The following is a 70449-nucleotide window of genomic DNA, read 5'->3' as shown; positions in this document are numbered from 1 at the left end:
TCCCTGGCCTTGCTCAGTGGGTTAAGGATCCGGTTTTCATAAGCTGTGGTACAGGTCGCAGACGCGGCTTGGATCTGGCCTTGCTGTGGCTGTGGCTCAGATCCGATCCCTGGCCAGGGAACTTCCACATGCCTTGGCTGAGGCAGAAAAAGAAAAAAAAAAAATCATTGGAAATAACTCCTCTGGAAGATCTATTCTCAAACATGGTTGGGGAGAGTGTGAATTGGTTATAATTTTTGCAGGACAGTAAGGCATCAACGGGTATCAAAGCTTTAAAAGACATTCAGCCCTATTATCCCAGGAACTCTATTTTGGCGAATGCAATCTAAAGAAAGAAAGCTATAGGAGTTTCTGTTGTGCATCAGCAAGTTAGGAACCTGACTAATATCCTTGAGGACGTAGTTCAATCCCTGGCCTCCCATAGTGGGTTAAGGATCCAACGTTGTTGCAAGCTGCAGTGTAGGCTGCAGAGGCTGCTCGGATTCCAAGTGGCTGTGGCGCAGGCCAGCAGCTGCAGCTCCAATTTGACCCCCAGCCTGAGAACTTACTTCCATATGCCACACCTGGAGCCCTAAAAAGAAAAAAAGGAAAAAGAAATAAACTATAAAGATACTTGGACAGGAGTTCCCGTCATGGCACAGCGGAGACGAATCCGAGTAGGAACCACGAGGTTGCGGGTTCAATCCCTGGCCTCGCTCAGTGAGTTAAGGATCTGATGTTGCCATGAGCTGTGGTGTAGGTCGCAAACACGGCTCAGATCTGGCGTTGTGTGGCTGTGGTGTAGGCCGGCAGCTGTAGCTTCGATTAGACCCTTAGCCTGGGAACCTCCATATTCCCCGGAAGCGGCCTTAAAAAAGACAAAAGACAAAAAAAAAAAAAGATACTTGGACAAACGCGTTCATCCCAGCCTTGTTTCTCAGCCTTGTGTCTGAAAATACTGGTTATATATAAAGTAAGGTATATGTGCCTAATGGAACCAAGAGGAAGCCGTGATGACAAATGTTTTAACAGGGACTCAGTACAATTTCCCAATTTCGCCCAAGTCATGTTCATTACGTATATAAAGATGTAACTAGATTGAAATATGCCAAAATATTTGCACTTTAATGGTCCGCTAACAGAACATTACCTCCAGAAGGAAATATGCCAAAATATTTGCACTTTAATGGTCCGCTAACAGAACATTATCTCCAGAACTTTGGTGCAAAGCATTAAAACCTAGCAAACAGTCAACACATTACAAACAGTGAATTACAAATAATTAGAATATGCCTAAGAGGAACAAAGTTCAACACATTTTTGGCTGAATGAACATTGGTTATCTCCGAATACGGTGCCGGCGACGCTCTTCGTTACAGTTTTCAATTCCGAATTTTCTAGAAGGACCTTGCCAACATCCCCTAAGTTGGAAGTGTCACTAAAAAGGGGGGGGCTCTCATGCCCCTCGTGCCCTCGGACGGTCTCGGGCACGAGTCGATTTGGGGGAAGCCGAGACCCCTCCCGCGGCGGGACCCCTCCCGCGGCGGAACCCAGGCGGGGAGGGCGGGGCCCGGACCGCGTTCCAGGCGCACCAAGATGGCGGCCGGCGCGCCCCGCGTTCGGAGCCGAGCGCTCCCGAGCGTTCCCGAAGCCGACAGGAACCTCGGGAGCCGCGCGGGTGGGATCGGCCCCGCCCCGGAGTCTGGGAGCGGCGGCGCCGGGCGGGGGAGGGGAGGCCGGATGTGAGTGGAGCGGCCATTTCCTGTTTCTCTGCAGTTTTCCCCAGCTTTGGGTGGTGGCTGCTGCTGGGCTCCCGCTTCCCGTCGGCGGAGGGCGAGGCGGCGTGGACCGCGGCCCCGGCACCCCGCGCCCTGCCGCCCGCAGCCGCGCGCCCGCCCGCCCGCCGCGCCCCGAGCTCCTCGCTTCTCGCCTCAGTGCCCGGCCGCCGCCGCCGCCGCGGCCCAGCGAGCGGCCCAGATGCAGGCCATCAAGTGTGTGGTGGTGGGAGACGGGTGAGTGCGCGGGCCTGGCCGGGGCCGGGGGCCGGGGGGCCGGGGGGCCGGGGGCGGGCGGGCGCCGCGGGCTCGCGCGGGGCCTGGCCGGGCCTCTCCGGGGCGGGGGTCTCGGGCCGCCCCCTCTCGGGACCCGGCGGCGCGCGCCTGGTTCCGGCTTTTTTTTGGGTGGGGGAGGGAGGGAATCGGAGATCGGCGGCCGGAGGGAAAACTGAACTCCACCCTCCCGCTTTCTCGCAGGCCGGCTGACCGCCCGGCCGAACCCGCCCAGCGCCTCGCCGCCACCCTCCGTGGCCCGTAGATTTGGGTGGGTTTAGGGAGTTGCCTTTCTTGGTGTTTCCATGAACCTCTCGAGCCGCATGGAGAACCTCGGTGGGTCCCTGCGGTCCCAGGTCGGTCGTGTTGGAGGACTGTGCACACGGGCTGCTTTGGGGGCCCTAAGCTGATCTGCCGGGGGGTGCCTTCCGCCTGTACTTAGCCACTTTTCTGATTTTCTTAAGTGATGCTGTTTGCTATTAAGGTGGAGAAACTTTGCAGATTTCTAGCTGCGAGGAGCTGGGTGCGATTAAGACTGTTCTTTTCTCTGAACGTGGTGTGGTCCAAAAAAAGAAAAGAAAAAGAAAAAGCTGGCTCTGCGTTCGCTTCTGCGTTGGGTATGGCATGTAGCAGAACTGGCTCCTGGGCCGAGCTGTCCTGTGACTCAAGGCATTTCTTTTCATTACAGCCTGTGGTGGTTACAGGCCCTAGAGGAAGACAAGACTTGTCTTATGCAGTTTTTTTTTTTTTTTTCTCCTCTGGAAACAAGAATCTAGTGTAATCCGAGCAAAATTGTGTGTCTCAGCCTTGCTCAAGTAGATGAGCCTTCTAACAAGGAAGCTCCAAGAATTACTGCCAGTTTTCAGCAAACTCCGAATGCAACTGGTACATATTTCGAGTCTTGTCGAGTAGAAGGAAGAGTTCTGGCTTCACTATACCCCAAACTCGTCGTTAGGACTGGTGCTGCTTTTATGCCTCTTGGTGAATGTGTGCGTTTTTTGTTTTATTTAGATCATTGCCAATAAAACGTTTGAAATTGTTCCTATAACTAATTCCGATCTATGAAGGACAGTTAGAGAACTGATTTTTTTTTTTTTTAAGATGCTCTCTGTATGATTTGTCAGGCTTACAGATGTGAAGCTCGGTAGTTCTAGCTCTGTCAGTAGAAATTGTAAGTTTCCCCTACCTAGGAACCTGTATGGAACTTTTTTTTTTTTAACCCTTTGAAAGAAAGCTTTAATGGAGGAGGTGTTAACTGGGGGAATGGTGAAATTAGTAAATTTGTTTAAATGAAATTTTGATCCTTTTGCTACTGAATTAAACATGTCCCTTTGTCTTGGCATTTTAAATTGTCTGGATTTCCTTTAAAAACTAAAAATGCTGCATCAGTGATGTTTAGAACATGAAATAATACTATTTTTTAAGAAAGTCAGATTGCTAATAATGTCTTATCTAATTCTAGGATGTAATATTCTTATCTGAAAATTTGTAAAACTAAAACATAAGCCCAGCAGATAGATTCAGTTTGCTTGATCTCACAGATGGACTCTCCTGTTCTGTTGGCTTGTTTACGTAGTCAAATACCTGTTGAATGCCTGCTGTGGCGTCTGGATCCTTACTTGAAATCCCCATCTCACCACTTAGAGGGAGACCCTGAGCAAATCTCTCATCCTCCAAGAGAGGTGCCTCAGGAGGAAATTGTGAGGCTTGAGTAAGATGCTGGTTATTAAGTGCCTCACAGGTGCCTGGCCCTTACTGAGTGCTTATGAGTATCAGCTGCCAGTATTGTTCTTACTCTGTTACTCTTTGGCACTGCTAGGCTCTGTGAAGGGAATATTGAGCATAAAACATATTGGCTGAGCACGTTCAGTCATTTCTGTTGTTGTTTGGTTGGTTTTTTTTTTTTTCCGGTCTTCTTGCCTTTTCTAGGGCCACTCCCACAGCATATGGAGGTTCCCAGGCTAGGGGTCTAATCAGAACTGTAACCCCCAGCCTACACCACAGCCACGCCAGATCCAAGCCGTGTCTGCGACCTACCCCTCAGCTCATGGCAATGCCAGATCCTTAATCCACTAAGCAAGGCCAGGGATCGAACCCACAACCTCATGGTTCCTAGTCGGATTCATTAACCACAGAGCTACGACGGGAACTCCAATTTTTTTTTTTTTTTTTTTTTTTTTTGCTTTTTAAGGCTGCGCCTGTGGCATATGAAGTTCTCAGGCTAGGGGTCAAATTGGAACTACTGCTGCCAGCCTACATCACAGCCATGGCAACACCACAGCCATGGCAACACCAGATCCCTGACCCACGTCCCAGGCCAGGGATTGAACCTGCATCCTCATGGATACTAGTCAGATTCGTTTCTGCTGTGCCACAATGGGAACTCCAAAATAAATAAAAATATTATTAGGAGGAGTTCCCTGGTGGCTCAGTGGGTTAAGGACCTGGCATCCCTGCTGTGGTGTGGGTTTGATCCCTGGTCTGGGAACTTCAGCCTACCATAGGCTCAATCAAAAAAATTTTGGGGGGGTATTCTTTAATTAAAAGCTGTTTCATAACTATTATAACTGGCCCCAGTTATCCTATATTCTTCTAATGAATTATTAGCAATTCAGTTAGCATTGAGTATAAAAATATGAGGTCAATTTCGATACTTTTTTTTTAATACTTTTAAATTTTGTTAATCCTTTCTGTTTATCCGGATTCTTTTAGTCCTTTTTTTTTTTTCCCCTGTTGTCTTTTGTCTTTTTAGGGCTGAACCCGTGGCACATGAAGGGTCCCAGGCTTGGGGTCAAATCGGATTTGTTGCTGCTGGCCTATGCCACAGCCACAGCAACGCCAGATCTGAGCCGTGTCTGTGACCTACACCACAGCTCATGGCAATGCCGGATCCTTAACCCACTGAATGAAGCCAGGGGTCGAACCCACAACCTCATGGTTCCTAGTTGGATTTATTTCCACTGGGCCACAATGGGACCTTCCTTTTAATCCTTTTTAAACACAGGGTCTGTCCCTTTTACTTGCGGGACCTCTGCCACAAGTTTGTCTTCTGGTTTTACGTAGGTACGGCAGCCTCTCACATTCAGGTGTTCCTGAATAGCCACTTTTAATCGTGTGTTTCCACTTTGTTTGACTGTGAGGCTGGGGTGAGTGACTTGAAGCCCCCCTCATTTCACGCCAGATGGCCTCTCAGCCCAGTGTCTAATTTAGACATTGCTGTCCAGGAATTTTTTTTTGGTTGAATGTGATAAATGCCTTCCGTGATGTCATCTTTATAGGAATGTCCACTAGGTCCTGCCCACTTCCCCTGAGCCATCACTGGCGGCCTGACCCATGAGTTGAAGCTCCTCATGAATTGTCTTTGTGTGGTTTTGTCTCGAGGCAGGGGGTTCCATATTTTTGATCTGTTGTAAAGGTGATTGAATTCTGCACTGGCTGACAAATTTAGGTTTAGCCATTTGGCTCTGACTTTGGTTGGTAAAATTACATATAATGCTTTTTTTTTTTTTTTTTTAATTTCAGATGATAATTCCAGCCAAAAGTTTGGGGTTGAGTTCACTGGAGGAGTATCAGGTCTCTGTTTTTAGAAACCTTAAAGCCGCCTTGTAAAATCTACCTTTTGTGCTACTCAGCTAATGTTTTAGTACTTTGTACTTTTTCTCCTCGGCATCTCAAGGTAGCTCTAACTTATAACCCACATCATCAGATGGAATTTTTTTCCCTCCCAACATTTTATTTTCTTTTTTTATTTTTATTTTATTCTTTTTTGTCTTTTCTAGGGCCACACCCACGGCATATGGGGGTTCCCAGGCTAGGGATCTAATCGGAGCTGTAGCTGCCGGCCTACACCACAGCCACAGCAACACCAGATCCTTAACCCATTGAGGGAGGCCAGGGGTTGAACTGGCAGCCTCAAGGTTCCTAGTCGGATTCGTTAACCACTGAGCCACGATGGGAACTCCCTCCTCCAACATTTTAATATGAAAAATGTCAAATATGGGAAAGTTGAAAGAATTGTGCAGTGAATACTCACATACCCACCCCTGAGATTCTGTCATTGACTTTATCAGATATCTTCCCGTTACTGGGGGATTTTGTAAGAGGATTTGATAGAGGGGTTGATTGTGAAGGAGGGTGATAGGCAGTTAGATATAAATTCTTGTTTTTGAATTGTGCCTCTTCAGCTGACCCTTGTAGGTCACCCTGGGGTTAGGCTCAGTGGTTCTAGAGGGGCAGGGTAGAGTAGCGGCTGCTTCCACGTTGAGCTCTGTCGTAAGTTGTAGCACCTGCAGCCCTGAGGGTCCGGCAGCTGCACAGTGTGAACTTTTGAAGCCGCTGATGGTGGTCACGACTGGCCGTCTGTGAGTTGGCTGTGGTGTCCCCTGGTAGCGGTAGAAAGGAGAACTGGGGACAGGGTTGTGTGTTTCTGTGGCACTGAATTGCTCTGAAGGGCTAGTGTTTAAGAGTCCCCAAACCCCATTTTTCAGCGTAAATCGAGGACTTTCATTCAGGGTCTTTCATTAATGCAATAAGTGTAACTATGTATTTGAGACTTAGAATTCTTTTTTTTTTTTTTTTTTGTCTTTTTGCTATTTCTTTGGGCCGCTCCCGCGGCATATGGAGGTTCCCAGGCTAGGGGTCCAATCGGAGCTGTAGCCACCAGCCTACGCCAGAGCCACAGCAACGCAGGATCCAAGCCGCGCCTGCAACCTACACCACAGCTCACGGCAACGCCGGATCATCAACCCACTGAGCAAGGGCAGGGACCGAACCCGCGACCTCATCGTTCCTAGTCGGATTCGTCAACCACTGCGCCACGACGGGAACTCCAGAGACTTAGAATTCTTGTTCCAGCATGTTCTATTCGTGTGTCCTTAAGATCCTAGGTACTTACTTCCAGGGGTTCGGGGAGGGGGAACTAGAAGGAGGTCAAAGGGAACAAACTTCCAGTTTCAGGATAAACACAAACTAGGGATGGAAGGTCCGCCAAGACACAGATGACCAGCACGGCTGTGTGTTAGGGATGACAGTTGGGCTAATGACAGTTGGGCTAAATCCTAAGAGTTTCTCTCCCAAGGAAAAACATTTTTTCTGTTGCTTCAGTGTATCTGTATGAGACGATGGATGTTCGCTGCCGCTTGGTCCGTTCCTGATGTGTGCACGTTTACTCGTCTCTGCTACACCTCAGGCTTACACAGTGCTCTGTGTCCGTTACACCGCAACAAAACTGGCGGGGGCGGGGGGGGGGGTCACATACTTTCAGACGGTGTTACAGGCTCCTTATTTTGGTTTGCATTAGGCATTGGAGAGGTCTGGTGCTTCTCAATTTATCTTCTTTCTTAATTTTAGGGCCTCCCTCATGGCACATGGAAGTTCCCAGGCTAGAGATGAATCGGCGCTACAGCTGCCAGCCACAGCCACATGGGATCCGAGCCACGTCTGCGACCTACACCAGAGCTCAGGGCATCTCGAGATCCTTAACCCACTGAGCAAGGCCGGGGATCACACCTGTGTCTTCACGGATGCTGGGCGGACTCGTTTCCCCTGTGCCACGACGGGAACGCCTATCCTGTTTTTCTTTCTAAAGGCATTGCCGAATATTCTTGAGTTTCCTGAGTCTCTTTAGCGTGAAGAAATTGTCATTGTTTCTAGATTTATTGATGTATTTGCTTTAAAGTTTTGGCTTATAGATTTTAGGAAGAAACACTGAAGTTTGCCCAAAAATCTTTAAGGAGAAGCTTTCCTTGAGGTTTTCCTGGTGGAAAAATAGAGGACATAGTAGAAACATAAGTAGCTAGCTTTTGGTCTTGATTATTTTACAGGATAGGGCAGGAGAAACAGGTTAAAAAATGTCCTTGTGTAAACTTTCTTCTGGTCAACTCATGTTTACTTTCTGTTTTCTTTTTTGCTTTTTCAGGCTGCACCTGCGGCATGTGGAGGTTCCCAGGCAAGGGTCCAGTCGGAGCTACAGCCGCTGGTCTACACCACAGCCACAGCCATGCAGGATCTGAGCCGCGTCTGCAGCCTACACCACAGCTCCCGGCAACACCAGATCCTTAACCTACTAAGTGAGGCCAGGGGTCGAACCTGCAACCTCACGGTTCCTAGTCGGATTCGCTTCCGCTGTACCGTAACAGGAATTCCTCATGTTCACTTTCCAGAGTTATAGCATCTTTTAAAGATTAAAAAGATTGAACTGAACAGTTAAACGTATAGCATTTGAAATTCCAAAGCAAATAGTAATTTCCAGGAGTTCTGCAGCAGCATTGATCAAGGCAGACCAAATCCTGCTCCCTTTCTTCCTGTGGGGAAAAGCTGTGACTGTCTAGAGCTGATTCTGACTTCAGTCTCTAACTTTTGTTTGTGGAGTGTGTTTGAAAGGAGTGAATAGGAGTTCCCGTCGTGGCGCAGTGGTTAACGAATCCGACTAGGAACCAGGAGGTTGCGGGTTCGGTCCCTGCCCTTGCTCAGTGGGTTAAGGATCCGGCGTTGCCGTGAGCTGTGGTGTAGGTTGCAGACGCGGCTCGGATCCCGCGTTGCTGTGGCTCTGGCGTAGGCCGGTGGCTCCAGCTCCGATTCGACCCCTAGCCTGGGAACCTCCATATGCTGCTGGAGTGACCCAAAGAAATAGCAAAAAGACAAAAAAAAAAAAAAGGAGTGAATAAACAGACTAATGGGAGGTCAATAACTCCCTTTGAAAACCTGTTTTAAAAAATTAAGCACAGACGTTCCCATTTGGCTCAGTGGGTTAAGAACCCAACTAGAAACCATGAGGATGCAGGTTCAGTCCCTGGCCTCACCCGGTGGGTTAAAGGATCCCGTATTGCTGTGGCTGTGGTGTAGGCCGGCAGCTGTCGCTCCGATTCGACCCCTAGCCTGGGAACTATGCCACGGGTGCTGCCCTAAACAGCAGTAAATCCATCAAATCAAATCAAATCAAACATGTATTTGGACATGTATTTATGTAAAAAGCCAGAATTTTTATACCTTAGTAATTCTTCTAGAACATTGTTTATGGCTAGTGATGCTTGGTAATAAAATTTCAATTTCAGTTACTACCAGGTTATGCCAGTACCTTGAATTCCTCTCAAGTTAAACCTTTCAAAAGATGACCCCTCAGCTGAAGATGAAATTTCAGGAAAGGAAATTTTAGAGCATTTAAAACACCCTTGGTGGTGTTTATACTCATGGCTTGGTTCCTTGTCCGTGGAGAGACTTAGGACAAGAGCTTGAAGCGCTATGGTGGTATTTTAACAACTAAACCTTTATAGCTGCTTTATCTTGGACATTAAGAGGTAGTAACTATTGGAGTTCCCATCGTGGCTCAGTGGTTAACGAATCCGACTAGGAACCTTGAGGTTGTGGGCTCAATCCCGGGCCTTGTCAGTGGGTTAAGGATCCAACGTTGCCGTGAGCTGTGGTGTGGGTAGGTCGCAGATGCGGCTTGGATCCCGTGTTGCTGTGGCTCTGGTGTAGGCCGGCAGCTACGGCTCCGATTAGACCCCTAGCCTGGGAACCTCCATATGCCTCCGGAGCGGCCCAAGAAATGTCAGAAAGACCCCCCCCCCAAAAAAAAAAGAGCTAATAACTTAATGTTTTTACACAACAACATTTTACATTTGAAAAGAGAATCCACTCTTCCTCAGCTACCGCATCAGCACCTGGGCTTGTTCTGCTCGTTCTGCCTCGAGTCTTGGTGGCTCTTGGAACGTCCCACTTCTCTGCACCCTGAAATCCCCTCTGTGGTCTGGGCCCCCAGCAGTTGTTCTCGGAACACAGCGGTAGCTGCTTCCTTGTTTTCTGCCCCTCGTCTCAAGCTTCTTTCCACACCACTGTCAGAGGCTGCTTCTAAAAATGCAAATCTCATGGTTTCTTGGCAACTAAAAATGTTACTTCCCAAGTAACATCAAGTTCCATGTCCTTTAAGAAGAAGATTCTGTAGATTCTCCTCTGCCACTTCCCCCTTCTTTCTTTCCTCAGTTGTACGGGGCTTCTTTTCGTCTGAGCCTCCCCGTATGTTGTTGCTTTTGCCTAGAATGTTCCTCCGTACCCTGTCCCCATGACTCGTAAGTGACATTGCAGCCTCCCGTGCCTCTGAGACTAGGTTAGGTCTTAGGTCGCCTTGCTGTGTTTTTCCAGAGCACCTATAATAACATACCGCTGGGAGTTCCCTGCTGGTCCAGCGGTCAGGACTCTGGTACTTTCACTGCTGCAGCCTGGGTTCAGGAACTGAGATCCCACACATGCTGTGGCCAAAAAAACAACCTACACACCCCACCCCCACACTTAGCATACCTATAATTTTGTGTAATGACTGCTTTTTTTAGTTTACTAACTGCTAAGTTCCATGAGCTCTTGTTCATTGCAGTATCTTTAGCACCTGGTGTGTGTGCTTCCTGGCATAGCACCCAGTGTGCTGGCTTAGGGCGCAGTTGAATTAATGCTCACAGTAGTTTTGTGATGAGGTGGTAGCTTTGCATCCGCCTTAGAGTTGACAAAACTGAAGCATAAAGAAGTTGATTGAAACTTAAAAAATGCAAGCCTTAATTGGAAGAGCTGACTGGGTTGTGTAGTCAGGGCAGTGACTTTAGATTTTAGCCACCTCCTCATGCAAGTTGGGTTTTTTTGGTTCCCGTTTTTGTTTTTAACGTTCTAAGCCGTCAACAAAATGTATGGCCAGTGAGTCATTTCTGCTTAGAAAGCCTTTAGGAGTTGGAAGCCAGCTCCTGCTGATGTAATGTTTGACTCTGTGAGGTCTTTGGGGTGGGGGAGTTCCAACTTTTGTTAAACCCTTAATAATGTTAGAAGTGAAGCAAGGATTGGCAAGACTGCAGGGGCCTGTAATCTGCTCTTGTTGAGAGGTTTTTGCCTTAAGCTAAGAGTGCAAAATAGAAAAGCACTTAACCTCTTTCTGGTGAGTCCTGATTTATAGCAGTTAAGATCAGATAACAAAATCTTACAGCGCAGAACTCTGCTGTGTCACATGACCTTGGTGAGCCTACCCAGGATGGCAGGGAGTGGGCTCACTAAGGAACGTTTGCTGAACCTTGGGAGGCCAGGGACTCTGAGAAGCCCCGGAAGTCGCCCTGTCTTTGTTGAAAAATTTGGAGACTCTTGTCGCTAATGATGCCGTGATCGTCTCAATTTTTAGGTGATAATTCCCCTTAGAAAAATTATCTCCCAAGTGGTTGGGAGACCTCTGTTTTTTGTTTGTTTTTGTTTTTGCCACGCCTACGACATTTGGAAGTTCCTGGGCTAGGGATCGAACCCCAGCTGTAGCAGCGACCCAGGCCTCTTCAGTGACAGACAACACAGGATCCTTAACCCACTGAGCCACACAAGAACTTGATTGGGAGACTTTTCAGCCACCACCCTGGCACAGCAAACCCACTTCGCCTGTGATAGGAGGCCCTCCTGTCCCTGGAGTATTTCTATACTGTTCTCTCTTTCTTATCTTCGCAGCCAGGTGGGAAATGACTCCAGCATCCCTTCGCCATTCGTTAGTGACTGTGTCTGGAATTTAGTGTGTTAGCTGCTCTAAACCTTTCTGGTGATTAAGTGAGGATGGGAAGGTGGCAGGTTGAATGCAGGTGGATCACAGTGGGCGCAGTTGTGGGTGGTTGGGGACTAAGCCTCTAAAGAGAACAGTCTTTGCTGATTGCCAGAGGGAAGGCTTTAGGAAGGGGGTGGGATTCCACGCTGGAAATGGATTACTGAGCAACAAAGTGGGACTTGGAGAGGAAAGCTGTGTTTGCAAATTAGTGTTCATCAAAATGACTTGAGGCTGGAATTGAAGATTCTTGCACCTTAAAAATATTTCTCTTGAACCTGAGCTTTTGATTAACAACTATTTGACTACTAGTGCTAATACCTCGTACTGAAACAGCATGTGAAGCCTTCGGACTCAGCCTTTCTGAGGGCGTCTGCGTTTCAGGATTAAAATAGGTGTAGTGTTAAGTAAAAGGGTATAGAACCTGTTTTCTTTAATGCTGTATATACTTCTGATTTTCCTATAAAGTATTTTCACCACATAATGACAGCGAGGATTGCATTCATGTTGACGAAGCAATTTACACCATTTTTTTTTTTTCTGTCTCTTCAGAGCTGTGGGTAAAACTTGCCTCCTGATCAGTTACACGACCAATGCCTTTCCCGGAGAATATATCCCCACGGTGTAAGTATCCCGAGTTACACCGGGAATTGTCTGTCACAGGGTTTTTTTGGATTCCATTGACTTGTTCTGCTATGTCTTTCTTAATCCTTATGGGAACAGATAGGATTAATTGTCTTTTCATTCACTGAGTCTAATTATAAGGTATTTGGGCCTTTAAAAGATACTTAATCTAATAGAAAGTTTCTGCACAGTGATGAAACACAGCTTTCCTAATTGATTTCTAGATATTCAGGAAATGAAAGTTAAACCAACCGTGAAACACAGAGACTGGATAATGTGAGCGTTTCAGATAAATTTGGCTTTCTGGGCTCTCTGTGTGAAGGGTCAAGGAACCGGAACAAAATGCCATTATGTTTTAATTGGCCTTTTCTGGCAAGCAATCCAGTGGTTGCTTGTCACTGTTGAGTTCCTGGGCTTCGGTATTGAAACCAGGGTGTGTGTGCGCGCACGTGTGCGCGTGTGTGCAGGGCGGGGGTGTGTGGGAGGACGGAGCTGGTGCTGAGCTGCTGCTTCGCTATTGGCAGCAGAATTGGGTGGAATGGAAAAGTGCTTTTCTGATGTTGGGGTTGCCAGGGAGCCCCATGTAGCTGAGCCTCCTAAAAAAAAAAAGTCACAGTACTGTTTATTGAATAATCTAGCCTCTTCCCACCAAACCAGACATGTGTAGCACTTTTCTCTAGGAAAGCTGGCTTGGTCATTAACTTAAAAATCACATTGGAACCTACTCAGACCATGGCTTTGCTGCCACAAAGATCCTAAGGTTTAGCCTTAAGTATGGACAAATTAATTCTGGAATTTTATTTTCAAGGCTTATGTTTTGTGTTCTGCTCAGTACTTGCCCTGGTTTGTTTGTGTATTTATTAAAAACTTTTTTAGGTTTTGATATTTTTTTCCTGTTGTTGATTTACAACGTTCTGTCATTTTTCTGCTGAACAGCAGAGTGACCCAGTCATACATACATATGTATGTACCTTCTTTTTCTCACCTTATCCTCCATCCTGTTCCATCACAAGTGACTAGATACAGTTCCCTGTGCTGTACAGCAGGTTGCCCTGGTTTAAATGGTGATGAGAGATGGCTTTTTAATCAATGACTCTACGGTACTCGTCATTTTTTATAAAATGTTTTCATGCCCTGCTACTCGTAAATTTTTTTTTTTTTTTGTCTCTTTGCCATTTCTTTGGGCCGCTCCCGCAGCATATGGAGGCTCCCAGGCTAGGGGTCCAATCGGAGCTGTCGCCACCGGCCTACGCCAGAGCCACAGCAACGCGGGATCTGAGCCGCGTCTGCAACCTACACCACAGCTCACGGCAACGCCGGATCATTAACCCACTGAGCAAGGGCAGGGATCGAACCCGCAACCTCCTGGTTCCTAGTCGGATTCGTTAACCACTGCACCACGACGGGAACTCCTCACTTTTTCCTTTTTAAACACTTACATTCCTTACTCTCTCAATCATTGTCTTCCTCGCACTGTGTTGTAATTCCCCTTTTAACTCTTTTTTTTGGCCAGGGATAGACGTTTCCTGTGTAAGTTCCCAGGCTAGGGATTGAACCCACAGCACAGCAGCGACCTGAGCCACAGCAGTGACACCACCAGGGAACTGCTCCTTTTTCACTTTTTATGTCCTTGCTAGACTATCACCTTCTCAGGGACAGAGTGTGCATCTTTTTTTTTTTTTTTTTTGGTCTTTTTTGCTATTTCTTGGGCCGCTCCCGCGGCATATGGAGGTTCCCAGGCCAGGGGTCGAATCGGAGCTGTAGATGCCGGCCTACGCCAGAGCCACAGCAACGCGGGATCCGAGCCGCGTCTGCAACCCACACCACAGCTCACGGCAACGCCGGATCGTTAACCCACTGAGCAAGGGCAGGGACCGAACCCGCAACCCCATGGTTCCCAGTCGGATTCGTTAACCACTGCGCCACGACGGGAACTCCCTCATAATTTTTAATGTCAGCTTTGTTTCTGCCCTGCGGGCCGTGGGCGTCCGAGCCTCTTCTCGCAGTGCACTAGTTTGAGTGCAGCAACCTCAGGTTCATTTATAGCCTGGTGAAACCTGGTTGCACACCCTTTGAAACGTGACACTGTAGCGTCTCGGATCGGGTGTGCTTTGTGCTCCGCCTCCCTTGACCAAGGCTCCCCTGACAGCAGCCTCTCGCCAGTGGCGTTCTGCAGGCACTGCCCGTGCAGCCCTGGTGGCTGCCCTACGGAGAGTGAGTCACGTGAACACAGAAACTCTACAAGTGGGGTGTGAAAGAGGAACTAATGTTACGCTTTCTTCCTTCCTGGGGACAAAAACATTGATGTTCTCGTCACTCGAGGCAGGCGGGTTTATTTATTTATTTACTTTGCTTTTCAGGACCGCGCCTGAGGGTCTGGAAGTTCCCAGGCTAGGGGATGAATCCGAGCTGCTGCCGCCGGGGTCCTTAACCCACGGAGCGAGGCCAGGGATCGAACCCACATCCTCATGGATACGAGTCGGGTTCTTAACCCCCCGAGCCACAGCGGGAACTCCCCCCACAGGTTTTTATTGCTGGCAGCGCCTGTTGGGTCAGCTGGGGAGCTTGTCCTTGTCGCCCAGACCTCTGCGTGCTTGTTTTCCCTTACGTTCGGCTCCCCTTTGCCTCCGCCTCTCATCGCTCGGGAGGCCTCTCCTCGGGGCCGGCGTCTGCGGGCCTCGGTCTGCTCCCGCTGCCCCTCGCTGCCTGTGCAGCCCAGGCCTGGGCTCTTGCTGCAGGGCTAACGACGCATTGTTTGTGCTTTCTTCTGCAGCTTTGACAACTATTCTGCCAATGTTATGGTGGATGGAAAACCGGTGAATCTGGGCTTATGGGATACGGCTGGACAAGAAGATTATGACCGGTTACGTCCCCTGTCCTACCCACAGACAGTAAGGAGATGACTGCCTTTTAATGCCTCCTTGAAAGTAGATAGTTCCTGGAGTTCCCGTTGCGGTGCAGTGGAAACGAATCCCACGAGGAATGACGAGGTTGCGGGTTCCATCCCTGGCCTTGCTCAGTGGGTTAAGGATCCGGCGTTGCTGTGGTGCAGGCCGGTTGCTACAGCTCCCATTAGACCCCTAGCCTGGGAACCTCCACATGCCGCAGATGTGGCCCTAAAAAGCCAAAAAAAAAAAAAATAATAGACAGTTCCTGATTGACTAATTCGTATCACCTTTGAGTTTGCTGCTGTTTCAGTCTTCAGACTGTTCCAGTCCATCCAGGAAATAACAGCGCATTCAGTTGGTTCCATAGTGAATCTCTCCCTAGATGCCAATCGGAGTTTTGTGTAATTTTTGAGCGTTACCAGTTATTGACTATGGCGCTGTGCATTATTTCACCTTCTTTGATGTAGTTTTGGGACAGCCATGTGAAATAGGTATCGGCTTGTTTTTGCAAACCAGTTTTAAAAGCAGTTAGTTTCCAGAGTGACAGTTGTTTATGGCTTTTTGGTTTTTTTTTTTTTTTTTGCTTTTTAGGGCCACATCTGAGGCATATGGAGATTCCCAGGCTGGGGGGCGAGTTGGCTGGCCACGCCACACCCGCAGCCACAGCAACGCCATACCTGAGCCGCATCTGTGACCTACGCCACAGCTCACGGCAACGCTGGATCCTTAAACCCACTGAGCGAGGCCAGGGATCGAACCCACGTCCTCATGGATGCTAGTTAGGTTCGCTAACCGCTGAGCCACAACGGGAACTCCCCTTCAAGTTTTAATTTTTCCAAATTAAATAATTCTTAGGGCTTTTCTGTCTTTTAGTAAGTCATTTTCTGTTTCTGAAACGTTTTGGAAGTTTTGTGTACCCGTCTGGGGTTGCTGGGCTGCGAGTCAAGGTGTGGTCGGTGGTGCTCAGGCCCAGCGCCAGGTGTTGAGTCTGGGCCCCTGGGTCGGCCTGCTTGTCCCAGGACTGTGGTGTTGGTGGCGGTGTCTGCGAAAGGCCGTGTGCTCCATCAGCCGGGACCCAGGGTGTCGCCAGCACTGTCGCTCCTGGGCGTGCTCTGACCAGCCTGCGTGACCCTAGATGGGTAACCAGCGTTTAGCTTGGCTGTTTTGATTTCCCAAAGCTTGCAAGCCTCGCTAGGGGAACACACCCGTGGTTACACAGAACTGGCCTAGCTATTCTGCCCGCGAAAGAGCCACTCCCCGGGGGCCCTGGGGTGAGGTTTGGGCTTGAGTGGGGTGATTGGGTGAGGGCTCAAGGAAGTGGGGACTTGCTGAGGATTGGATGCCGGTTGGAAGCAGGTTAGTTCTATGGGTGTTGTAATAACTCATGCCTGGAAGGTGGGCATGAAGGGAGGCCAGGCTTCGATGGGTGCAGACGTCGTCACATGACCTGACCTGGGTGGGCGAGGGGACCCTGGTGGTCTGCAGTTTGCACAGGGACTTTGTATTTAGTTTGGACAAGACTGAAGTGGTCTTTCCTGACTTTGGGGGCTTGGTGTCCTGGGGTTGCCCCATGGAGCATGCCAGGTGAGTGCCAGGCAGCCCCCAGGGGTCACGCTTGTTCTCAGCGGTGCCGTGGTGATGCAGCAGCATGTCTCTGCCAAGTGTGTGCGTCCTGGTCCTTTTCCTGGTGCATCGACGGCTAGAATTAAAAGGCACTCGAAGCCCAAAAGGGAAAGCCAGCTGGAAAGCAGGTGGAAGAGAATAAAATGGAAGGACGCCAAATGATGGAGTTTTTGGAGTCGTGGGGTTCCAGCGGGGCTGGGGCAGGTCTCCTGTGATCGCTCCACTCACAGGCAGGCAGGGGGCAGCACTGAGGGCCACTGTCCATGTGTGACCAGAGAGAGGGACCTGGGTACAGGATTTCGGCCAGGGCTCCATGGGTGCCTGGAGTGAGGAGAGGGCGCTGTCCACGGAAGGACAGTAGCATCCAGACCCGGGAGTGAGGTGACAGCTCAGGCCATGTATGCGTGACCCTGTGAGGCGGAGTGAGAGGCTATGCTGGGCTCTGAGCATGAGCATGCGAATGACACCCGGACCCAGCAGCAGGTGCCAGGGGGGCATCACCTCGAGAGCATGGGTGGGGGAAGGGAGGCTCGAGAGGAGCCGTTGTCAGAGGCAGTGCAAGGGTTTCCTTAGAGCCATCTTTGGGCTGAGGAAGAAAAAGGAAGGCGGAAGGAACAGGCAGGTGGTAGAATGTTCACGGAGGATGGAAAGTATCTGTCTTCTCCATCAAAAAAGATATTCTTAAAAATGGACAAAGGGGGACCAGATGTGGTTATTTCGCAGCTGCGTTTGGTGGCTGATCCCCTGAGTCCCTGTACCGTGATGACGTTTTGGTGCCACGCCAAGGCCTTCGGAGGACAAACTTCAAAAATAGCCCGGAGGTCACAGAAAAGGAAACTGCAAGCAAAACGAGGGCGTTCCTGCTATGGAGAAATGGGATCACTTGTGTCTCTGCAGCACCAGGATGCAGATTCGATCCCTGGCCCAGCACAGTGGGTTAAAGGATCCAGCATTGCTGCAGCTGCCGTATAGGTTGCAACTCTGGCTTGGATATGTTCCCTGGAATGGGAACCCTGTATGCCATGGGTGGCCAAGGAAAGAGAAAAACAAAAAACAAAATGAAAAGACAACCTACAGAATGCAAAAAAAAAATTTGCAAATGATGCAACCGACAAGGGCTTAATCTCCAAAATACACAAACAACGCGTACAACTCAACAACAAAAAAGCGAACAACCCAGTTGAAAAATGGGCAGAAGACTTGAATAGATGTTTCTCCAGATACGTAAGGATGGCCAGTAGGCCCGTGCAAAGATGCTCAGCATCTGTAATTGTTAGAGAAATGCAGGTCAACACTACCGTGAGGCACCACCTCACACCCGTCAGAATGGCCATCATTCATAAGTCCACAAATAACGAATGCTGGAGAGGGTGTGGAGAAAAGGGAGCCCTCCTGCACTGTTGGTGGGAATGTAAATTGGCACAACCACTGTGGAAAACAGTATGGAGGGTCCTCAGAAAACCAAATATAGAACAATCATGTGATTTGGGCATCTATCCAGATAAAACTTTCACTGAAAAAGATAGATGCACCTCTGTGTTCATAGCAGCACTGTGCACAATAGCTGAGACATGGAAACACCCCAGATGTTCAACAACGGATGAATGGATTAAGAAGGTGTGATATAGCAGCAGTTCCCGTTGTGGCTCAGCAGAAATGAGTCCAACTAGGAACCATGAGGTTGCAGGTTCGATCCCTGGCCTTGCTCAGTGGGTTAAGGATCTGGTGTTGCTATGGCTGTGGTGTAGGCCGGTAGTAGCCGTAGCTCCGATTCAACCCCTAGCTTGGGAACCTCCATAGGCCACAAGTGCAGCCCTTTTTATAAAAAAAAGATATGGTATATACACACAATGGAATACTATGCGGCCATGAAAAAGCCATTTGCAGATCATGGATAGACCTAGAGATTGTTATCACACATCAGTGAAGTAATAAAGAGAAAGACAAATACCGTTTGATACTACGGAATCTAAAATACGGCATAAATGAACCTATCTACAGAACAGAACCAGACGCAGACGTAGAGAACAGACTGGCAGTTGCCAAGGTGGAGGGGACGAATGGGATGGATGGGGAGTTCGGGGTTAGTGGATGCAAACTGTTACATTGACAATTGAGAAGCACGAGGCCCTGCTCTGCAGCACGGGGAACTATAGCTCCTCTCCTGGGATAGACCAGGATGGAAAATAGTAAATTTTTTAAAAATTTTTTTCCTTTTAAAATTATGTATTTATTTATTTATTTATTTATTGGTCTTTTGTCTTTTCAGGGCCACACCTGCAGCACATGGAGGTTCCTACGCTAGGGGTCCAACCGGAGCTGTTGCTGCCAGTCTACACCACAGCCACAGCAACAGCCACATGGGATTGGAGCCGAATCCGCGACCTTCACCACAGCTCACGGCAACACCGGATCCTTAACCCACAGCAAGGCCAGGGATCACACCTGCAACTTCATGGTTCCTAGTCGGATTCGTTTCTGCTGCACCACGACAGGAACTCTGGAAGATAATTATTTTAGAAAATGTATATATGACAGTCATTTGCCGTACAGCATAAATCGGCTTACTGTAAACCAGTTATACTTGAGTTTTTAAAAGTATATTAAAAATAGTCTATAGGTGCAACTAGGATCATTACAGAGACTTTAATATTCGCTTTGATTTGTAAAGGGGAAAAGCTTGAGTGAGATGCAAGTAGTTGTCTCACCTTGGTTCTCAGAACGCCAGATTCTCTGTTGTTGGAAGAGCTGGTCTTTCAGTTTTTATTGGAAGCATTGTGATAAACACTGGAAATGCTGCCACACGCGGTGGGGGTCGGGGGTGGGTGGTGGTGCTGCGGGTCTTGGTGCCGTGGCACATTCAGGCCAGGCCCCGGCCTTGCTGCCCCGGAGGCTCACGGTCACAGCTCTGGCCTGGCCGCCTTCCTGGGCGGCCCCGTCCCACAGGCCCCGCTGTGTGCATGGGCCCCTTTGCTCTTGGCCTCCGGGCCTCGTGTCCGCGAGCTTAGCGGGAGAGCTTGGCTCCGTGCCAGCTGCCTCTCCCATGTCTGCCGCCGCCTTTGCGGGCACCTTGTCATTCTGCTGGGAGAGGAGCCGTCTGCGGCGGCTGAGGGAGGAAGGAGCTCCGTCTGCTCCGCAGGACTTGCCCGACCGGTGCCCCCACCACCAGTGGCCTTCACAGGGCCCCTCGTGCCCCGTGGCCAGGGTGACGGAGGGGTTCCGGGACCCTGGGTGGCGTAGCCCTGCTGGACCTGCTGGCTCCCTGGGAGGGTTGAGGCCCCGCCCAGATGAAGAATGAGTAACGGGTTATGTTGACTGTTCTCAGTTTGTACTAACCTCAAACCAAGTTCTCGTGCATTACTAGGTTGGAGAAACGTATGGTAAGGATAGACCCTCCAGGGGCAAAGACAAGCCGCTTGCCGTATGTAAAACTTTCAATCGACTTCAGTTTCCAGCTTGATCTGTTCTCTCGTTTCACTTAGTTTTCCTAGGATTTCCCGTCGAGCCTCCCGGTCCTTGAGTGTTTGACCTCTAATCCACTCAAGGTTGAGGTTGGCTCGATGAAACGTGCTTTCACTGGAGCCCATGGTCGACCTGCTGGCCTGAATCAGAGCCGTTCCCAAGCCGCTTTCTCCCCTCCTCTCAGGGCACGGGGGCTTTGGTGGAAGGGGCCCTCTCCAGGCTGCTGGGGAGACGCGAGGCTTCACCCTGGCGCCCCGGCCACGGGCTTGGCGGGAGCGGGACTAACCACCCTGGCGGCCCTTCCCCCGCTTCGGTGTTGGGTGCGGGCCTGTCCGGCGGGCGGGGCTGTGCGCTGCTGAGCTCACCGGCCCCGCTTGGAGGCGTGATCAGCCCAGGGCCAGAGGCCGTGGTGGTTCCTGGGCGACCTTGTGCATGCGCTCAAGTTCCATGTCATTTACAAAACGCTGTTGTGTGGGAGGTCGCCCCCTTCCAGGTACAGGGTGTCAGCTGAGGATTGAAAGTGTGTGCACTTCACAAAGGAGTGTCATTGCCCTTTTCCAGGAAAATAGTTCATAAGCCCAGCATTTTAGAAACTTTGGCTTTTTTTTTTTTTTTTTTTTAAAAAGGATGTGTAAACGTTTAAATCTCACCTTGTGCACAATAAAGTGCACGTTCTCCAGAGGCCCTGCTTGGGCCTGAGAAGCCCTGACAGCTGGCGGGACGCCGCTTTCACACGAGGCCGCCCTCCCTCCCGAGGGCCACCGGGTGAGCGAGGACCTGAGACCCACCTTGGGCCCAGCACCCTGATGGCCGGTCCTTCCTTAAAAGCAGTGTAGTTGGAGCCCCGTGAGCCCCTAAAAGTGTTTGGACCTAATGTTCTGATGGGGACATAATGAGAAACGTAGCGTTGTAGGTGATGTTTTTAAAATGGATTCTACTTTTGAGGAACCGAGACCAGGTTTTAAAGAGATGCAGGCGTAGTACCTTGACACAGGATTTTGTCCCCAGGTAGGAACAGCATTAAGCTCCCAGGCAGAGCTGGAGTGATGGAAAGAGGCCCGTCTGTCTGTGGCCTCCAGTAACAGAGCTTGTCTTGTGCTCCACTCCCAGTCTCACCAGTAACTTGTGCTTCACGTGCTGGTTCTGGTCTGGGAGCGTCTAGGCTGGAGAGGGTGCAGGGAGCCGGCTCGCGCCTCAGCTGCTGGTGCGCAGGACGAGCCGGGGCTTCTGGCGCTTTCCCCGCAGCATTTAGGCAGCAAAGTGACTTCGCCACGCCAAGACCATTCTCTAAACGCCTCCCTGTGTTTCTTTTTACAGGACGTATTCTTGATTTGCTTTTCTCTTGTGAGCCCTGCATCTTTTGAAAATGTTCGCGCAAAGGTAAGTGGGATATTTTATTTTTATTTTTTATTTTTTTGTCTTTTTGTTTTTTCTAAGGCTGCACCCTTGGCATATGGAGGGTTCCCAGGCTAGGGGTCCAATTGGAACTGTAGCCACTGGCCTACACCAGAGCCACAGCAATGCGGGAACCGAGCCGCATCTGCGACCTCCACCACAGCTCACGGCAACGCCGGATCCTTAACCCACTGAGCAAGGGCAGGGATCGAACCCGCCACCTCATGGTTCCTGGTCGGATTCGTTTCCACTGCGCCACGACGGGAACTCCAGGAAGGTGACTTGAGTATGCAGAGTTCTCCAGTTTCAGGGCCGATGCAGAAGTGCTGGGTTCCTTGTTAAAATAACGAGGCAGTTGGGAGCCAGGTGAATAAAAATGACGGACTTGCTGCCCAGGCGGCACCGGTGGGCTTGGTGGAGATGATGGTGGTGGGTCAGGGGTGCGTCTGGCGGGGAGGAAATGGTAGAGCCGAGTCCTGGGTTCTGCTAGTTTGGTTCTCATCCTCGCATGTGTGAGGGGTTTTGAGATGACCTAAGAACTTGACCAGAAACCAAAAGCAGAGTGGCGGGGCGGGGGGCCGCCTCGCCGGTCCCACGGTGCAGTGGTTGGTGCTTCTGGAGGGGAGCCTGGCCGAGGGCAGCGTGCTGTCCCCTGCAGGAAGGCTCCGTGGCGACGCAGGGACTCGGGATTGACACAGCTTGGCACCCGTGTGGCCGTAATCGGCGGGAGGGCGGCTCCCACCAGAGTCGTGACTTTGCTCCTGTCCCCGCACCCAGTGGTACCCAGAAGTGCGACACCATTGTCCCAACACTCCCATCATCCTGGTGGGGACGAAGCTGGATCTCAGGGATGACAAAGACACGATTGAGAAACTGAAGGAGAAGAAGCTGACTCCCATCACCTACCCGCAGGGCTTGGCCATGGCGAAGGAGATCGGTAGGAAACCCCGCGGCGCCAGGTCCGCTTGGCCCGCCGGAGGCCGGGGTCCCGCCCGGGGAGGTGGACCCGGGTCTGGCCGCCCCTGCGGAGACCCTGCTGAGCTGGGGGGGTGCAGGGGGAATGAGGGGGGGGCAAGGCCGAGGCTGAGAGGCCGTGTTCTGTCCGGCAGGTGCTGTGAAATACCTGGAGTGCTCGGCGCTCACGCAGCGGGGCCTCAAGACAGTGTTCGACGAAGCCATCCGAGCGGTTCTCTGCCCGCCCCCCGTCAAGAAGAGGAAGAGGAAGTGCCTGCTGTTGTAAACGCCTGGGGCCCGGGGCGGGGGCCCGTCCCCCCCTCCCCCCCCCCGAACCTTTGTCTGCTTTGCTCAAATGTGGAGCCTTCGCACTCAATGCCAAGTTTTTGTTACAGATTAGTTTTTCCATAAAACCGTTTTGAACCAATCAGTAATTTCTAGGTTTTTCTGTTTCAAGTGTAAGAGTTTAAACTTTCACATTCTATTAAAGTTTAGCCCTAAAATGACAAGCTTTCCTAAAGCCTTATTTTTCAGAAGCCCCTGTTCTTGCTCAGACGAAGAGTTGCCAAAATCCCTTGTGAGCCAAGTTGCGTTGTTGGGCTGAGAACACTAAGCACTGAGCTGCTGACCGAGACCTCTGTCTCTGCGAGGACCGGCCCTTCCGAGGCCGGCAGCTTCCCAACGTGAAGGGCGTAGCGCCTCCTTCGCGAGACCTTGCCACTGAGCGCACCCTCCTTCACCCGCCCGTGCCCATGACCTGATGTTGTACTGTGCGTCCTGGCGAGGAGGTGACAGCGCAGCTCTCTGCATCAAGCCCTGATTGCGTAGTGAGGGTTTCTTTAAGCTTTCATGAGACCTTGAACTGAACTCCTGCTCACGTGTTCCCTCCGGCGAGGTGTTCTGGCCGTGGGTGCGCGGGGTGGAGCGTGGGGAGCGCCTGTGATCGAAGGATGAAGACAGTATTTTGACAAGATGTGGAGGTTAATTTACACTACATTGTACACAAAATAGTGAAACTATTGAAAGTGTCACGGGTAAAAGTTTTAAAAGGTTGATTGCTGTCAAGTGCAGTAGATGATGAAGAAAGGCTGGTATTATGAGTTAGTGTTTCTTAAGCTCTTGCTTTTTCTTCACCCTGCCCTTCCCTCCTGAAATTGGGCGTTTGAATCCCTTTTTGACTTGGTCCTTCTCATAGTTGCTAACTTAGTGCTTTCCTTATAGAATCCCTTCTTAACGAGCAATACGCCTCCTTGTATTATAAAATCCTTCTGAGTGAGCGTTAGAAACATCCTTTGGTAGATCGTAAAAGTGCATTCCTCACCTCACGTTACTTTACTCACGGCTGCTCAGTGCTTTCCTTAGTTTTCTAGTACCTGGGTGTAAACATCCTGTGTTGCAGCTTTACAGTTTTTAAGACACTTTAGATCTTCTTAGACGGTAACCTTCTCACCATCACTGTCTCTCCGTCCCTGACGCCGCACCCTGACTAATGACACTGACCCTCCTGCCCGTCCCCCCACCCCCCCACCCCGCGTGCACACGGGGCCTCCTCCCCACCCTGCCCACATCCCCCTGGGCTCCGAGGTGCTGAACCCCGTGCTCGTGCTAACCAGGTTCTCTGCAGCTTACCCGCTGGCAAGAATACGAGCTTGGACCTTCCAACCACTAGAACAAAATTTTTTAAATTGACAGTTGCAGAATTGTGGAGTGTTTTTACATTGATCTTTTGCTAATGCAATTAGCAGTATGTTTTGCATGTACGACTTAATAAATCCTTGAATCATAAGACTGGTAATACTTGCGTTCTTGGTGAGCAGCCTTCTGGTGTGCATTCCTTCGCCTTGCTCTGAAATCCTGGGTTGTTGGCGACGCCTTCAGTGCGTGTTTTTATGCAGCGGGTTTCCTGGGAGAAGATGGATGAGCCTGCAGCGGCGGGGGCCCGATCGGCAGGTGGGGGGGGTCAGACCTCTTGGCTGTTGGTGAGAGACCATGCGGGGGGTGGGTGTCTGCCTCTGGGGCCAGAATACGGGGCTGAAAGTGCACGTGTTGGAACCTGAGCCGGCGGCTTGGTAGGGAGGAGCCTCAACTTTGACTAAACGGTTCCTGTTAGAATCGGTCTAAAATTTTCATTGCTTCAAAGGTTTTTGTTGAAAGCCAAAGATAAATACGCATCTTAAAAAGCAAATCTAAAGGTTTACTGCAAAAACGGCAGTCTTTCCCCTTCACACCCTCCCCAGAGGCAACTATGCTGAGTTCTTTTAGCTAATTTTTTTTTGGTCTTTTTTGTCTTTTTCTAGGGCTGCTCCCGCGGCACATGGAAGTTCCCAGGCTGGGGGTCTAATCGGAGCTGTAGCCGCCGGCCTACGCCACAGCCACAGCAACGCGGGATCCAAGCCACGTCTTTGACCTACCTACACCCCAGCTCACGACAGTGCCGGATCCTTAGCCCACTGATTGAGGCCAGCGATTGAACCTGCAACCTCATGGTCCCTCGGATTCCTTAACCACTGTGCCACAACGGGAACTCCCTTAACTAATTCTTGGTATGTGTCTCCATGTTTAAATCACATGCTTGGTTTTTTTCTGTCACTTACCAGATCACTGGCTCATCATTAAAGGATGCACCTCGGGAGCTGTGGACAGAAGACGTGCGTAGATGCAGACGTACTGGGGGCGAGGTATGGGGCGGGGGCGGTGTGTCCGGGCCCCCCCAGGGCGCGCTCTCCAGACCGGGCGCTGGGGCTCTTGCCGAGGCCCTGGCCCTGGCGACTGATGTAACTTTCAGCCCCCCCCCCCCCCCCCGCCGGGGCTCTGGTTGGAATTGCCAGTTTCAGCCGCCTCACTGGCACCTTTGACATTCAAACCCGGCAGCCCCAGCCCAGGACCCCGGTCCCTTCAGGGCAACAGTTGGGGCCCAACGTGTAGTGTCGGCCTCACTGTTGCTGCCTCATCACTCGAGCTGAGCCCTGTGGTGGCAGAGTCTGCCTTTCCTGTGCACCTTTGGTGGCTTCGTTTGGGCTAAGAGCGTTTTCGCTTTTTGTGTCCTCAGTGACGTAACGGTGACCTTGGCATCTGCTGTGCGAATCTGTCGAGATGTTTGCGGGCATCACGTGCCTCCTCGGCCCGCCCTCTCCGCGCCTCTGACCGCCATGTCTCTCACGTGTTCATCTTTCTTTTCCGACCTTGGGGATCCTTGTCTTCTGTTTTACTTTTCTTTCAGGGCCACACCCATGGCACGTGGAGGTTCCCAGGCTTAGGGGCCGAATCGGAGCTACAGCTGCCGGCCTATAGCACAGCACAGCAACGCTGGATCCTTAACCCACTGAGCAAGACCAGGGATCGAACCGGTGTCCCCGTGGATACTAGTCGGGTTCCTAACCCTCTGAGCCACAAGGGGAGCACCTGCAATTTACTTTCTCACCTTGATGGACAGATACGCTTCCTAAGGAATATATGTGTTGTTACCTGGTTTTGACACCTTGTAGCTTTGGAAATAACTAGATTCCTCTATCCTGACACTTTCTGGCTGGGTCTGAAATTCCAGATGGGAACCCTCTTCCCTTTTTGAAGGCAGCTCTCGCACCATCATCCTGGCCGGCTCCACTGCGGGGAGTGTGTCTCTCCGTGTCCTGCAGGTCTGCCCTGCGTCTCCACTGTCCTAAGTTGATCTTTATCTCCTCTGTGTTGGGCGGGCTCGTCTCCCATCCTTCAAGTATCCGTTTCCTAGGTGCCTTTTTGTTCGGTCTTTTTAGGGCCGCACCCGCAGCATATGGAAGTTTTCAGGTTAGGCGTCGAATTGGAGCTGTTGCTACTGGCCTATACCACCGCTCACAGCAACACCAGATCCTTAACCCCCTGAGTGAGGCCAGGGATGGAACCTGCACCCTCACCGTTGCTGGGCAGGTTCGTTTCTGCTGCACCACGACGGGCACTCCCAGGAATTACATTTTAGAATTGAAACTTGGTCCTTCGCAGGTTTTCAAATGCTCAGGTGGTGGGACGGTTAGAGCTGCCAGGATCCTTGGCCTGCCTTCCCCACTAAACCTAGGCGCCCCCATCCGACTGTTCCTGGCTCTCTCCCCCTGTCCTTGGGGGTTTATGCCTTCTCAAGATACCCCTTTACAGTCATTTTCTGGGGTTTGGAGGGGGCAGGGTGAAATCGGATGCCTGGGTGATCTTCAGCCTTGAGCCAGAGCGCCAAGAAAACTTAAGACTTAGTTTTGTTGTTTACAGAGGACAGAAAAAATTTAAAATAAGATTGCTATAAAACTGCCATGAACAATAGGCGTTTCCAGGAGCACCCAGGAGAAGCATTCATCACTGTGCAGACACACGGACGTGTAGGTGCTTTATTTTCACCCCCACCCACACCCCCACCTGCACTGGCCGACCTCCCAGGGGCAGAGGGTCCCAGGAGAACTAGCTGTTGCCTCCCTGCCAAGGGCACCAGCGTTGTCAGTGCAGTGCTGGGGCCTGAGGCCGCAGTCTTGACTCGCCCCAACCAGGTTTCCTCTCAATTCCCAATGAGAGCGCAGGGCCGACACTCACATGGGCCCCCAGAGGAGAACCCCCCCATCTGCACCCTCACAACCCATTCTGAGCTTATGTCGCCAGGAAATCCAGTCCAAGACAGATGGCGCCCCTGGGTGCCAAGTCAGACCCATCTCAACAGCTGCAAGACAGGACCGTCGGAGAAGAGGTGGTGCGAGAGCCGTGCACGCGGCGGCTGGATCCCAGCAGCGAGCAGGCCGGCAGGAGGGGGCTCTCGCGGCTCCCACAGGCCGCCTCGGCCGGCAGAGGCCCGTCACCTCGCACTTGACAAGCGACTGGGAGGCCAGGCTCCAGAGTCCTTCTCAAACGACGCCGTCATTCGGGACGCCGCCCAGGAACCAGGTACCCGCATCACGGGACTTACTCGCTCAGAGTCCACGGCCCGGGGGCAGCATCCAGCAGCCCCAGTCAGGCCGCGTCCAGGCTGGAGCCGCCTTGGGCCGCACAGGAGACGCAGGCGGCCCTGTCGGAGACCACGCGGTCCAAGGCTCTCATCAGGATGTCTGGCATGTGGTCTGTCAGCATCTTCGGGCCGATGAGGATTCTGCTGAATTCGGATTCATGGGACCATCTCACGCTGTACTGGGCAGCCGCATAGCAAGGAAACCTGCACAAGCAAAGGCACCGCGCGTCACTCCAGGTGCGGGTGGGACCCGCCGCTGGGGGGCGCGTGCCCGGCAGCCCGCACTCACCTCCCCGAGGCGCCCTCTTCCTGCAGGTGGATGATGCGGCCCGGAGGGTAGAGGGGCGGGTACTTGGTGGGGGACTCCAGCGGGGACTCGCCGGAGAAGCTGTAGCTGGGGGAGCCGTGCGCCAGCAGACTCTGCTCCCCGAGGAGAGGCTGCGTCAGGTCACCCCCTTCCAGCTCCGTCAGAAGATCGTCGGGGCTCCCTCCGAACAGCTCGTACCAGCACCCGCGCAGCAAGATCTTGTACTGGGGGCGAGACGCAAGGTGGCGGCACCCCTGTCACCTGTGAGCCTCTCAAGGTCCCCAAAGACCTGGGACCTGAGAGCCCGTGCCTGGGGCGGCGACCCTGGGGGTGTGAACCCCTCGCTGGTCTGATCTTAAACAGGGGTCGCAGGGGGCGAAGGTCAGGGGCCGGGCTTGGTGAGGCCATCGCACTTCACGCTCCGGAAAAACCAGAGGCAGGGCGAGTGAGGAGAACTCTCTTGGGCAATTCTTATTTTATTTTATTTTAATTTTTTGGTTTTTTTGCCATTTCTTGGGCCGCTCCCGCCGCTTATGGAGGTTCCCAGGCTAGGGGTCCAATCAGAGCTGTAGCCGCTGGTCTACACCAGAGCCACAGCAACTTGGGATCCAAGCCGCGTCTGCAACCTACACCCCAGCTCACGGCAACGCCGGATCGTTAACCCACTGAGCAATGGCAGGGACCGAACCCGCAACTTCATGGTTCCTAGTCGGATTCGTTGACCACTGAGCCATGGCGGGAACTCCTCTTGGGCAATTCTTAAACCGGTTTTGCTCCTCCCCTTAAGACAGCAGTTACTACTATTTTTTTTTTTTTTAATTTGGGGAGTGTAGCTGATAAGAAGATTTTAATTTTTTTCTGATTAGCAACAAAAATCACAGAACAAACAAATTAAAAACTGAAAACTACCTCTAATCCCATTACCTAAATAAGACACTTGGTGTATTTTTTGGTCAAAACTGCATCGCTTCACCTCCTGCTGCCTTGGATCATGTTCTGAGAATCATTTTAAATCCTGCTCTCCCACCCGACCCCACTTTTAGCTGTGCCTCAGCGTGCAGGAGCTCCCAGGCCAGAGGTCAAACCCAAGCCACAGCAGTGACAACGCCAGGTCCTTAACCCACTGCACCACAGGTGAACTTCGATCCTGCCTTTTTAAAAAACATTTTTGTTTTTCCCTGTGACATACGGAAGTTCCTGGGCCAGGGGCTGAACTGGAGCTACAGCTATGGTCTACACCGCAGCAACGCCAGATGTGAGCCCCATCTTCAACCTACACCACAGCTCATGGCAACGCCTCTCCTTAACCCACTGATGGAGGCCAGGGATCGAACCTGACGAGCCACAAGGGGAACTCCCAGTCCTGCCCTTTTAACAAACACTTCCATACCTCATGGATTTCTCTCTATTGGTCAGTATAAATGAGTGTTGTACCCTGTAATAGGCTAACACTCCAGAGCCCAGGCCCAGCTGCCAGCCTCCTTCTCTACGCTGTGGACAAAGGCATGGGGACGCGCTTGGTCCCAAGACAGGCCTAAGAGGGACGACAAAAGCCACGTGACCAAACACAGACGCTTCTATGGTGGGTTCCAACTGCGGTGCCCCCGGTGCTCGGGTTAGCACTCGTCTGCTTGGGCGGCCTGGAGGGTGCCAGACGCGGGGCTGAGAGAGCTGCCAGCAGCCGCAGCACATTTGGAAACGGGAGCCCTCCACCCCCCGACAGGCCCGTCCCGCCCGAGTTACCTTGGGCTTGTTGCAGTGAGCGATCACGCGCAAGAGTCTCCTCTTCAGATCCTCCAGGCTGGTCACACTCAACCTGCTCAGCAAGAGACCAGGCTGAGGCTCGGCCCTCCGTCCTCCGCCCGCCCTCGGCCCTCGGCCCTCGCCTGGACGGGGCGGCCGGCAGCCTCACCTGGGAATCACGTCCTTGCCCAGGACCAGCGACACAATGAAGCTCTTCGAGTACTCGTAAAGGGATTTGCTGAAACACGAACACACAACAGTGACGTTTTATGACTATACTGCCCACGGACAGCTGCCAAGAGAAGCCGAGTAACTGCCGGGAGAAGAGGTCAGATCTGTTCTCTGTCCTCGACGGGAGAAGAGAAGTAATTAGGCTCCAACTAGAGCAACTCTCTGGCCAGATTCTAGTAAAACCACGATGTGTGTCAGCAGAGACAGTCGACAGCCCACAGCTTCAAACCAGATGGTGACAACAGACCGTGCCTGCGCCATCCTTTGACCCAGCAACCAACCTGGAGACGCCTAACAAGTTGCACTGGCAAAAACGTCAACACACAGGTGCCAAAGGCCATTGCTGCAGCTCCCACGGCGGGCAAGTAACAGCAGAGGCGGGAAACAAGCGAGTGTCTGCCCCCGAGAACACCCAGTCCTTTGCAGCTGGAAGGGGAGGAGGCTCCTCCGCCACGGGGTGGGGTGGGGTTGGGGGGGTGGCGTCAGGACAAACAACAGGATGCAGGACAGCCTGGAGAGCACGCCGCCGCTGTCACCTGGGAGGGAGCGGGACACAAGACACAGGCAGGGCTGCTTCTCCGGAGGAGTGATGAAAAGCTGAGTCCACAGCGATTAGAGACGCCCGCCTCTGAGGGCAGAGCAAGGACCCTGCCCTTCGGGGAACAAGGGCAGAAGTCAGGTTTCGCTCAAAGTACCCTGCTTGGGAGAGTTGGCTTTATTTTATTTCTTTTTTTTTCTTTTCAGGGCCACACCTGCGACAGATCAAAAGTTCCCAGGCTAGGGAAGGGATCGGAGCTGCAGCTGCTGGCCTACGCCACAGCCAAGGCCAGATCCAAGCCACAGCTGTGGCCTAAGCCACGGCTTGCAGCAACACTGGGTGATCCTTAACCCACTGAGGCAGGCCAGGGATTGAACCTGCATCCTCACGGATACTAGTCAGGTTCTTAACTTGCTGAGCCACAACCGGAACTCTTGAGAGTTGTCTTGAGAATCATGTTCTTGTTTTCTATGATTATATAAAAAAATAAAAACAAAAGCAGTCCCAAATCAAAAGCTAGGTGAAACAAGTGAACCTCACCGTGTATTAGACAGACAGAGGAATTCGAGTGACTTTAAGGCGAGTGTAATTTGTTTGTACGTCCACAGTAGGAATACAACCTAAGGATGGAACCGTCGGCAAAGAGGCACAGCCTGCTTGCAGTCACCATACCATCAGATGTGATGCTGCCATTCCGAAGCTCTGCTGCGTTGGTTTGCGTGACGCTGCACGGCAGGTGGACGCACGCAGGGCGTGTGTCCTGGCCTCGCTCAGAGGGTTAAGGATCTGGCCTTGCCACGAGCTGTGGCGTAGGGTGCAGATATGGCTCAGATCCCGAGTGGCTGGGGTGTAGATCAGAGGTGGCGCTCCGGTTCCACCCCAGTCTGGCAACTTCATGTGCCTGTAGTGCAGCTCTAAAAAAAGCCAAAAAACCCCAAAAACCCCAAGACAAAACCACCTGTCAAAAAATGCTATCCCTCACCTGAGGCTTCTGTGGGGCATAATCTTTTTGCAGTTGGAGCATCAAAGGTCACAGATGAGGAGGAGAAGGAAGGAAGGAAATAAAGATGCAAATTAAAAACTAATGTTGACAGGAGTTCCTACTGTGGTGCAATGGGATCGGCGGTGTTCCCGCAGCACCAGGATGCAGGTTCCCTCCCAGGCCTGGCACAGTGGGTTAAGGGATCCGGCACTGCTGCAGGTGCAGTGTAGGCTGTAACTGTGGCTTGGATCTGATCCCTGGCCCAGGAACTCCATAGGACTTAGGGAGGCCATAAAAGAAAAAAAAAAAAGGTTGACAGAAACCAAGACTTTTAGCATAGAAGGAAAAAAATACAAAGAATTTCAGTAAAACAAGTATACAATCAAATAATTTAAAAATCCTGATCTTTAAATTGGAAGTATCAATATGAACTAAGGAAATATTTCCTCTTTGGAATAAGCAAAGTCTTCCCTGCCTTGTTCTCCTTTTTTTTTTTTTTTTTTTTTGCGGTCTTCTTGCCTTTTCTAGGGCCGCTCCCGTGGCATATGGAGGTTCCCAGGCTAAGGGTCGAATCGGGAGCTGTAGCCACCAGCCTACACCACAGCCACAGCAACGCTGGATCCGAGCTGCATCTGCAACCTCCACCACAGCTCACGGCAATGCCAGATCCATAACCCACTGAGCAAGGCCAGGGATCGAACCCGCAACCTCATGGTTCCTAGTCAGATTCATTAACCACTGAGCCACGACAGGAATTCCTGCACTGTTCTACTGAAAAGGCCTAGAAACTCCGATCTGCCCTGTGGTGAGGAGTGCCCCACCCAAGTTAGAGTTTCTGAATACCATTTCCCACTCCTACAAAGCAATGCTCCTTGGAGGAATGGTTGATTCCAGACGGGAAAAGCCTGGAGGACATTTGGCAGCACCAGGAAGCCGGGAACTCAGACAGGAGGGGTTGTGTCGCGAAGAGGAGGAGGGGCCCACTGATGGGACAGAGGGACCGTCAAAAGAAGAACCACAGCAGCCCAAGCACAATTTGAAGGCTCATGAGTTAATCATGAGAGCTGTGCATGATGAAAGGCCGCCTCTGGAGGCTGCCAGCGCACCAGCTCGCGGCTCTACACCCTCACCCTGCTGGACAAAGGGGAGGCTCAGGCGTCCAGGCACCGGCCTGCTTTCCCTGCGTCAACTCTACCGTGGGGTAACCCAATGCTTGGAGAAAAGTGCTTTATAATTTTTAGCTAATAAAAGATGAAGGAGTGAAACAGAACAGCCACCTGTGGCAACCTCTCATAAACTATGTGTCGAGGGATGATGAGCTGCTAAGGACATCAGAGAGACAAGCAGTTATGTGCCTCCTGGGGGGACACAGCAGGAATCGCACACCATGACTCCCACTAGCTGTCAAAAAAAATCCACCCGGGATCCATTCAAGGAGAGGATGTTACTATCGTCAACATATATGCCCCAAATACAGGAGCACCCAGATACATACAACAAATATTAACAGACATAAAGGGAGATATTGATGAGAATACAATCATAGTAGGAGACCTTAATACCCCCCTCACATCAATGGACAGATCCTCTAGACAGAAAACCAATAAAGCAACAGAGATCCTAAAGGAAACAATAGAAAAGTTAGACTTCATTGATATCTTCAGGACACTACATCCAAAAAAAGCAGAATACACATTCTTCTCAAATGCTCATGGAACATTCTCAAGAATCGACCACATATGGGACACAAAGCTAATCTCAATAAATTTAGGAGCACAGAAATTATCTCAAGTATCTTCTCTGACCACAATGCCATGAAATTAGAAACCAACCATGGGAAAAGGAAAGAGAAAAAACCTACTACATGGAGACTAAACAACATGCTACTAAAAAACCAATGGGTCAATGAGGAAATCAAGAAGGAAATTAAAAACTACCTTGAAACAAATGATAATGAAGACACAACCTCTCAAAATCTATGGGATGCTGCGAAAGCAGTGCTCAGAGGGAAATTTATAGCAATACAGGCCTTTCTCAAAAAAGAAGAAAGATCCCAAATTGACAACTTAACCCTCCACCTAAATGAATTAGAAAAAGAAGAACAAAAAAGGCCTCAAGTCAGCAGAAGGAAGGAAATTATAAAGATCAAAGAAGAAATCAATAAAATAGACACTCAAGAAACAATAGAGAAAATTAATAAAACCAAGAGCTCGTTCTTTGAAAAGGTGAACAAAATTGACAAACCCCTGGCCAGACTCACTAAAAAGAGGAGAGAAAGAACCCAAATAACCAAAATTATAAATGAAAAAGGAGAAATCACAATGGATACAGCAGAAATACAAAAAACCATAAGAGAATACTATGAACAACTATACGGCAACAAGTTTGACAATCTGGAAGAAATGGACAATTTTCTAGAATCTTACAGCCTGCCAAAACTGAATCAAGTAGAAACAGACCAAATGAACAGACCGATCACTAGAAATGAAATTGAAGAGGTCATAAAATCACTCCCTACAAATAGAAGCCCAGGACCAGATGGCTTCACAGGTGAATTCTATCAAACATATAAAGAGGAATTGGTGCCCATCCTCCTTAAACTCTTTCAAAAGGTTGAAGAAGAAGGAATACTCCCAAAGACATTCTATGATGCCACCATCACCCTCATTCCAAAACCAGACAGAGATACCACCAAAAAAGAAAACTATCGCCCAATATCATTGATGAAGATAGATGCAAAAATTCTCAACAAAATCTTAGCCACCCGAATCCAACAACATACCAAAAAAATTATACACCATGACCAGGTTGGGTTCATCCCAGGTTCACAAGGATGGTTCAACATACGCAAATCAATCAGCATCATACACCACATTAACAAAAAAAAAGTCAAAAATCATATGATCATCTCAATAGATGCAGAAAAAGCATTTGACAAAGTCCAACATCCATTCATGATCAGGACCCTCGCCAAAGTGGGTATAGAGGGAACATTCCTGAATATAATCCAAGCCATTTATGATAAACCCACAGCAAATATAATCCTCAATGGGGAAAAACTGAAAGCCTTCTCACTCAAATCTGGAACAAGACAGGGATGCCCACTCTCACCACTGCTCTTCAACATAGTTTTGGAAGTCCTAGCCACAGCAATTAGACAAACCAAAGAAATAAAAGGCATCCATATAGGAAGAGAAGAGATCAAACTGTCACTGTATGCAGATGACATGATACCATACATAGAAAACCCTAAGGACTCAACCCCAAAACTACTTGAACTGATTCATAAATTCAGCAAAGTAGCAGGATGTAAGATTAACATTCAGAAGTCAGTGGCATTTCTGTATACCAGCAATGAAATATTAGAAAAGGAATACAAAAATACAATACCTTTTAAAATTGCACCTCACAAAATCAAATACCTCGGAATACACCTGACCAAGGAGGTAAAGGACCTATATGCCGAGAACTATAAAACTTTCATCAAAGAAATCAAAGAAGATGTAAAGAAATGGAAAGATACTCCATGTTCCTGGGTTGGAAAAATCAATATTGTAAAAATGGCCATACTACCCAAAGCAATCTACAGATTCAATGCAATCTCTATCAAATTACCCATGACATTTTTCACAGAACTAGAACAAACAATCCAAACATTTATATGGAACCACAAAAGACCCAGAATCGCCAAAGCAATCCTGAGAAACAAAAACCAAGCAGGAGGCATAACTCTCCCAGACTTCAAGAAATACTACAAAGCCACAGTCATCAAAACAGTGTGGTACTGGTATCAAAACAGACAGACAGACCACTGGAACAGAGAACCCAGAAATAAACCCTGACACCTATGGTCAATTAATCTTTGACAAGGGAGGCAAGAACATAAAATGGGAAAAAAGAAAGTCTATTCAGCAAGCATTGCTGGGAAACCTGGACAGCTGCATGCAACGCAATGAAACTAGAACACACCCTCACACCATGCACAAAAATAAACTCAAAATGGCTGAAAGACTTAAATAGAAGACAGGACACCATCAAACTCCTAGAAGAAAACATACGCAAAACACTCTCTGACATCAACATCATGAATATTTTCTCAGGTCAGTCTCCCAAAGCAATAGAAATTAGAGCAAAAATAAACCCATGGGACCTCATCAAACTGAAAAGCTTTTGCACAGCAAAGGAAACCCAAAAGAAAACAAAAAGACAACTTACAGAATGGGAGAAAACAGTTTCAAATGATGCAACTGACAAGGGCTTAATCCTAGAATATATAAACAACTTATACAACCCAACAGCAAAAAAACCAATCAATCAATGGAAAAATGGGCAAAAGACCTGAATAGACATTTCTCCAAAGAAGATATACAGATGGCCAACAAACACATGAAAAAATGCTCAACATCGCTGATTATAAGAGAAATGCAAATCAAAACTACCATGAGATATCACCTCACATCAGTCAGAATGGCCATCATTAATAAATCCACAAATAACAAGTGCTGAAGGGGCTGTGGAGAAAAGGGAACCCTCCTGCACTGTTGGTGGGAATGTAAACTGGTACAGCCACTATGGAGAACAGTCTGGAGATACCTTAGAAATCTATACATAGAACTTCCATATGACCCCGCAATCCCACTCTTGGGCATGTATCCGGAAAAAACTCTACTTAAAAGAGACACGTGCACCCGCATGTTCATTGCAGCACTATTCACAAGAGCCAGGACATGGAAACAACCCAAATGTCCATCGACAGATGATTGGATTCGGAAGATGTGGTATATACACACAATGGAATACTACTCAGCCATAAAAAAGAATGACATAATGCCATTTGCAGCAACATGGATGTAACTAGAGAGTCTCATACTGAGTGAAATGAGCCAGAAAGACAAAGACAAATACCATATGATATCACTTATAACTGGAATCTAATATCCCGCACAAATGAACCTTTCCACAGAAAAGAAAATCATGGACTTGGAGAAGAGACTTGTGGCTGCCTGATGGGAGGGGGAGGGAGTGGGAGGGATCGGGAGCTTGGGCTTATCAGACACAACTTAGAATAGATTTACAAGGAGATCCTGCTGAATGAATAGCATTGAGAACTTTGTCTAGATACTCATGTTGCAACAGAAGAAAGGGTGGGGGAAAAAATGTAATTGTAATGTATACATGTAAGGATAACCTGACCCCCTTGCTGTACAGTGGGAAAATAAAAAAATTAAAAAAAAAAAAATCCACCCTACGGTCAATTAATCCTCAACAAAGGAGGCAAAAATATAAAACAAGGAATAGGCAGTCTTTTCAGCAAGTGCTGCTGGGAAAACTGGACAGCTGCATGTCAGTCAGTGCAATTGGAACACACCCTCACACCATGCACAAAAATAAACTCAAAATGACGTACAGACATAAACGTAAGACAAGACATCATCACACTCCTAGGAGAGAACACTGATATGAAGTATACCAATGTTTCCCCACGTCCGTCTCCCAAGGCAGCAGAAATAAAAGCAAAAGTAATGGGACCTAATCAAACACAAGCTTTTGCACAGCAAAGGGAACCAAAAGACAACCTACAGAATGGGAGAAAATAGTTTCAAATGATACAATGGACAAGGGCTTAATCTCTAAAATATACAAACAACTTAAACAACTCAACAGCATAAAAACCAACAACCCAATTGAAAAATGGGCAAAAGACCTGAATAGACTTTTCTCCAAAGAAGATCGACAGGTGGCCAACAAGCACATGAAAAAATGCTCAACATCACTGATTATAAGAGAAATGCAAATCAAAACTACTATGAGGCACCACCTCACACCCGTCAGAATGGCCATCATTCATAAGTCCACAAATAAATGCTGGAGAGGGTGTGGAGAAAAGGGAGCCCTCCTGCACTGTTGGCGGGAATGTAAATTGGTACAACCCCTGTGGAAAACAGTATGGAGGGTCCTCAGAAAACTATACATAGAACTACCATATGACCCAGCAATCCCACTCGTGGGCATATATCCGGACGAAACTTTCCTTGGAAAAGATACATGCACCCCTGTGTTCACTGCAGCACTATTCACAGTAGCCAAGACATGGAAACAACCTAACTGTCCATGGAGTGATGAAAGGATTAGGAAGGTGTGGTACATACACACAATGGAATACTACTCAGCCATAAAAAAGAACAAAATAATGTCATTTGCAGCAACATGGATTGAACTAGAGACTCTCATACTAAATGAAGAAAGTAAGAAAAAGAAAGACAAATACCATATGATATCACTTATATGTAGAATCTCATATATGGCACAAATGAACCTTTCCACAGAAAAGAAACTCATGGACTAGGAGAACAGACTTGTGGTTGCCAAGGGGGAAGGAGAGGGAGTTCGATGGACTGGGAATACGGGGTTAATAGATGCAAACTGTGGCATTTGGAGTGGATAAGCAAAGAGATCCTGCTGTATAGCGCTGGGAACTGTATCTAGTCATTTCTGATGGAGCATGATGGAGGGATAACGTGAGTTTCTTCTTGTATCTGTATGACTGGGTCACTTTGGTGTACAGTAGAAATTAACAGCACACTGTAAATCAACTATAATGAAAAAAAACCAAAGCACCACCAAAAAAAAAAAATCCACCCCGAGTGTGATCACCTCTCTAGGAATGACTGCCATTTTCTTCCTTTTTTTCCTTTTTTTTTTTTTTTATGGCCACACCTGCGACACATGGAAGTTCCTGAGCTAGGAGTCAAAGTGGAGCTGCAGCTGCACACCTGATCCCAGCCGCATCTGTGACTTAACGCTGCAGCTTGCGGCAACACTGGATCCTTAACTTAAGCCACTGAGTGAGGCCAGGGATCAAACCCACATCCTCGTGGACGCCGTCGGGTTCTGAACCCCCTGTGCCGCATGAATGCCAATAACTTCCATTTTCTAGGACATACGTACGATCAAGGGGTCGGCCAGAAGAACACGTTAAGTGACACGGCGTGACGTTAAATGACACGGAGGGTACAATGAGGGAAGTCCCAGATGGGGATTCTCCAGAATGACTTACTTTCAGATAAAATGATGAGGGGAAAATCTGTACATTAAAATCAGAATTATAAGACAAATTTACCATTTCTGATGTAAGATATGTTTGTTTTTTTTAAAATTTATTTGGCTCTTAAGTCAAATCAACTGTAAAATACATAGGAGTTAACTGGGAGAATGCAATCAATTACTGGAAACAAAGAATTATTGCTGTTTGTGTTGGTTTGGTTTTGTTTTTTTGTTTTCGACTGCATCTATGGCATACAGAAGTTCCCAGGCCAGGGGCTGGACCCAGGCCACAGCAGAGACCCAGGCTGCTGCAGTGACAGTGCTGGATGCTTAACCCACTGAGCCACAGGAAGACTGGAGAACAGTTTTAACGGTGGTCCCATCGGCAGCCAGAGGCAAAAAGAGAGAAAGAAGAAAGAGAAGCCCTCCCTCACAAATGAAATTATTATCTACTTTAAAACTCCAGGGAGTTCTTGGAGTTCCCGTCGTGGTTAACGGATCCGACTAGGAACCATGAGGTTGCGGGTTCAATCCCTGGCCTTGCTCAGTGGGTTAAGGATCTGGCATTGCCGTGAGCTGTGGTGTAGGTTGCAGACGCGGCTCGGATCTCGTGTTGCTGTGGCTCTGGTGTAGGCCGGTGGCTACAGCCCCGATTCAACCCCTAAAACTCCAGGGAGTTCTCTTGTGGCACAGTGGGTGAAAGATCTAGTGTCACTACAGCCTGGGTCACTGCTGTGGCGTGGGGTAGATCCCTGGCCTGGGAACTTCCCTGCGCCAGAAGCCCAGCCATAAAAACCCCAAAACGACCCATGAAATAAGCACTGGCCAGGGCGTGCAGGAAAGGGAGAACTCGTACGCCGCTGGTGGGGACGTGAGCTGGTACAGCCAGTATGACAACCAGTGTGGAGGTCCTTCAGAGGTTACACAGAACCGCCAAATAACCCAGCAGTTCCACTTTTACGTACTTATCTGGAGAAAACAAAAACACGAACTTGAAAGACAGCTGCACCCCCATGTTCACGGCAGTGTTATTGCCGAGAGCCAAGGCTTAGGAACAGCCGGTGTCCACGGACGGACGAGTGGAGGAAGCAGGTGCAGGGTGTGTGTACATGTGTGATTCAGCCGTGAACAAGTCATGAAGCCGTGAGGACAACAGGGATGGACCTGGAGGGCATCAGGCTAAGGGAAGCACGTCAGAGAAGGACAACTACCACAGGCTCTCACTTATATGTGAAACCTAAGAAAAAAAGAAACACAGCTCATGCGTACAGAACACGGGGCACTGCCGGGGCGGGGCGGGGGGTAGGAGGTGGGTGGACCGAGTCAGAGGGATCAAAAGGCACCAACTTTCACTTAGAAAATCACGAAGCCGCTGGGCTGCACGGCGGTCACTCGCAGCACGCTGCGTGCTGGAAAGCTGGGAAGGACGTAAATCTTCAAAGCTCTCTTCACAAGGGAAAAAATTCTGAGTTCGTGATGGCAGATGTTACCTAGAATTACTGCATTCATTTCACCATATATATAAATACAAATATATATATGCATTTACTTTTGCTTTCTAGGGCTGCCCCCACGGCATATGGAAGGTCCCAGGCTAGGGGTCCAATCGGAGCTGCAGCTGCCAGCCTACACCACAGCCACAGCCACACCAGATCCGAGCTGTGTCTACGACCTACACCACAGGTCACGGCAACGCTGGATCCTCAACCCACTGAGCCAGGCCAGGGATCGAATCACATCCTCGGGATACAGTCAGATTCGTTCCCGCTGCACCACACTGGGAACTCTGATAAAAATACTGAATTGTTAGTTTGTACACCTGAAACTAATGCATCAATTACACGTCAGTTTAAAACAAAAGGGACCTCAGCATTATATCAAAAGCTGTTCAGTCTCTCTTCAACCACACAGCGCCTTGAAACAAACCTCTCCTGAGGAGGAGAAAGTAGAACTAAACTGCAGATAAAAGACCCTCTAAGTTCTAAGCAGCATCTCCTCACAGGAGAGAAAAGGAAGTACCTGAGCAGCCCCCTGGGCGGGGAGAAGGCGTAACACCGGACCTGCGGGTACTGGTTTCGGAGCATGATGGCCAGCAGGGCCGCGGCGCCCGCCCCCAGGCTGTGCCCCACGACGACCAGCCGGTACTCCTGAGGGACAAAAGCAGGATGAGAAAAGGTTATCGAAGCCAACAGCTCACGGTGGAGAAAACCAAAGAAGAGAAGAATTCAAATCTCACAGGAGCAATGCTGAAGGCCTGGCTCAAAATCCCGTCCGTGATGAGGCGGTGGTACACGTATCTGGCGGCTTGAGAGATCCCCTGCGAGTGTAGACACGGGAGGCGGCGGTGACTGCCGGGGCCGAGGGTCACACGGGGTCTGCTTATCTGCCACCGGCCCCCCCGACCGCACTGCGGCCGCCTCCACCGCACCGAGCTGGGCGGGCGGCAAGGGCTCCCTCGCCACCTCCGGGGACACACAGGCGACGGCAGGAGCAGCGTCCCAGCCCGGGGATTATTTCCACAGTGCTTCCTGCAGCTACACAGAGTTCTGACGTACGAGCCACCCACTGTTTCCGTCAGCCGGGGCCTGGGGCCCATCAGACTGGGATTATAAATGATGGTCTTTTAAAATGATGGAAAAATGTAAAGTTCCTCATCAGTGACAGTGATGAAGCAAGAGCAGAACTAAAACCATTGGAATTGAGGAGTTCCCGTCGAGGTGCAATGGAAACAAATCCAACTAGGAACCATGAGGTTGCGGGTTCGATCCCTGGCCTCGATCAGTGGGTTAAGGATCCGTCGTTGCCACAAGCTGCAGTGTAAGTGGCTGATGCAGCTTGGATCCTGCGTTGCTGTGGCCCTGGTGTAGGCCAGGAGCTATACCTCTGATTTGACCCCTAGCCTGGGAACCTCCATATGCTGTGGGTCCGGCCCTAAAAAGTCAAAAAAAAAAAAAAAAATCAGTAAAACCTAAGACTTCCTCACAAATACAGCTGTCCCACAAAACAGACTACGAAAATTAACTCGTTCCAATACAGGAGAGACGGGCCCGTCCATCAGCCATTTTCAGAGCTTCCTTCACAACAGGACAAGGTGGGCCTGGCCACTGTCCCCTGCAGCCTAACCTCCAACAGGATGAAGGAGAAACTCAACCGAAGGCGGGCGACCGTGTGGATCCTCCCTAGCCAACCGCACGTTCCTGACGCAGCAGCTACAACCCCGTGAGCAGAGGCGGGACCCGGCCTCCTGCTCCGAAGCCGGCTGGGGGCTGGCATTCTGCCTCCACGCCGCCCGCCTCATGAGGCAGTCAACTCCCACCAACGCTCAGGCAGCTACCACGTGTCCGGTTCTGGGCAGCTAGAGCCAAAGAGCATCTGGTCCACAACCCGGCTGGTGGTGAGTCTCGCTGGCACACGCATTACAGGGGACATGCTAAGACCCTTTTTAGCGGCACAGCCTTGAATTTCAAAGACCGTGGACAATGTCAGAGCCAAAACCTGGTACTGAGGCCAAGAGGAGAGAGCAGTCCAGGCCCTTAGGCCCTGAGCAGCTGCCTTCCTGGCCTGAGGGCGAGAGGTGTCACTGAACGAAGCAGTGTAGGAGGAGGCCTCAGCTGCCAGCCAGCCAGGCCTGAAGTGTGGCGGCTTGTGGTGGCACAAAGCCTTTATCTGTGGCCCCAATTCTGGTTAGAACAGAGCCACAACCAAGCCCACTGGACTCTGAGGGTATTTTGTGGTTGGCTAGTGGATGTGTCTGTATAATACGTTAAAAAAAATTTTTTTTTGGGGGGGGGGCTTTTCAGGGCTGCACCTGCAATATATGGAGGTTCCCAGGCTAGGAGGTGAATTGGAGCTGCAGCTGCCAGCCTACACCACAGCCATGGCTACGAGGGATCTGAGCCGTGTCTGCGACCTACACCACAGCTCATGGCAATGCCGGATCCTTAACCCACTGAGCGAGGCCAGGGATCGATCCCACAACCTCCTGGTTCCTAGTCGGATTCGTTTCCACTGCGCTGTGACAGGAATTCCAGTAAGTTTAAAATTTTACATTGTAATTCATTTTTCTTTACACATACCCAATAATAGTTACACTGGACTACTTCTGTTATTGAGGCACAAAAAGACAGCTAAGAGTTAAAGCAAAAAAACCCTTACATTCCTAGTCAAGCTCTGAACTGGTGGCAGAACCAAAGCCAAAAGCATCCACTCTGGCTCATCACTGAAGAGCTTCCAAGCACAATACACAAAAATCATTTACAAAAAAAAAAAGTGGAAGGAAAAAAAAAATTCATCCAGGCAGGACAACTGGGGCTCAATTACCAGGAGCTGCACTCAGGGAATAACACAAATTAATACAAAAATTACGCATTCTAGGAGTTCCTGCTGTGGTGCAGGGGAATTGGCGGCATCTCTGCAGAGCCAGGACACAGGTTGAGTGCCCAGCTCAGCACAGTGGGTTAGGGACCGGGCACTGCTGCAGCTGCAGCATAGGTCACAACTGCAGCTCAGATCTGATCTCTGGCCTGGGAACTCCTCTGCCACGGGGTGGCCGAAAGAGGGGTGGGGGGGAAGCATTCTATTTAAACGATAATTCCTAGAGAAGTAATACATGTTTGGTTGAAAAAACACACGATGCGTATAAAACCAGCACAAGGCCACTTCCCTCCAAGCCTGCCGTCCTCCCCAGAAGCAGCCCCTGGGACCTTGGAGGGGGGGGGGGGGGTCATTCCAGACCCTCCCTCCCCTGGTAAAGCACTCAACTCTGCTGCCTCTTCGGCCACAGGACGTGCCAATCAAGACCACAGGGACCCCACTCACAGCCACTAGGATGCCTGTCCTTAGAAAAAAACGGATGACCCCTGCTGAGGAGGATGCGGGGAGGCGGGCCCCGCACACACTGCCGGGGGCGGTGCAGCTGCGCTGGCAGAGCCCGGTGCTTCCTCGAACACTTAAACAGAGGACTTCCGTCGTGGCGCAGTGGAAACGAATCCGACTAGGAACCATGAGGTTGCAGGTTCGATCCTGGCCTCACTCAGTGGGTTAAGGATCCAATGTTGCTGAGCTGAGGTGTAGGTTGTAGACGCGGCTTGAATCCCAAGTTGCTGTGCCTGTGCTATAGGCCGGCAGCTGCAGCTCCAATTCGACCCCTAGCCTGGGAACCAACATATGCCGCAGGTGTGGCCCTAAAAAGACAAAAGACCAAAAAAAAAAAAAAAAAAGTTAAACAGAGGAGTAACCTAAGGTTCAGCAACCCAGAGAGTGGCTGTGGCTGTGGCATAGGCCAGCAGCTATAGCTCTGATTCAACCCCAGCCTGGGAACCTCCATATGCTGAGGATGCGGCCCTAAAAAGACAAAAAACAAACAAACAAACAACCACACCAAAAAAGCTCATCAATCCCACCTCTGGGTCTCCTCACCAAAGAACTGAAAGCAGACACGGAGTTCTCTGCCCGCCCACGCTCACAGCCCCGCTCCTCACAACAGCCAGTCTGCCCCCACACCCCCCACGCGTGAATGGATGCGGGGAGCGCATTCTGTGCACCCCGCTTTGTTACTCAGCCACGACGAGGACGGGGACCCCAACACACGCCACGTGCAACACAGATGAAGCCTGAGAACACCACGCTCAGTGACATGAGCCAGCCATCAAAGGACAGACACTGTCAGCGCCGCTTCTATGAGCTAACGAGACTCGGCAAGGTGAGAGACAGCAAAACGGGAGCGGGTTCCCGGCCAACGGGGACAGCGTGTGTTTGGGGCGATAACGTTCTGGGGATGCACAGAGGTGACGGGCACACAGCACCCAAATGCGCCCAACGCCGTGGAAGGGGACTTTCACCGACGGTTAAAACGAGCGCCCTGGGTACGTTTCAAACTGTCTCCAACCGAAGGAGCTCTGCTCCGGGCCCCACCTGTGCCCCCGCCCAGCGAGAGCGGAAGGAGACCCTGGGACCCCTGCAGAGGGGACCTGCCTGCATCTCGGGAGGGGGCGGGAGTGGTTCCCTGCCCCGGGTGGCTCTAAAGCGTTTTTCACCAAGAGAAAGTCTTACTTTAACTGCAGGGAAGCAAAGCAATCAACCAGGCTTCAGATGCCCACTGGCATTTACTCCAGGAGCCCGTGTGGCTGCTGGCAAGTCGCTCCGAACCTGCTTCCTCCTCTTCCAAAACCAAAGTGACCCCAGGGCTGCTGAGGGAACTGCTCTAAGGGACGGCGCCGGGCGTGGCTGGTTACGCGGGGCGGCGTCCACGGAGCGAGGCGGAGCTGAACTCTGTACTCTGACCCCTCTGAGTTTCTCCTTCGGGGAACATCCCAGACCCCGCGCCCGGGGCTCCTACCTTGTGTGCGGAGCAGTCCTGCACCTCGCACTCTAAGTTGAGGGTCTCGCTCTCCGCTGACAGGTCCGTAAGGATGTCCTACAAAAAGCGCGTGGGAGGAGGTGTCGGCAGGGGGCGTCCAGGAAGGGCCGGGGGATGGGGCGTCTCCTGGGTGAGGCTGCTGAGACCCGAACCCCTGGTGTCTGAACTCGGGAGAGAAACCAGGCAGCCGGGAGCTCCTGGGGCACCCAGAGCAGGACCAGGCGTGAACTGGGGACCCACCCTGGGCTCCCCCCTCCCTGCACACATGACCTAAGCACCCCTGAAGCACAGGGCCCTGCACGCAGGCTTTGAACAAAGCATGGGTCCTGTCCCCCAGGGGCCCAGTCAACAGCTGGCTGAAACCTAAGGGAGGCTGAGACACGTCATACAGAGCAGCTCTGAGGACGGGTGAGCACTGCAGGGCAGGGGGGCTTCCCGGAGAAGGTGGCGCCTGAGCCAGAGCCCTAAGGAGGAGTTGGTTTCAGGTAGCAGAGGAGAGGCGGGCATCTCTCTCACCCGGGGCAGCAGCAGGACACACTGGGGTGTCCTCTGCCCAGTGAGGGGCTCCACACATACACTAGTTACAAAGCTCCACAGGACACCCTGGCGCTGCCAGGCTTGGGCACCTGTGCAGAGGGCGGGAGAGAGCTGGAAAAGCAGGTGGGGTCAGGGCCTAAAATGCCAACAGAGCTCATTAGAAACACAGACTTTGCAGTCAAAGTAGCAGGAGTCATGGCAGGTCTGGAGAGCGTAAAGCACAGACGCGAGACGGGGCCCATGGAAGTGGAGCATTCGCAGGCCCAGGGCACGACGGGGCTGCGGAGTCAGGAGTGCAGAGGAGCCAGCCAGAGAGACTCCACCCGCCATCCACGGGGCGGGAAGGAGGACAGAACAGAGGCAACCCCTCCGTGAGGCAGAGACCTGGCAGGACCCTGGGGGGGAAGGACAAGAGGGGGCTCCCGGCACCTGGACAGAGCGGGCCGTGGGGATGGGCAGAGAGCTAAGTGGGGTGGCTGAGAGCGCACGTGGGCTGTGGAGCCCTAGATGGGAGCTCCGGTGGACCGAGGGTAGCTGACTTTCAATGGCACCACTTAACTCACTATTCCTTCTGGCTCTGGGTGCAGAAAATTCACAGGGAGGGTCGCCCAGGTTGGCGGCCTGGCTAGGCAGGCACATCGGAGAGTCGAGTGGGCAGCCCTCTGGGAGTGGGTGAGCCCAGCTCTGCTGGAACCCACGTTTGCACCTTTCAGTTAAAAGGAAACAACCTCATCCGCTTTTTCAAAGGGACTGTTTCACAATCCTGGACTTGCTTCCCTATTTTCCACGCTCGGCGTTTCCCCATGTCTGATGCTGTCACTTGCAAAGCTGCCCTCTGCTCCAGCAAAGGAGACTCTCCCTGGTAACCACCCCCCCACCCCAGCTCCTAGGGCTGTGGCCCCAGGCTCTGTACCTGGAGGGACATGGTTCCTCTCACAGCCACCACCACGGACTCCTTCCTGTGGTCCAGAGCCACCAAAAAGGGAAGCTCATACACCTGCGATAGAGAACGTGTGTGAGAACAGCATTTGCTGGAGTTCCCGACGTGGCTCAGAGGGTTAAGGACCCGAAGCTGTCTCACTGAGGATTTGGGTTTGATCCCTGGCCCTGTTCAGAGGGTTAAGGATCCAGCGTTGCCGCAAGCTGCAGTGAGGGTCACAGATGAGGCCCAGATCCTGTGTTGCTGTGGCTGTGATGTACGCCGACAGCTGCAGCTCCGATCTGACCCCGGCCCAGGAAATTCCATAAGCTGTGGATGTGGTCATAAAAAGGAAAAACAAAACAAAAAACAAAACAGCGTCTGCTGATACGGAGGGGAAACGGCCGACCGCATCTGATGGCAGCTTCCGGCCACCAGGTGGCACTGGCTCCCACCGAGGGAGCGGAGGGAGCGCTCAGATCCAGCCCCCTCTGCGGGTCCTCACGAGCTCTGCTGAGGTCACCACCCGCCTGGTACCCTGGGCTGGGGGGTAGGAAGGAGCAAGACCAGAGTCCCTCCTGTGTTTAAGTGCAAGCCTTTCGCTTAAGGGCCCTGTAAGCGCCCACTTCCATCAGGGGGACAGGCTGCAAAGCAACACAGGTGCTGCAGGTACCGCCCCCTGCACTTCCAGGACCCTCCACGAGAGGCCGCCTGCACTGCAGAGTGCCCGACGCAGCTCCGTACCCCTGCGTGGGGTTAATGCCGCGCCGAGCCCACTGCTCTTCCATACAATGGGCTCGTGCGTCATTCAGCTCCGTCTCTCTGAGGACGAGGGCTCTCGGCCCACGTGACCACCCCACCCCGGAGACAGCCCGCTGAACTGGGGAGGAGGGGGTGTGTCTGCGTATGCATCGACGCCCAGCTCCTGGGGGCAGGGTCGGTAACGCCACCAGAACCTCAAAGGACCCCAGGACCCAGAAGTGGGGAAGCAGGTCATACTCTACCCTGTCGTGGAAGCTGACGTGAATGAAGTCCCGGTACTGCAGCCCTGTCGTCTGCAGGATGGAGCCGAAATGGCAGTTGAGCTGATCACCTCCAACCAAGTCATATTCGGTTGTCCTGTTTCTGCAACTGAAGACGGGGCAGGTGGAGTTCCCGTCGTGGCCCAGTGGTTAACCCGACTAGGATCCATGAGGATGTGGGTTCGACCCCTGGCCTTTTTCAGTGGGTTAAGGATCCGGTGTTACCGTGAGCTGTGGTGTAGGTCACAGATGCGACTTAGATCTGGCACTACTGTGGCTGTGGTGCAGGCCGGCAGCTGCAGCTCCCATTAGACCCCTAGCCTGGGAACCTCCATATGCTGCAGGTGTGGCCCTAAAAAGGAAAAAAGGGAGGGAGCAGAGGCATTAAGGTGCCCACAGGAGTCACTTACAAAGGAAGCCCCACCCTGTGGCCTGTTGCCCAGCAAACATCAGGATGCCCACTGACAGTTCTCGCAGCTCCATCTGGCTAACGTATAGTGGCCTTTAAGTGACATTTCTTTTTTCATTTTAAGTCCCACCTGCCCCACATGGAAGTTCCCAGGCCAGGGGCTGAACCAGAGCTGCAGCTGCCAGCCTAAGCCACAGCCATGGCAACTCAGGATCCGAGCTGTGTCTGCAAGCTACGCCACGGCTTGCAGCAACAATGGATCCTTAATCCACCAAGACCAGGGATCAAATCCACATCCTCACAGATACTATGTTGGGTTCTTAACCTGCTGAGCCACAATGAGAACTCCTGGGCGACATTTCTGTGTATACTCCTCACTAGAGCATGACTTCCGGAATCATGTTAAAGCTTCACATATTCAAAAAATTAAACAAGGATGGGAGAGCCCCTAAAATCATCACAGACTGGACAAACCAGCAACACAGATCTGATATGATGCACTAAGGAGGGCGAGATGCTTGCGGTGGAGCATTCCTGCCAAAGGTGTGTGCCTTAAACCTCATCAGGAAATGCAAACTGAGGGCCGTTCCGCAAAACATCTCGGGAGTCCCCTGGCAGGTTAAGGATCTGGCGTTGTCACTGCTGTGGCATGGGTTTGATCCCCAGCCTGGGACCTTCTGTACGCCATGGGTGTGCCCAACCCCCCCTCCCCCCCAAAACATCCAAACTCCCCTTTTCGAAATGTCAGTATCCTGGAAGATGACAAATGACTGAGGAGCTACCCCAAATAGGGGGGACTAAGGAGGCATGACAGGCAAATGCAGCACACAGCCCCACACCAGAGAAAATGGGCTAAAGAGGATGTTATTCGGGCAAAGGAAAAACTGGAATAGCTAATGATTTTGTTGTTGTTGTTGTTGTTGTCTTTTGGCCTTTTCTAGGGCCGCTCCCGCGGAATACGGAGGTTCCCAGGCTAGGGGTCGAATCGGAGCTGCAGCCACCAGCCTACACCAGAGCCACAGCAACGCGGGATCCGAGCCGCGTCTGCAACCTAGACCACAGCTCACGGCAACGCCGGATCCTTAACCCACTGAGCAAGGGCAGGGACCGAACCCGCAACCTCAGGGTTCCTAGTCGGATTCGTTAACCACTGCGCCACGACGGGAACTCCAGTAGCTAATGATTGATGATAAATTTTAGAACTGTACTGCAAGTCATGTCAAACAAAGTCCTTGCTTTAGGAGTTCCTGATAGGCAGTGGAAACGAAACTGACTAGGTATCATGAGGTTGCAGGTTTGATTCCTGGTCCTGCTCAGTGGGTTAAGGATCCAGTGTTGCTGTGAGCTGTGGTGTAGGCCGCCAGCTCTAGCTCCAATTCAATCCCTACCCTGGGAATTTCCATATGCCGTGGGTACAGCCCTAAAAAGCAAAAAAAGAAAAGAAAGTCCTTGTTCTTATATTCAAGCTGAAGTAATTAGAGACAAAGGAGCATGATGTCTGCAACTAAGCCTTCAATGGTTCAGAAGGAAAAAAATATATATAGAGAGCGCGAGCGAGTGATTCAGCACATGTGACAAAAATGAGTCACAACTGGTGACTCTAGATAGAGGCTCTATGGGAGTTCTTAGGGCTGCTTTTGCAATTTTTGAAATACTTCAAAATAGGATTTTTTTTTAAAGGGAAATTGATTATTTTTAGAAAATAAAGTATGGACACCATAGCAAGCAACACCCAGAAGAAGGGAGGCCTAGATGATGCCAACTTACCAGTCACCACCGATCCTGCACAGTCCCGTAAATGGGTTTCTGTATATGTAAAGAGGCCACCCATAGGCAGCTGCTGCAAACTGCATGTAGTGATGGCAGCTTTCTAACTCTGCGTCCAGATCATCGTCCTGTAAGAGGAGAACAAAGCCTTTTTTTTTTTTTTTTGGCTTTTCTAGGAGCGCTCTGGCGGCATATGGAGGTTCCCAGGCTAGGGCTCGAATCGGAGCTGTAGCCACCGGCCTACGCCAGAGCCACAGCAACACAGGATCTGAGCCGCATCTGCAACCTACACCACAGCTCACGGCAACGCTGGATCCTTAACCCACAGATCAAGGCCAGGGATCGAACCCGCAACCTCATGGTTCCTAGTTGGATTCGTTAACCATTGTGCCACGACGGGAACTCCGAGAACAAAGCTTTCTGCTTAGGGGAGCCCTTTATGGAGAGGACCGACCCACTGGGATCTTAAGCCTGAACTCAAACTCCTGAGTCTTCCTTTTCTTTCTCCAGGGAACAGACCGCTCAGAGGACTTCCACTGGGTAAACTGGTCCTTAAATACAGGCAGACAGCAGAAGGTGGTGACAGAAACCCCTGGTGACTCTTCTGGCTCATGTGAAATAAGCCAGTGACTTCCTGCTGCGTGCGCATCAGAGCAGCAGCTTCCACGTCAGCACAACCATGAGCCACTGGGAACGAGGCGCTTAAATGAGGTGCAGGGACAGACATACAATCTATGCGCATTTACTGCCTTTAAAAACATTCAAGTCTGGGAGTTCCCTTCATGGACCTGACTAGCACCCATGAGGATGTGGGTTCAATTCCTGGCCTCGCTCAGTGGGTTAAGGATCTGACATTGCCATGAGCTGTGGTGAAGGCTACAGACGCAGCTTGGATCTGGCAGTGCTGTGGCTGTGGTGTAGGCTGGCAGCTGCAGCTCTGATTCGACCCCTAGCCTGGGAACTTCCATATTCTGTAGATGCGGCCCTAAAAAGACAGAAAGACAAAAAGACAGAAAGAAAGACAGGCAGAAAGAAATTGAAATGAAATAAAATAAAATAACAACGGATGGTAAACTGGCCAGGAAAGGGCTCCTTCCACCTGAACTCCAGGTGATGAGATGTCTTGCCTGAGAGGTGACAAAACACAACTAGCAAAAGCCACGAGAATCAATTCCAATCAATTGCTCCTGAAGCTGTTGCTTTTTTTGGGGGGGGGGTTGTCTTGTTTACAAATATGCAAATAGGTGTAAATGTCAGAAACACTTATGGGCTCACCTGGGAGGACTCCGGGGAGTGGCTGATCACCTGGTCAGGCTCCTGGTTGTTCCTGATGTGGTCCTGCTGCTGATGGAGAAGGGCAAGGCCTGCAGCGATGTCGCTGGGTACCAGGTCTGTGTCCTGGATGGGAAACCACAACGGCTTACCACACATCTCAGCAGGAATGGCCCATGAGCTTCTGAGGGCCCCCGTTTATACAAATCACACACACAAGGGCACACATAACGCACGTACGGGTTACGTGTAAACAGGTGTTGTGGGAGACAGTTTCCTTTCAGGACTCCCGGAGGTTCCTGTGTCTCACTATCCTGCCCTCAGAAGAAGCTTTATTTTTATTTTTTTTTTTGGCTGCCCTGGGGTACATGGAGCTCCTGGGCCATGGATCAGATCCTAGCTGCAGGTGTGACCTACGCCGAAGCTATGGCAATGCCAGATCCTTAACCCACGGTGCCCAGCCAGAGATCGAACCTGTGGCCTCCTGCTACAAAGACACTGCCAATCCTACAGTGCCACAATGGGAACGTCAAGAACATACAAAATTTTTTTATCTCTATTTTCATGCTTCACGTCAAGGGACTCAGCTCTTTCTAACTGACTTCCTCCCTTGGTAAAGTGGAGAAGTAAGCGGTAGAACCTGCCCTCTCGGCTGTGACGTCTGACTCTTGCCCAGGTTTACACTCTCACTGCTCAAGAGCCCGAGAAGGTTTTGTTGAGAGTCCACGGCAGAGATCTACGAGACTGGACTTACTCGCTGAGCAGAGCACACCTCAAGAAGCTCAAACTAGGACAGCAACAGAGTGCGTCTCCAGAGCCTGACCTGCCCCTTCCTTCCCACAGGGACACGGGCAGCAGGAACCCTCAACGGCCCCAGGCACTTCCAGCCCATGAGAAAGGACTACGCAGCCACCTGGCCATCGGCTCTGCCCGGGATGCAGGTTGAGACATCCGCTAAGAAGCACCAGATGCTCTTCCTCCCGCTTCCAACAATCTTGAGATGAGGCTGAAGCACTCCTTTAAATCCTGGGGACACACTTACTCATCTTTCTGGAGGCTGCTCTGGCCGGGCGTTAGGTCACAGGGCTGGCCCTCGACAGGACAGGCCTGGACACCACAGAGACCAGGAAAAGACTGGCCGGTGGGTGGGGGTGGGGGGATGTCAAAGCAACCCTCTCACTTGCTCGTAATTTGAACACGACAGCAGCTCATCAGAGAACATTGTAAGAGAAGACGCGCTGCATGGGAAAGAAAACCAACGTCCAGAATGAGGACAGCTTTCTGCACTGCAAGTCTTTTTTTTTTTTTTTGTTCTTTTTGCCTTTTGAGGGCTGCTCCTGTGCCATACGGAGGTTCCCAGGCTAGGGGTCGAATCGGAGCTGTAGCCACCAGCCTACGCCAGAGCCACAGCAACGAGGGATCCAAGCCGCGTCTGCAACCTACACCACAGCTCACGGCAACGCCGGATCCTTAACCCACTGAGCGAGGCCAGGGATCCAACCCACAACCTCATGGTTCCCGGTCGGATTCGTTAACCGCTGGGCCACCACGGGAACTCCATGCACCGCAACAGTCTTTACAAGGGGAATAACCTACCATTTCCACGGTGCCCTAAAGCACTAAGAAGCTGAGCTCTGACACGACCTGGAGGCCTGACCCTGCCTGGACCTGCATCTGCCGCCTGGTGACTGGATGGAGGACACACGAAAAGACAGCAGGCAAACTGCTCTCAAAAGGTACAGGTTCCATGACTTAGGGCCCTAAAAACGAATTCAAAATCTTACAGCGTAGCCAATAGGCGTGGACACGAGGATGGGCTGGGCGCGCAGGGCCCTGGGCTCAGGGTCCCCGGGCACTCGAGTCCCCCCCAGGGAGCGCCCCCCCCTCCACCCGCCGCCCCCTGACGGCTCCCTCTCGAGAGCTGAGTTACGTCAACAGGGAGACAGTTCAGAAGGCAGAGGACTCGTCTCAACAGAAGCGTGCACGTAAACAGAGGAAAGAGAGCACAGCAGACCCCGTCGGCTTACTGAAAAGTAGGTTGAGAAAAGTTCTGCCGTACTCGAAAAAGCAACTCGAGTATGGTCGTCTTTCCCGACGCAGCAGCACAAGAACTTAATTCTCGTTTCCCACACGCTCGTGGCCGCCGTCTTGAGGCCGTTCAGGAACTGGCTGGACTCGGGACTGTCCAGGTGGCTGGGACCCGCCGAGGAATACGGAGCCAGTTTCCCCCCGAGCGGGTCGAAGACGACCACGACGGTGACCAGGGTGGAGGCGATGACGATCCAGCTGCAGGGCAGAGGGGACGGGCGTGAGGACCGCGCCCCCCGGCCTCACTCTCTGCGCCTCTCACTGCGGCTTGACTGCTACGGAAAACGGGGCTCTCCCAGAACCTGGCTGGGGTGAGCCGCTTGTCTCTTCCAGAAAGTTCCTCATGAGCCCACGGCTAACTCAGGGCCCACAAAGATCAGAGCCCTAAAAGCAAAGACCGCAAAAGAAAAAGGGAGCTGTCTGGCGGGCAGAGCTGCGGCCTAGGCACGGGAGCAGCTGGAACCTGTTCCAGGAGCCCCCCGACCACAGCCTGGGCCTACCGCCCACGCCCCAGGCCTCCCCTCGGTAAGACCTGCAGAGGCCTGCCATGACCCGACACGCTGAGGGGTCTTTTGTTCACGTGTTTCAACATTTCTAGATGGCCTGAGATGCACAAGGCGCCCCGAGTGCCTGTGCTCCTGGAAGGGGAGCCGGGAAGGGCTGCGTGGCCGCTGCTGGGAGACCCCACTTCCTTATCGGGAGCACGAGGGGCTGTGAGGGGAACAGGCAAAAAGCCTTATCCTAGTGGATTACTCTCTGCAGCAATTCCAGCCACTGCGCTTCTTCTCATCCTACTTTGAGTTTCTGCCTTTGTTTCGGTCCTTTTTTTAAGAGAAGGGAGGGGGACGCAGAAGTGAGACCCGGCGGGAAAGACGACGCTGTCCGTAAACGCATGACGGAAGACGAACGATGCCTCCTGCACAGACACAGGCGCCTCCACGTTTTTTTTTTTTTTTTTCCTTTTTCTGCAGCACCCGAGGCACATGGAAATCCCTGGGCCAGGGACAGAACCTGAGCCACAGCTGAGGCAACGCCAGACCCTTAACACACTGTGCTGGGTTGGGGACGGAACCCGTGCCTCAGCAGCAACGGAGACACCACGGAGACGCTGGATCCTTAACCCGCTGGACCACAGAGGGAACTCCCATTTGCGATTTACTCGAAAAGGTCCCCTCTCTCTTTCACGAAGCCTGCGGGACACTGGGCCACCTGCAGTCACTGGGCAGGTATCTGCTTACCTCCACCTCGAGCGCATGTCAGACAGGAAGGAGAGAGAGATGGAAGCCCTCACCTGACAACGACGGTGGCGATGATGCCACTCCCGACCGTCCTGTCGCACTGCACACCGTCCGCTATCCAGGCGGCCCCCAGAGACGCCCAGACCACCTCTGGCACAAAGAGCGCCAGGCGGAGGTAGAGCAGCTTGGACATAGATTTCCGTGGTCCGGGATTACAAATGGTTCCTGAAATACAGAAAATACTCCATCTGGTCACTCGCCTTCTGGGAGCCGGTGTCTGTGCTGCACACACACGAGCCATCGACGGGGAATCACCAGGCGTGAGAGCGACTGGCCCAGGGAGGCAGGGGGAGAGGAAGCCTCGGAGTCACTTCTTAGACGTCCCAGGGTTTAAAAACACTGCTGGGCTCGAACCAGAGTGACATAAAATCCAAACAGGAACATGTCTGAGAGCAAAAGAGGCTCTACGAAGCATTACGCTGGACAGCCAACCTAAGACAGGACGGTCACAGGCCCACAGGTGTACATACAGGCACCAGGTCCTCACAGCCCGGAGAACAAGCTCCATCATCCGGCGCTCGCTATTCCTTCACCCTCGTGTGACGATGCGGGAACTAAGGCTCAGGGAGCTGAGGAACCACGTTCTCAAACATAACCCGGGCCCACGCGGCCCAGCCCTCGGCCCCACCAATGCCCCGTGCACCTCACTTTCGGGAAGTGAACAGTTCTGACACATGAGGCCATGTGCAGAAGCTTGCCACTTAGATACATTCAAACTGTGCTTGGGAGGTCCCGTCATGAGGCGGTGGTTAAGGAATCTGACTAGGAACCATGGGGTTGCGGGTTCGATCCCTGGCCTCGCTCAGTGGGTTAAGGATCCGGTGTTGCCATGAGCTATGGTGTAGGTCACAGACGCGACTCGGATCCTGCGTTGCTGTGCCTGTGGTGTAGGCCGGCAGCTGCAGCTCCGATTTGACCCCAGGCCTGAGAACGTCCATATGCCATGGGTGAAGCCCTAAAAAAAAAAAAAAAAAGCAAAAGAATCCCTGTGTAAAACACATCCAAGCATCAATAGAGGTCTATGTACTGTATTTATTTTCTTCTTCTGGGCTACACCGGTGGCATGTGGAATTCCCAGGCCAGGGACTGGACCTGCACCACGGCAGTGACAAGACTGGATCTTTAACCCACCGCGCCACAAGAGGAATCATGTGCTGTGATTCTTTTTTTTTTGGTCTTCTTGCCACTTCTTGGGCCGCTTCCCGAGGCACATGGAGGTTCCCAGGCTAGGGGTCGAATCGGAGCCACAGCTGCCAGCCTACGCCAGAGCCACAGCAAGGCGGGATCCGAGCCTCGTCTGCGACCTACACCACACCTCACGTCTGGAACCCTAATCCACTGAGCAAGGCCAGGGATCAAACCCGCAACCTCATGGTTCCTAGTCGGATTTGTTAACCACTGAGCCACGACGGGAACTCCCTGTGCTGTGATTCTTAATGTGAAACATCAACTCTCTCCATTTGGGAAAAAGTTGGGATAAACCCAATATAAGCAACATAAAAATGCCGCATGATTAAAACAAAAACAATTATTGAAAAATAATCTAAGATCTAAAAAATAATTTTCTAAGGAAATAGCTTTTGGTTTTGTTTGTATTTATTTATGGCCACGCCCACAGCAAGCAGAAAATCCAGGGCCAGGGACTGAATCCACAGCATTGCAGCGACCCAAGCTGTAGTAATGACAACACCAGATTCTTAACCTGCTGAGCCACACGGAAACTCCTAGAAATACCTTTTCCATTCCAAAAATTACCTTCCATTAGAATGAATTACTCAGAGTTCACATTTTAAAATAGACAATCTCAGAATTCCCAATGTGGCTCAGCAGAAACGGAACTGACTAGTATCCATGAGGACACAGGTTCAATCTCTGGCCTTGCTCAGCAGGTTAAGGATCCAGGATTGCCATGAGCCGTGGTGTAGGTCACAGATGTGCCTCAGATCCTGTGTTGTTGTGGCTGTGGCGTAGACCAGCAGCTGTAGCTCCGATTAGACCCCTAGCCTGGGAACCTCCATGTGCCATGGGTGCGGCCCTAAGAAAATAAAATAGAAATAAAATAGACAGTATCAGGCGTCATCTTTGGCACAAAGACAAAACGTTCTAAGACAAGAGAACTGGCACTCTCTCTGAGGGACAACGAGCGCAGGTACACAAAACTCAGTCCCACGCTGGGAGTTTATTGTTCCGTAACAAAAGCCCATCACCACAGAGAAGCAGGAAACAATATGTGCCCACACCCTGCTTCTGGGAGGGCTGGGACTCCACATAAGGGCACGAGGACCCACGCTCCCCACACTGATGCTGCAGGAACGGACTAAGTCTGCAGACAAGGAAGCAGGAAATGGAGCTCTGGTTAAGGGTCCAGAAAGGAAATGAGAAACAGAGAAAGTCTCTTTATGTCGTCATGCTTGCCAAGAAAAACATTCACATTTTATTTAGACCTTTATTTCCTGCAGGTGAAGGGCTGCCGGTGGTGCGAACCTGGCCACTGCAGCGGTGGGGGGGCGGCCACAGGCGCTTAAGCTGATGCCCAGGAAGGAAAGGGCAAGGCTCGGGCCCTCAGCGTGCTCTTGGGCAGGAGCCCAGATGTCCCCCATCAGGCAGAGCCACCACAGCAACACGAGACAGGCCTCCGGGACTCAACACCGCTGGCCACCGCAGCAACCGTCTCCGGCACGAGAGGTGCTCCTGAGACACAAGTGCAGAGCAGATGCAGGATGTCCTGGAAGCCAAAATAAATATGGCAAAGGGCAGAGATTGGACGTTGAGGGCGTCCTGCCACCCGTGGGGCTCGCCCTTTGTTAAACCTCCCACGCGATGGAAACCCTAGGATTTCATCAGGGAAGGCCTCAAATCCAAACCAGAAACTACCACTATCGAGTGAAGACGCTGCAGTGATGACCAAAAAAGAGGCAAATACCAAGCAGGGGGTTCTTGGATAAAGACGAGGGAATGCTCTGCACCCTTCCAACGTGGGGTGCTTTGTTCAGAGACGTGTGCCAGCCAAAAGCGACCTGAACAGGGTCTTCCTGTTCAAATGACAGTTGTTGTCTTGTTAATTAATTACTAATTACTTGTACGACCAAAGGGGCAGTGGACGTTACCCAGGTATCAGGAAAAAAGTTTACCAACATGTTCACAGTTACTCAAAGATATACCTAAAATCTCCAATTTGCATTTTTTTTTGTCTTGTTGCTATTTCTTGGGCCGCTCTCGCGGCATATGGAGGTTCCTAGGCTAGGGGTGGAATCGGAGCTGTAGCCACCAGCCTATGCCAGAGCCACAGCAACGCGGGATCCGAGCCGCGTCTGCAACCTACACCGCAGCTCACGGCAACACCGGCAACACCGGATCGTTAACCACTGCGCCATGACAGGAACTCCTCCAATTTGTAAAACACTGATTTTTCTGCAGTTAATGCACCTTAAAGGGTGAAAAGTTCAGGAGTTCCCATTGTGGTGCAGTGGAAACGAATCCGACTGGGAACCATGAGGTTGTGGGTTTGATCCCTGGCCTCACTCAGTGGGTTAAGGATCTGGCATTGCCATGAGCTGTGGTGTAGGTCGCAGATGTGGCTCGGATCCCGCGTTGCTGTGGCTGTGGTGTAGGCCAGCGGCTACAGCTCCGATTTGATCCCTAGCCTGGGAACCTCCATATGCTGTGGGTGCTGCCCTAAAAAGACAAAAGACAAAAAAAAAATTTTAAAAAAGGTGAAAAGTTCAAATAGCTCAGGTAGGTATAAAGTAAGCATCAAGCCTTCAATCCACCGCTAAGCCCCGACCCTTCAGGCACCATCCCTGAGTGAACCAGTCACTGTGTAGCCTCCCAGGGTCTCCATGGAAACAACGCAGGTCAGTACATCCAAGAAAAGAGGAGACAATTGCACATAAGGTCTTGCGCCTCAGAACACTGGAAATCACCCTAGCAAATCACATGGCACCGCTCTCTTTTTCGGCTGCACCGGTGCCATGTGGAGGTTCCTGGGCCAGGCAGCAAACCTTGCACCACAGCTGTGACAGCACTGAGTCCTTCATCCACGAAGCCACAAGGGAACTCCTCTTATTCTTCTTAACAGGTGCACAGCATGTGAATGGACAATGATGAAACAAACCAGTCCTGCCTGGTGCCCCAGAGATGCCAACAATCCCATCGCACCACAGGGGGATCTCCGAGGCTGAACATTATTTTTACATATGTAAAATTATACTTATTTTGCTGTTCATACTCTTTGCCCATTTTTCTACCGACTAGAGTTTTATAGTATAAACTCTTCTATACTAAGGAGATTGGCTCTAAGTCTCATCTGTCACAATATTTTTTTTCTCACTTGTCTTTTTTTAAAACTTTATGGTATGCTTCACTGAAATTTACACAACATTTAAACATAAGGCACGTGGAGTTTCCACTGTAGCTCAGCAGGTTAAGAACCAACAGTGTCTGTGAGGATGTGGGTTTGATCCCTGGCCTTGCTCAGTGGGTTAAGGATCTGATGATGCCGCAAGCTGCAGCCTAAGTCACGGACGTAGCTCCGATCCAGTGTTGCCATGACTAGGGCGTAGGCCTGCAGCTCCAATGTGACCCCTAGCCTGGGAACTTCCATATGCTGCAGATGCTACCATAAAAAGAAAAATAAATAAATAAAAATAGAAAAAATAAGGCATATGATGTTAATTATTTGTAACAAATTGGTAATAAACAAGCTTTTATGATATACTGTTTTCAGTTCAGTTGTGGTATCTTATCTCCAGCTGTAAGTATCAGAAAATCAAACTCAAACCGGTTTAAAAACAAGCAGGACCTGCCCTGACACGAGGGACTGGAAACCTAGGTGCAGGGCCGGCACAGCGGCTTGGCTGTTTCGCACAGCCCCGCCCTCCTCTGCATTCAGCTCGTCCTGGGCTGTGACTGGAGACTGGGCAGGAACTCAGCAGCTCATCCGCTAACAGAGTCCGCCAGGAGGTAAGCGATACGCTGTTTCCAGATCTCCCCAGAGGGACAAGGAAGGAACGCCCTAGAACCTCCCAGGAAACTCCCGGAATTTCACGGGTCCAAATCAGGTCACACGCCCAGTCCCGCACCAACCACGACAAAGGAGCATCCCTGCAGCACCGGGCAGAGGGCTGGCTTCTCTGACTCCTTCGCTTGGAATGTGAGGATGGGGGTGTGTGTGCTGAATCTTTCACAGTCTGGAGGAGGCTGCTGGATAAGCAACCCACCCGTGACATCCCACGCAACTGGCGGCAGTCTGCTGAGCTCTGATGTGGTATGTGTGACGGTGTGGACATCACGCGAGGGCCGGGGAGGAGACGTCTGAGGAACACGGCCATCCGCCCATCCCAGGGGGGTGACTGTGCCCCGCCCCCCCATCACAGGGGGGTGACTGTGCCCTGACACCACCAAAAATACCTGAAGAATAATATTCAAAGAAAAAGAAGCTTATACCTAACTGCTTCAAATTGGAACCAACTATTACAGTTGTAAACCTGGTATGCTAGGAGTTCCCGTCGTGGCTCAGCAGAATCAGACTAAGAACCATGAGGTTGCGGGTTCCATCCCTGGCCTCGATCAGTGGGTTAAGGATCTGGCATTGCCGTGAGCTGTGCAGCTGTGGTGCAGGCGGCAGACGCAGCTCGGATCTGGTGTGGCTGTGGTGTAGGCCGGCAGCTGTAGCGCCAACTCAACCCCTAGCCTGGGAACCTCCATGTGCCGTGGGTGTGGCCCTAAAAAGCAAACAAACAAACAAAAAACCTGGTGTTCTAAAAGAATGGAACATGAACAGAAAGAGCAACTACATTAGATGACCTCTGCCTGAAATAGTACCAACTTAAATATCTCCTCATCAGAAATTCTGACCTCATCAGAAACCTCCCGGTGCTACAGACACACAGCTTCTTCCTTCCCTTCAGCATCAGCCTCAGTGACCATCTAGACGTGGGGATCAATGCAGACCACCCACCTAGAACCTTCTCTGACCCAGACCTCATGTTCTCAGAGGTAAAGTGAAACACACAGAGCTCTATTCTTCGTGAGTTTCTGCGCTATATGGTCGGCGTCACATTTTGCACTCATCCAAACACTAAGGGCTTTTTCTCATGGAACTCTGCCACAAACACTTCTCCCTGTGTTTCTCCCCAAGAACCATCATCCTCTGAGTTTCAGTCTAACTTCTAACCGTCAAGACCCAGATTCTGTCACCCAGGACATCGGCCACCCCTCCCAGTTTCATCCTCATCATCTACAGTCCATAGCGCGCCTCCTACGCCCGGATTCAAGCCGGGATAAAACACTGAAGCACGCTGGATGGCGGCTGCCAGGCAGCCCTGCTTCTGATGGATGAGTTTTTTACTCACTAATGAGTTTCTCTTTTAGCCACCAGAGTGCTCAGCTCATCCTACAAACTAGTCATCCCAAGGGAAGGTTCCCAACATTTTCACACACATTCAGTTAAGTGACTGTCAGCAGAAAACGAACATGGGAAAAACTATCATTAAGAAAAGATGTAGGGAGTTCCCGTTGTGGCTCAGTGGTTAATGAAACCAACCAGTACCCATGAGGATGCGGGTTCAATCCCTGGCCTGGGATATGGGTCAGGGATCCAGTGTTGCTGTGGCTGTGTGTTGCCATGGCTGTGGTATAGGCTGGCATCTGTAGCTCCAATTCAACCCCTAGCCTGGGAACCTCCATATGCCCCGGGTGCGGCCCTAAAAAGATAAAAAAAAAAGAAAAGATGTAAATCTTACAACGCATTAACAAAAAGGCAAAGAATGCAATTTAAAATTGGGCAAAGGGGAGTTCCTATCGTGGCTCAGTGGTTAACGAACCCGACGGGGATCCATGAGGTTCGATCCCTGGTCGTGCTCAGCAGGTTAAGGATCCAGCATTGCCAGGAGCTGTGGTGTAGGTTGCAGACTTGGCTCGGATCCCATGTTGCTGTGGCTGTGGTGCGCACAAGCAGGTGTAGCTCCGATTCGACCCCTACCCTGGGAACCTTCATATGCCATGCGGGCGGCACTAAAAGACAATAAATAAATACATAAGAACAAAACTTAAAAAAATAAATAAAATTGGGCAAAGGAATTTGCAGCAACATGGATGGATCTAGAGATAAAGACACCACTGAAGTCAGTCAGAAAGACAGCTAACACATGCTATCACCTACATGTGGAACCTAAAATATGACACAAATGAACTTCTCCATGAAACAGAATCAAGACTCAGAGACATGGAGCCGACTTGTGGCAACCAAGGGTGGGTGGGGTGGGGATGGAAAGATCAGGAGTTTGGGATTAACAAGCGCAAATTATGATACACAGAACCCGCGGCATACTGAAATTCCCAGTCTAGGGTTGAATCCGAGCTACAGCTGCTGGCATAAACAACAAGGTCCCAGAGTCCCTGAGTGGCTCAGAGGGTTAAGGATCTGGCATTGCCACTGCAATATCTTGGGTCACTCCTGTGGCAGGGGTTCCACCCCTGGCCTGGGAACTTCCACATGCCATGGCCGCAGACAAAAACAACAACAAGGTCCTACTGTGTAGTCCAGGAACAACATTCGACACCCTGTGATAAACCATAATGGAAAAGAATATGAAAAAGTATATGCATGTACAACTGCATCACTCTGCTGTAGAGCAGAAATTAACACATCATTGTAAGTCAACCATACATCAATTCTGTTTTGTTTTTTTTGTCTTTTTGTTATTTCTTGGGCCGCTCCCGCGGCATATGGAGGTTCCCAGGCTAGGGGTCGAATCGGAGCTGCAGCCACCGGCCTACGCCAGAGCCACAGCAATGCGGGATCCGAGCCGCGTCTGCAACCTACACCACAGCTCACGGCAACGCCGGATCGTTAACCCACTGAGCAAGGCCAGGGACCGAACCCGCAACCTCATGGTTCCCAGTCGGATTCGTTAACCACTGTGCCACGACAGGAACTCCTTTTTTTCTTTTTAGGACCACACCTGTGGCATATTGAAATTGCCAGTCTAAGGGTGAATCAGAGCTATAGCTGCTCGCCTACACCACAGCCTCAGCAACACAGGATCTGAGGCAGGTCTGCAACCTACACTGCAGCTCACTGCAATGCCAGATTCCTGACCCAATGAGTGAGGCTAGGGATCAAACCTGTATCCTCATGGATACTAGTCAGATTTGTTTCTGCTGTGCCACAATGGGAACTCCCAATTAAACTTTTTTTTTTAACCAAAAATTGGTGTATTTATTTTTTTCAAAAAAGTTGGTGTAGCCCAATCACTATGAGACTTCTTACAAGTAATTCTTTTTTTTCTGGTCCCATCTGCAACTTGCAGAAGTTCCCCAGGTCAGGGACTGAACCTGTGCCACAGCAGTGACAATACCAGATCCTTAACCCACTGAGGGAACTCCTACAGTAGCTATATTCTTTTCCTTTTTTTTTTTTGGTCTTTTTTTTTTTGCCATTTCTTGGGCTGCTCCTGTGGCATATGGAGCTGTAGTCCAGGCTAGTGGTCGAACCGGAGCTGTAGCCGCCAGCCTACGCCAGAGCCACAGCAACACCAGATCCTTCACCCACCGAGCAAAGCCAGGGATCGAACCAACAACCTCATGGTTCCTAGTCGGATTCGTTAACCACTGCACCACAATGGGAACTCCAGTAGCTATATTCTTTAGCTTTGATTTTTCTTTCTCTTTTTTTAATGTAATGAATTTTATTTTTTCCATTATACCTGATGCATTTAAACTTTTTAAAAAAAAAAACTGGGCAAAGGGAATTCCCATTGTAGCTCAGTGGTAACAAACCTAACTAGTACCTATGAAGACATGGGTTTGATCTCTGGCCTCCCTCAGTGGGTTAAGGATCCGCGTTGCCATAAGCTGTGCTGTAGGTCTCAGAGGAGGCTCGGACCTGGCGTTGGTGTGGCTGTGGTGTAGGCTGGCAGCTGTAGCTCCGACTCAACCCCTAGCCTGGGAACTTCCATATGCCACAGGTGCAGCCCTAAAAAAAAAGCAAAAAAAAAAATTGGGCAAAGGACCTGAATAGACATTTCTCCAAAAATGATATACACATGGCCACTAAGCATATGAAAAGATGCTCAGTACCATTAGTCATCAAAGAAACACACACACATCAAAACCACAGTGAGGAGTTCCCATCATGGTGCAGAAAACGAATCCAACCAGGAACCATGAGGTTGCAGGTTTGATCCCTGGCCTCACTCAGTGGGTTAAGGATCTGGCATGGCCACAAGGTGTGGTATAGGTCACAGATGCAGCTCGGATCTGGTGTTGCTGTGGCTGTGGTGTAGGCCGGCAGCTGCAGCTCCAATTAGACCCCTAGCCTGGGAACCTCCATATGCCACAGGTGCAGCTCTAAAAAGGCAAAAAGATGAAGAAGAAAAAAAAGCCAAAAAACCACAGTGAGATACCATTTCATACCCACTAGGATGGTTATGATCAAAAAGTCAGAAAATAAGTGTTGCTGAGGAGGTGGGGAGACTGGAACCTTTATAAACTGCTCGGGGGGCGGGGAGGGAGAAAAATGATGCAGCTGCTTGGAAGGCAGTCTGGGAGTTCCTCAGAAAATTAAATGTAGTTACCCTATGATCTGGCAATTCCAACCCACGTACATATCCAAGAGTCATGAGGACATGCGGCTATATAAACACACATATGCGAATGTTCACAGCAGCATTATTTGTAATAGCCAAAAAGTGGAAACCACCAACTGCCTAATGGTCACACAAATCTGGTATATTCATTGATACAATATTGTTCAACCATAAAAAAGAAGTAGTGATACATACTATAACACAGAACTGTATCCCAACTTTTTTTTTTTTTTTTTGCCTTGTTGCCTTTTCTAGGGCCGCTTCCCACAGCATATGGACGTTCCCAGGCTAGGGGTCTAATTGGAGCTACAGCTGCCGGTTTACGCCACAGCCACAGCCACGCCAGACCCGAGCTGCATCTTCGATCTACACCACAGCTCACGGCAACGTCAGATCTTTAACCCATTGAGCAAGGCCAGGGATCGAACCCACAACCTCATGGTTCCTAGTGGGATTCATTAACCACTGAGCCATGACAGGAACTCCAGCAACTTTTTTTTATTGGCCGCACCTGCAGCACATGGGAGTTCTGGGCTAGGGGTCAAATCGGAGCTGTAGTTGCCAGCCTATACCATAGCCATGGCCACAGCAATGCCAGGTCCAAACCTCATCTGCAAACTACAGAGCAGCTTCTTGCAACAACAGATCCTTAACCCACTGAGGGAGACCAGGGATCAAACCCACATCCTCACAGAGACATTATCGGGTCCTTAATCTGCTAAGCCACAGTGGGAACTCCCATTATCCCAACTTTAGGAATCTGGTCCAAGAGGCCACATCATGGAAGATTCCACTTATATGATGTCCAAAACAGGCAAACCTCTAACAGGAAGCAGAGGAGTGGCTGCTTAGAGCTGAGGGAGGTGGGGGGGGGAGAGGAGTCATTTCTAACGGGTACAGGATTTCCTTTGGAGGTGAGGACACGCGCTGTGACTGATCACGGGGGAGGATGCAAACTCTGTGAACGTACTAAAAAGATCACTGGGCTGTGCTCTTTAAAGGGTGAATTGTAATGACATGTGAATTTTATCTCAATAACGCGGTTAAAAAAAGAATAGGCGGCAAAGAGAAAAGACGACTCTTTACCTCTCATGCTGACAGCCACGATGGCGGACACGGTGCATATGATAAGCGCCAGGAGGACAATAAGCACTATAAGGTAACTGCCGAGCAGGGCGCCGCTGGCGCAGTCCAGCTTCCCTCTGTGCTGGAGGTACAGGGCCAGAATGCCAATCCACCTGCCGAGAAACACGAAGGCTCAGAAACGGACGAGGAGGAGCTGCTTTGTAACACACGACGAAAGGCAGTTAAAGGAGTTAAACGTTTCCAAAACAAGGCGAGGTGCACTTTATTCATTTATTTATCTACTTATTTATGGCCACATCCAGGGCATGTGGACGTTCCTGGCCAGGGAATGGAACCCGCACCACAGCAGTCAAGGTTCTCTTTAGAATTTAACCTCCATTGGCGTTCCCGTCATGGCTCAGTGGTTAACGAACTCCACCGGCAACCTTGAGGATGTGGGTTCAATCCCTGGCCTCGCTCAGTGGGTCAAGGATCCGGCGTTGCCCTGAGCTGTGGTGTAGGTCGCAGACGCCGCTCAGATCCCGAGTTGCTGTGGCTGTGGTGTCGGCCAGCAGCTGCAGCTCCGATTGGACCCCTAGCCTGGGAACCTCCATATGCCCTAAAAAGACACACAAAACAAACAAACAAAAAAACTTAACCTCTATCAAGAGAAGATTTACTGAAGAGTATGGCTTATAAAAAATTTTTTTAATGAGTTTTATACTTTCTATGCTTACATCATTGTTCTCATTCTATACCCACAGTAACATATTTAAAGCTGTAAACAAGCAAGCGCAACATTGTCGCGAGACATGTTTCTACAATATTTTCTTAGCCTCTTTGCTGAAAACTCCATCTTGTCCTGCTTTATCGCATCTTCCCGCTTGAAAAACAGTCGCAGTGCTGGTAAATGACTTAAGCTGAAGAACAAAGATCTAAAGGCATAAGTTATTCATAGGGTCAGCGGAATGAGGACTTAATGCGTTGGTCTAGGCTCGCGGGACCTGTGCAGACTGGTTTGCACAGCATGATACGTCCTTTTAATAAAAGAAAGAGGAGTCTCATGGCCTCAAGGGGTTTGTAAGGGGTCCTTAGCAGGATATGCATTAGCAAGGAGAACCAAGGTGCAAACCTAGGCACAGGTCTACAGCAGCACAGTGGCGATTCTCTAGATGCTATGCATAGATATGCTATGCATAGATAGCTGACGCCAAGCTTCCTCAAATGCTAACGATTGTTAAATGCCTAAAGGTCAGAATAAAAGCTTAATCAGCAACCGGCTATGTGACTTTTAAAATAACTTAAAAAACCTATATCCTGCACCTACAACCCCCTTCTCACTTGACGTCACCCTAAAGAGCACAATCAAAGCAGTGTGGTTTCTTGAGGCAGTGCTCTTGGTCCCTGAGACCTTGAGTTCCCCTGGTTCCCACCTTTACTTAAGATAAATGTCTCTGTGTCTTGTTTTATGTTAACTTTTTCCTTAAGTTTCACAGCACCCGTTCTTCAGCCCCATCCTGCTCAGCTGGTCTCGGCACAACATGAACTGCTGGAACACAGACCCATCATAACCCCAAGAGAGGCACCTGGTAAAGCAACAAAGTATATGCTTGTTCAATTATCAACAAGAGAATTCCTACCTTGGTCAATTAATAAGACACTGACAAACACATGGCAATCTGTGGTGTGTAGTGCAAAACAAGAGGATGGGAACCCAGCTATGGAAAGAAGTTCTGCGGTGAACACTGATAAACTTGAAAGGACAAGGACTGTGGACTCATTTAAGTATATTTTGTAATTCAGTGCGAACGATGAAACACAGCACCAGCAATGCAACAGTGACTTGTCGCAAGAATAATTTCAGCAGTAGGCAGAGCACCATTGGGCAAGATCACCATATTAAGGAACTGGCCAGAAGGGGAAGTGGATTAGGGTAACTTTTTGCAGGGGGGTGGGGAGGGCATACCTGCAGCATATGGAAGTTACCAGGCTAGGGGCTTAATCAGAGCTACAGCCGCTGGCCTACACCACAGCTTGCCCAAGATCAGATCCTTAACCCACTGACTGAGGCCAGGGATCGAACCCGAATCCTCAGGGATACTAGTTGGGTTCTTAACCCACTGAGCCACAGCAGGAACTCATGGGGTAACTTCCTATGCTTTTGTCATTTGGGGGGGATGATGACTGCGTCTAGAAATAATAACAGGAAATGATCTGGAAAGACTTGGCTCTGAAAACCATGAAACGACTGAGAAGCAGCTCATAACATTTCATGTTTTTATATATTCCTTTCCCCTCCAAAATCTACTTTTTTTTTTTAAATATTAATGGTTAAACATTATTACTCTTTGCTCAGACCCTCTGGGGACAGACTTCGGGCACCCGATTCTACTTCCCACGGATTCCACACTTTGAAAGACTACAATGTAAAACGCTAGGTCTGTATACCCATCATGGAATTCAGCCACAATCAGCTGCAACTAGCTTAAGAACCGCACGAAGGGTATTACTGCCAATCTTGCATTTGGCAGATCCAAGAGGCTGTGCGGGTCCACGCACCACGCAGGAGTGAAGCAGGCGGCTGCTCCCAGCTCGAGGGCGATCCCAGGTCCGCACGCAGGGGCTGGGGGGTGGGGGTGCCGGGCCCTGCAGCGCGGACAAACCGGTGGCGGGTCCACCCTGGTGACCCCGCGCACTTCCCACCCGCTCTGGGGCCTCAGGGTGCCATCTACGAATGGGCAGAGGAAATGCACCCCGCTCCTCGGGCAGTGGAGACGACCACATGCGAGACAGCAGGGCAGGCTCCGGCGCGCAGTCTGGGGACACTGACACTGCCCTCGGCTGCTCGGCCCCCTCCCTCCGGCGCCCCGGCCGCGCACCGCACCCCGTCCTCACCACAGCACTCGCAGGAACAGCTCGAAGACCCCCGGGAAGACCAAGTCGTCGCTGGCGATGGCCCAGCGCCGGCCGAACAGCACCATTCCCGGCATGGCGAGGGTCCCGCCGCCCGGCCCCGCGCCAGCCCGCCGTGCGCCCGTAGCCACCGAGAGCCCCGGGACCTCGCGTCTCCGCCGGCGCCGGACCGGGACTCCGCGCAGGCGCCCGACTCGGCGCACGCGCACTGAGCCCCGCGGAGACGCCGCAGGGACTCTGCGGCTGCGCAGAAGACGCTGGGCCGGAAAATGCTAGAGACGGTGGTCTCCTCACCTGTGAAATCGGTTCAGCTGTTTTCATTTGGAGATAAGGACTCTTCCTGGCCCGAGGGCGTCGCCAGCCCAGAGGCAGTTAGTGGCAGATCTGCAGCTCACACCCAGGTCTGTGGGGCTGCATGTCTGTGATGCACGCGCTCTGTCTGCCTTCCACCGTCTGGAGTGCGGACTTGGGACGCTTCCCTGGTTCTGGGCCTGAAGCTGAAACCGGGTACCAGACCCAAAGTCCTTGCGTTTTGAAGTAAAAGTCTTTTCCTTTAGCCTCCCAGGCCTCCCCTCAGTCTCAGAAGACTCAAGAGTTAATGATTAGGGAGTTCCTGTTGTGGCTCCGAGGTAACTAACCTGGTTAGCATCCTTGAGGATGCCGGCTGCATCCCTGGCCTGCTCAGTGGGTTAAGGATCAGGTGTCGCAAGTGAGCTGTGCTATATAGGTCGCGGACCCGGTCAGAGCCTCATTGCTGTGGCTGTGGCAGAGGCGGGCAGTTGCAGCTCCAGTTCGACCCCAAGCCTGGGAACTTCCACATACCGCAGGTGCTGCCCTAAAAAGCAAATAAAAAAATAAAACCACACTCTATGCAAAAAAAAAAAAAAAAAAGTTAATGATTAGTAAAAACACGAGCGTTGTAGCAACATGGAGACATGATGTTACACGCTCTGCCTTGGCCCACTAACTTTATATTGTACCTAGGCTCCAGCTTTTCACAAATGATCTCTTCCTTGCTTAATTGCTTTCTTTTACTATAGGTTAATTTCTGCTTCAATTATATTGCCCCTAGTGTTTTATTTTTGCTTTTGAGGGCCGCATCCACAGCATATGGAGGTTCCCAGGCTAGGGGTCTAATCAGAGCTACAGCTGCCGGCTTGTGGCTTAAGCCACAGCAACGCCAAATCTTCGAACTACACCACAGCTCACCGCCAACACAGGATCCTTAACCCACTGAGCGAGGCCAGGGATTGAGCCCGAAACCTCATGGTTCCTAGTCGGATTAGTTTCTGCTGTGCCACAACAGGAACTCTGCCCCTCCGCCCCAGTGTTTTACTTTGTAATTGAAACACGCCCTAACATCCCTTCCCTGTAGGCAATTTTCTTTCCAGAGAAAAGGTCAAGGAACATAACTCCGAAGACAACCAGAAAGCATCACGGGACCGGCTGACGCTGGACTCCACGACTGAAATGATCTGTGGAGGGAGAATAATACAGTCGCCTTAATCAATAACCCTATCTTCTGAGCTAAACCTATAAAATCTCCTGCTATCCCCTCCCAAGGCGGGGCACAGTTTTGAGGCATTAGCCTGCTGTATCCTCCTTTGCCTGGCAAAGCAATAATGCTGTTCTTTCTGCTTCACCCAAAACTCTTGTCTCTGAGATTTCATTGGTGTCGGTGTACAGAGGCTGCATTTTGGCTACAAAGCCACATGCAGCTCAGGGCTGAGGAGTGGAGAGTAGCCCGATCTGCCCACCCCTTCCTCCCAAGCAGGCGTTTCCTCAGTGCGGAGGTTCTGACCACTGCTCAGCCTCTTCACTTCCCTCCACTCTTGTCCGAGCCCCCTTCCATGTTGTGCCTGACCTGGCCTCCCCACTGCTCTGCCTCCCACTACCCCCTATGGTGCATTGTCCCTGCAACAGCTAGAGTGACCTTGTTGAACCATCAGCCCAGGCCCATCAGCTTAGGGTCTTGCAGGGCTGCACTTTGTGCATAGTCTCCAGCTCCTTGCAGAGGCCTCTGTGAGGATGTTGCTGAGATCCCTGGCCTCCCTCAGTTGAGGACCTGGTATTGCTGTGGCTATGGCATAGCCTGCAGCTGCAGCTCCAATGTGACCCCTGGCCCAGGGGTCCATATACTGCAGGTGAAGCCATAAAATGAAAAGAAAAAAAAAGATTGTGATCACATATACCCTGGGTTTTTTTGTTTGTTTGTTTGTTTGGTCTCTTTAGGGGCCGCACCCGTGGTATATGGAGGTTCACAGGCTAGGAGTCCAATTGGAGCTGTAGCTGCTGGCCTACACCACAGCCACAGCCACGTGGGACCTGAGCCGCATCTGCGACCTACACCACGGCAACGCCAAATCTTTAACCCACTGAGCGAGGCCAGGGATCAAACCCGCATCCTCATGGGTACTTGTCGGGTTCGTTAACCCCTGAGCCATGACGGGAACGCCCTTGATCACATGTATTCTTAAATGCAATGGTTTCCTTTTGCAAACAGGATTTGCAAGGTTTAGCAATAAGAGGATACTTCCGTATAAACTCTTGTTGCTAAAGAAGATACTGTGAACTGAAAGTTACAAATGACAGCAAACCATAAAACCATCATTTCAAAAAGGTGATATATATATATATATATATATATTTTTTTTTTTTTTTTTTTGTCTTTTCTAGGGCCACACCGTGGCATATGGAGGTTCCCTGGCTAGGGGTCAAATCAGAGCTGTAGCCGCTGGCCAACGCCACAGCCACAGCAACTCAGGATCCGAGCCATGTCTGCGACCTACACCACAGCTCATGGCAACACCAGATCCTAAACTCGCAGGGATCGAACCGGCAACCTCATGGTTCCTAGTCGGATTCGTTAACCACTGAGCCAAGATGGGA

The 70449-nt window shown here is 50.8% G+C and overlaps 2 protein-coding genes across 4 annotated transcripts; one reads left to right on the top strand and one right to left on the bottom strand.

Annotated features, from left to right (window-relative positions):
- Positions 1-1608: 1608 nt before the first annotated feature.
- Positions 1609-24309, top strand: RAC1 (Rac family small GTPase 1). Of its 2 annotated transcripts, XM_047779502.1 has the most exons (7): positions 1609-1991; positions 12130-12201; positions 14975-15092; positions 20077-20133; positions 21492-21554; positions 22347-22506; positions 22679-24309. In XM_047779502.1, exons 1-7 carry the CDS (start codon positions 1957-1959, stop codon positions 22807-22809), a joined length of 636 nt encoding a protein of 211 aa, XP_047635458.1. In that variant the 5' UTR covers positions 1609-1956; the 3' UTR covers positions 22810-24309. The 2 variants fall into 2 exon arrangements, with proteins under 2 accessions (XP_047635458.1, XP_047635459.1); XM_047779503.1 differs by lacking the exon at positions 20077-20133 and having other exon boundaries at positions 1626-1991.
- A 2549-nt stretch (positions 24310-26858) lies between these two features.
- Positions 26859-67740, bottom strand: DAGLB (diacylglycerol lipase beta). 2 transcript variants are annotated; one of them, XM_047779500.1, is made up of 15 exons: positions 67543-67740; positions 64669-64820; positions 53986-54157; positions 52634-52892; positions 50610-50732; positions 49335-49462; positions 47141-47267; positions 46131-46214; positions 44660-44737; positions 40559-40639; positions 40342-40469; positions 29697-29765; positions 29528-29600; positions 27767-28008; positions 26859-27681 (listed from the first exon to the last, which is right to left on the bottom strand). In XM_047779500.1, the coding sequence occupies exons 1-15, from the start codon at positions 67635-67637 to the stop codon at positions 27483-27485; spliced, it is 2010 nt and encodes a 669-aa protein (XP_047635456.1). In that variant the 5' UTR covers positions 67638-67740; the 3' UTR covers positions 26859-27482. The 2 variants fall into 2 exon arrangements, with proteins under 2 accessions (XP_047635456.1, XP_047635457.1); XM_047779501.1 differs by lacking the exon at positions 64669-64820 and having other exon boundaries at positions 67543-67598.
- Positions 67741-70449: the final 2709 nt, after the last annotated feature.

Source organism: Phacochoerus africanus, chromosome 5 (assembly GCF_016906955.1).
Source record: "Phacochoerus africanus isolate WHEZ1 chromosome 5, ROS_Pafr_v1, whole genome shotgun sequence".
Lineage (NCBI taxonomy): Eukaryota > Metazoa > Chordata > Mammalia > Artiodactyla > Suidae > Phacochoerus > Phacochoerus africanus.
Note: the sequence above shows the minus strand (reverse complement) of the source record. Positions and strands in the feature narration are given on the sequence as shown.

Bases quoted from the DNA above. Each gene is read 5' to 3' on its own strand.
- RAC1 (XM_047779502.1), top strand. From the start codon at position 1,957: ATGCAGGCCATCAAGTGTGTGGTGGTGGGAGACGG. The intron at 15,093-20,076 runs GTAAGGAGATGA...GTGCATTACTAG, and splicing joins CCCTGTCCTACCCACAGACA to GTTGGAGAAACGTATGGTAA. The intron at 21,555-22,346 runs GTAAGTGGGATA...CCCCGCACCCAG, and splicing joins TTGAAAATGTTCGCGCAAAG to TGGTACCCAGAAGTGCGACA.
- DAGLB (XM_047779500.1), bottom strand. From the start codon at position 67,637: ATGCCGGGAATGGTGCTGTTCGGCCGGCGCTGGGCCATCGCCAGCGAC. The intron at 50,733-52,633 runs GTAAGCCGACGG...TTTCCCATCCAG, and splicing joins TTTTCTCAACCTACTTTTCA to GACACAGACCTGGTACCCAG. The intron at 49,463-50,609 runs GTGAGCCCATAA...CTCCTCTTACAG, and splicing joins ACTCCCCGGAGTCCTCCCAG to GACGATGATCTGGACGCAGA.